At 33.5% G+C, this 72,089-nt stretch overlaps 2 protein-coding genes across 6 annotated transcripts in view; both read right to left on the reverse strand.

The window, feature by feature from the left end:
• Positions 1–3,847, reverse strand: part of LOC128205141 (neo-calmodulin-like) — a 20,519-nt gene extending 16,672 nt beyond the window's left edge. Inside the window, exon 1 of the mRNA XM_052906588.1 lies at positions 3,810–3,847. Coding sequence (XP_052762548.1) covers positions 3,810–3,842 — 33 coding nt within the window. The 5' untranslated portion in view covers positions 3,843–3,847. The remainder of the gene's footprint in view (positions 1–3,809) is intronic.
• A 10,581-nt stretch (positions 3,848–14,428) lies between these two features.
• Positions 14,429–60,173, reverse strand: LOC128206988 (neo-calmodulin-like). 5 transcript variants are annotated; one of them, XM_052909758.1, is made up of 8 exons: positions 60,066–60,173; positions 20,194–20,245; positions 19,507–19,551; positions 17,579–17,722; positions 16,287–16,349; positions 15,797–15,893; positions 15,206–15,306; positions 14,429–14,551 (listed from the first exon to the last, which is right to left on the reverse strand). In XM_052909758.1, the coding sequence occupies exons 1-8, from the start codon at positions 60,096–60,098 to the stop codon at positions 14,517–14,519; spliced, it is 570 nt and encodes a 189-aa protein (XP_052765718.1). In that variant the 5' UTR covers positions 60,099–60,173; the 3' UTR covers positions 14,429–14,516. The 5 variants fall into 5 exon arrangements, with proteins under 5 accessions (XP_052765718.1, XP_052765717.1, XP_052765719.1 ...); XM_052909757.1 differs by lacking the exon at positions 60,066–60,173 and adding an exon at positions 33,578–33,795; XM_052909759.1 differs by lacking the exon at positions 60,066–60,173 and adding an exon at positions 26,202–26,330.
• Positions 60,174–72,089: the final 11,916 nt, after the last annotated feature.

A 72,089-nucleotide genomic window follows, 5' to 3' on the forward strand; every position in this document is an offset into this window, starting at 1 on the left:
TTTATTTTGATATACATCGAAAAGCATGGTTAGGGACACGCCCCGTACACAACCTTGTTTCGCTTTAGAAGCCTAGTACTCAACGATCGATACAAAAGCTCACGATATAACAATTTTAGGTATCCCTTATACATGCAATTCTCTTTTTAAAGGTAGCCAAAGTTCAACTATATGCAATGCCAGGTGGCGCTGTATTATTTTGGTGAAATATGTAAAAGGATGTGCAAGGATTATACCAACATACATTTGAAACACGCTGTTTTTAGCTTTGAAATATTTCAAAATAGGAAATAAGTTTACGTCAGTTGTAATAAGCAAATAAAATGAAATACAAAATACAAACTGTAATAACATTATGCCACACACAAAATGTTCCTAACATAAAGAACTTCCAAAAAGCTATCCTTCAATAGGGCCGTTCTTATTTTCGAAAATATTCATACCACTATTTAAATAGATGAGTTATCGCCTAATATATTGACATCAAGTAGCTATAAAGCAAGAATACGACAGCTGTACACGTTAATGATGCAGATTGGTGAATTCGATAATATATATAATGGTACTAATTAGGTCGACTGTTTAGAACTTCAACAAGTTACAAACTTTGTGAACGATTTTATTGTTATTTTTCAAATATGTTCTACCCTGTAAATTTCATATTTAGACTTATTCTCTGAGGTATTTCTAATAAGATTTCAGACAACTGTCGCAGCTTTATTCGATGTATTTAAATATGAGTTTATCATAAAATATTTCACATTTAAATGGTAAATTAACATCAATGTTTTTAATCACGCCGTTAACTTTTACAGTGTTGTGAGCAATCGCTTCATTATAATACAATAATTGTCTGAGTTTATATTTATGTCAGATAGTACACTTAAGTATTTAATTTTGAAGTAAAATATGGAAACCACCGTACCTTGTTTTTCCTTTTAACACAAAAGCAGTCCATTTTAGAGTTAAATCAGAATGTGAACCTATTCAGTTGCATACAAATACTAATATGTTGCACTATTCGAGACAATTGCAGGCAGTAAACAAAATGAATAATTATATTACGAATGTGTTCAATACAATAACGTTAAAACAAATTGCAGTGCATGAATTAATTAGTCTTCATTTAACAGTGTCTAATTTTCATGAATCGGCGAATGATACTTAATACCAATAATTCCTTTAGGAATTGCAGTTGACCTTTCTTATGCAACGTAGTCAGATATGTCACTGCTAAATGCCATTTAAGATGCCTTGTTATTATGATTTATTATTCAAAGGTAATTTAAGTTGCTTAATTAGATTGAGCTAGTATCGATATCAATAATACAATAATAGAACCTAAGCAGCCTAAAATTAAACCGTGGTCCTATTTAAAGACGAATCAATGATCCAGGTCAAAAATGCACTCGACGAGAAATCACAGGCCAAATAGGCACTCAACGAGAAACAAAGGTGAAATAGGTACTCAATGAAAGAATACCATCCAAATAGGCTGACAGCGAGAGACAGGCAGGTCAAACATGCAAGCAGCGGCAGAAATATGGAAAAATACACTCAAAAAGAGATAAACATGCCAAACATCTGCTCAATGACAAAAACAGGGTAAACATGAACTCAATGAGTAAAATACAGGCCAAATAGGCACTCAACGAGAGGAACACAGGAAACGCACAGGTAAAACAGGCACTCAAATAAAACCCGCCAGATTAAACAGGCACTGAACGACAGAAAAACGGCATTTCAAGACAACAAACACATACGAAATATTAAAGTATTATTGCCAATTATGGTTGGGGTACCGCCAAGTACATCCAGTAAAAAGAAACACCGGGAGTTTCAAAAATTTGCGAGCGTGCTTTCATTTACCTAGTTGATATTAGAGATTCTGCCATACACCGTAAGAAAAAAACTCAGTAATTATTCCCTAAAATGTTACCAGTTTCCGAGCGCGCTTTATTCAACTTAGTTGATGCTGCCTACTGCATATGTCTTTTACTATATAGAGTTTTTCTAGTATTCGACATACATAAGAAATGTAGCATATTATTGAACGTGATCAAACCTGTCACTGTTTTATAATTTACTGTTGTCTATAGTGGTATACTATCAAATTCCGACATGTTTTTTGCTTGCATGTCAATTGTTTTATTTGCAATCAAATAAAAAGCCTATGTCAAGCAATTAGTTACTTAAAAGGTGTGCTTTTAACGGAATTAACATCTTTTAACCAGAAATTGGTATGTCGTATGTGCTTTTTTGTACACTATCGGATGAGGCATTCAAACCCCTTTTATTTTTGAACTGGTTATATAAACGCAATCCATATAACTAATGAAAGAAGTAAGAAGTCGTGGTTACAGTAATTTGATGCCAGCCTGTTAAACTCATCATAGCACCGACACCTAAACAAAAGGATAATTATATTACTATTAGGTTTCTCGCTTTACATTGTTACTGCAGGATTATCATGTCTGCGATACATTGTACGTGACAGTTAACAGATAAAACTTATGCTCAGACGTGCTGTTTCTTTGCATGTACATTGTATCTGCAATGATGCGCAATTAAATGGAAATCCTAATAGTGAGAAGCCAAAATATCCATGGAGCAAAAACAACTGCAATTATCGATAAAACATCCTCTATATATCGATAAGCAAAATAACAAACTGGATATTTCTTTCAACGTGTTATATTGTATGAATTGAACTATTTTTATTATGAGGGAAGATAATATACGCTTTTCAAGAATAGGAAAACCATTTAAAATATTTCGGTTTAAATGTTACTTCGCTTGGTAAGTGTATTTTGTACTGACTGTTTGAACAAACGAGTTATTTGTCGAAATTAAAGGCCTGTGAAAAATACGCATTTAAATCCAGCGAATAGATAAGGTAGTTCTCTGAAACGTAAAGCAAATTGAATGCAAGTGCATCATGTTCCTATTCAAAGTGAACAATTTTATATTTACTTTCAGCATCGATTTCGTTTTTTTTTTAAAAATAATTGATATGCAATACTGTGAACAAAGACATTTTGACAAGTGTCTGTTCATTGTAAGAGCCCGTAAGATATTGCCGGTGCTCGCATGAGTAATGTAGGGTGTCAAACGGTCATCGAACGATGTCCGTATGATTATTAGGACACTGGGTATGTTGTACGTCCGCACGGAACCTGCAGGGCGTAACCTTTGTCGTAGAGCCAACTGTGAGGATTTAATGTTATATAAACCGAGTTCCGCATGAATTGCCCGCTGTGTCCGTGCGGAAATTGTACGACTGCATCATCCAAAAGATCCCGTAGGCGAAAGATTTAAAGCTGCAATTATAGGTAGACCATGCGAATTAAAAATGTTGGTAAGTATCGTACGGATATTTGACCGAGATATGTTGGCTTCTAAAATATTTTGCTTGAAAAAGTTCTTACATGCCACCATTGATTGTGAATTCCCCTTTTAGAAACACAATGTCCGTGATTTATGATGTTTTTTTTTCACACAGGTTCCGTGGTAAGGTTTAGCCAAAAAACAGCATTAATTTCACGACTGAGTCATTGTTATACTGAATTCTATACAATCTATCTCATTTCTTATGTCAAGCTTATACTACATGTCAATACATTTTGAAATTGTACTGGTAGATCGAACCGTTTTAAGTATATATATATATATATATATATATATATATATATATATATATATATATATATATATATATATATATATATATAATCCTAAATATATTTCATATATAATCATAATAATTAATTTTACTTAAATTCAAATTCTATAAATCTGCAAAATATTACCTGTTTCCGTAAAGCATGGCAAAGACAATCCATGTGGTCGAATTTATTTCCGAATAAGCCTGTTTCCGTAGATGTATGTTTACAACATTTAACAAAAATACTCTCGTCCGAATAGAAAAGATTTAAATTGATAGCTAAAAGAAACAATCTGAACATACAAGTCGAGAGACTGTTCTGAGATATGGTTCCACTGAGCTGAAACTTGTCGCATAACAAAGCATTGCAAACAACTGCGTTCTATTCATACGGCAACCTATTATAAAAAACATTTCTAGTAGTGAAATCTAGAAACAGTTAACGCTCAGAATTATTATTCAGAGGTTCTCATGCTGTATCTTGTTTCAAGGTTTATTTTAAATTAAATTCTCTGTCAACCAATTAGTTACTAACTGCCACAACAATCCATAGAGGAACAGCAATGGTAAGTGGGCTTCGAGCGATTGTTGTGTGACATTCAGCAAATATATTGGCATTAACAATTTGTCCCCTAATTGACATGCATAACATTTTGGAAATGTTTACCAGCATTTATCTTCTCGTCAAGGCTCCGTTATGTTATAAAGTTGAAACTACACAGGTTTAAACCATTAGGGTTGTTCGCATGCCTTTTCAACCGATTTGTTTTTACATTTTATGAGTAAAGCTCGAAAACTAAGCGACATTAAATTCAATGAACTCAAACTTTTCTCCCTTTCTTGTTGTATATATGTATATATAATCAACGCTAGGAATACTGCTGTTTTTTATGTATTTCATTAATGTATTCGCTGATTCCTTGGGCCTTTATTCATTTAAAATATAGTTTTACCATTGTTTTAATCATGAGTATATAACTTGAATGCATAGACCTAATGTCAGCTCTACAAAGGTAGGATTGATTTCACCGTACCTTTGTGGTGACAGAAGTACGAGGCAAATATTCAATACCCAGCAAAAACAGGAAGCATATTAACATAGATAGTTGTCTTAATTGTTCTATATGCATAGTATTTGCGTTCTATTCAGGTTGAAGCAGTAGGTTGCACTATCAGTTAGAGATGGTGAAAATTATTTGCTTTAGGATTTACTCAAGACATTAATGCGTTGAAACAAAAGATTGGCATGCCGTAATTTTTATAGTGTTAAATTCGTGAACCAAAATACTTATAAATCAATCGTACCTGTCATAAGTAATGGCCCGGAAACCGTTTTCTTTTACCAAATTCTGAGTTTAACTGGGACGTTAAGCATTAATAATTTGCTGCCGAAGTCGAATTTGACCTGTTTTTTACTGTGTTTATTGTAAATGTGAACGATAAATCCGTTATTTTCCGGAAAAAGTGAAAACCTACAAACTGACCTACAACATGCTAATTTAGCTAAGGGTCAACATTGAATGTTTGTTACGTCCTACTTAATCTGCACTTTGTTGTGTCCAAACATATTTGAATCCATTGCTCTTTCATGAGTTTTTTTATCGGTACAAAACAAAGACATTGACCGACACACCATCAAGCTCAATCCTATATGCTCCCCAAACTGTATGTTGTTGGGGAACACACAGTTTTGTATCTCTGACTGATACAGCCACTTACGGATAAAGCAAATACTCTGATATCATTTAACTTTCTGGTTAAAGCATAAATTTGTGAAACCAGCGACACATAGAGAGAAAAACCTAATCAAGTGCACGACTCCGAAAGTACATTCAAACTGACTACTGTTGTGCATTTATCTTAGAAGGTTTAAATATATATGTATATTAAATGCATACTCCAAAGAACTTCTTTTCCAAAAATATAGACTTGCACATAAAAAGTGCAAAATATGTTTACTTTGTCAACAATAAAAAATGCCTTGCGTCTTCATGTTAATAAATGGTAAATTTGACTGTGTTTTCATAAATATTCAAAAGAAAACCGTTCACCGAAAGGTATGGAAACGTTTTTGAAACATCTGATTATTTGTAAACATTTTATCTAAAAGATAACAAAGAATATTGTCCTAACTTTAATGCACCCAGCCAGCGTTATTTCATAGAAAAACGTCGCTCATGAAAACAACACAAGGTTGATAGCATGAAAAGAACATTTGATAGTCCAATTAACGATCCCATAGTTGCTTAGTGTGAAGCAAGCGCATGAGGATTTTTTATCCTAACACACAACTGTAAATCAGTACAACCCCTTAAACTCTCCGCTGAAAATTGCAACTTAAATGGCACCATTACTACATAAGTACGAGAATGTACAAGTCAACTTGATGCATTGTATATGTTTAAACAAAGCATCATACAATCAATACTCTAGCAATTGTATGCAGCACTGGATTAATTTCTTATGAATGATGACACGATATAAACATCGCGCCGCATGCGAGTACCTTTGTTTATGGATTGTGAAGAATATTGTCCAATTATCGATAACTTGGCTTTATACGTATGGTATTAAGGTAAAATTGTACGAAAATAAATAAATCATTGAAAATATTAGGGATGGCAACGAGTAGTAAAATTAATACTCGAGTACTCGGACGATCGTTCGATCGAGTACTCGGGTACTCGATTACTCGGAAATATTGAATATGTGTTCGCAAAGACAAGATTGTGAATACATGTATCGTTAATGACGTATATTGTGCGTTGGTCGTATTATTGGTCATTTTCACCATTAAAGTAAACTTCCATTACGTATTTTAACAAAAAAATGATATAAAAAGAAAACAAATGTTGTTTCAGGCTTTTAATTTGTCTTATTCGTTTCATTTTATTCAAGTACGCACTGCAGAAATGAACAACAATCAGAATTACAATGAACGAAAATTAATAGCATACATAAAAATAGTCAACAAAATTCAATACGAAGTTCAGTTGTTGTTTACTTAAACTTATTATTTTTTAAATGATAGTTTTTCGTACTCTGTAATTGTTGTTTATCTCATTAATATTCATAATTCTTGATTTAAAATATCAACCAATCAATTGTGATTATCATTGCAAAAATAGTTAAAATACGCCCATTAAGAAATCTATTCTCGGTCGATACTCTTTCGCTCGTTAGCGTCCATTGTTTGGTGAAAGGTCTCTAATTGGTAAACAATAGAATTGTGTAGGTGAAAGTACCGCTATCAAAACTTCACCAATTGACATCAGTGCTAATTTGAAATAGGGGTCCTTTGTTGACAGTTTGCAACTATCGCAACAAATGTCAACTAATTGATTGAGGTCAATTGTGTACACAGCGGGGATTAGAGGGACCGTAAATTGTCCTATTGGCAACTAACCAGATCTGATATTTTTTTCTGTAAATCGTGTATTTGGTGAATTTTATAGATTTTTTTGAATTTTTTTCCGAGTACTCGAGTAGTGATTTGGTACTCGAGTACTCGGACGTTCGATCGAGTACTCGAGTACTCGGGTACTCGTTGCCATCCCTAGAAAATATTGATTACTGTCGAAGAACTCTTTAAGGTAAAATACATTTATAAAAAATAATAATATCACGTAGAAGTCCTCTTGTTATATATATGTCATTAATGACACCACAAGATTAATTTCCTTGTGAATATAATTTGTCATGAACAATTAGAATGATTCTTTCTGTTTATTTAATTGCAAATCACTGTCCAAATCACAGTCAGAAAATGTATCCCTTTAAGACTGCGGCTGATTTCGACATTGCTGATAGTTTTAAGAATACAGTTATTAATAGTTTTGGAGCAATTATGAGGTTGAAAATTCATTAACTATTTTTAACAGCACAGACCTCCTGTTTTACTGACCGTTCCAAAGCTTTAACGCAAAGAGTTGCAAATGCATATAGTTTCTAGATGTGTGGTATGTAAGTGTTGTTATGTACGTTGTGTGTTTCTCGTAAAGTATGAGCTTGGATTCGACATTGAATCTTTAAACACGTGTATCTTTATTTTTTGTTACCAGGCTTGTCATAATCTCCTTCAATGTGATAGCCTTAAAGGAGCAAACACGATTTTTTTTACCACGCACGAAAATAAGCTGGATTTAATCTTTATAAGTTTCTAATCAGTTTTTAAATAGTTCGTTTGCAAGCATGTGTGTATATTTTATTAGTTAACGTTGTTTTCAAAGTTATGTAATATTACTTCAACAGTTTTTCTTTTCACTTGGACGTCACATAATATTGATCATCATCACATAACACGCGTCAATGAACACTCAGTTAAAAATCACTGGGAGGATTACAGCATTCAATCGCGCTCAATTTCTCTAAGTTGATGTTACTTTATTTACTGTTTTCTACATTGAAATATTCCACGTTAACGACCTACGGAATATATTGCTACCGGATTATAGTGAATTAAGGCAAACATTGTGTCCACGTTTGATCGGAATTGTATGGAAAATGTTCCATCCAGAGTATCAAAAAGATACGGAAACGTATCAGCTTTTTTTTGCCTAATGTAACCCGTATTCCTTGTCTTACTTTTCAAATCAAACGAAACAAATGATGAAATTGATTAAAAGAAGGGACTTCTGAATTCCTCACGCGGAAATTGGCAAACTTGAAAAAACTTGAAGTATCATGAAATGAAGTTCCCTGAAGACTTGAACGAACATGTTGATATGTATCAGCAAGTGTTGACCATGTCATCAGGCAAGTATTAACCCTGTTGATCGGTTGACGGGCAATAGTTCACCATAACTGGAAGGAGCAATCTCATTACTGATGCGAGGTAGAGCTAGAAATAATCATTACAGACTAAACACCATTATGTGTCCGGTTTTGTCCAGTACATTTTTTAATATTTGTATACAATCAAATAAGGTCTTAAAATTGTATTTCCCTGTTTAGAGCTGGTATCACATATGTATTACCAGAGAAAGAAGTCATGGTGACTAATATGTTAAACTCTTCTATGGAACGGACTAAAACCTGCTATAAAGTGTTAAAGAAATGTTAAGTAATAAGATTCTTGTTACATCCCATTACCATGTACGATGATATTATGTATCCAAATCCCTGTAAGAGACAGTCAATAGTTAGAAGTAAATTCATCGGCTTGTATGTAAATCATCGCTTAGGCTTATTTGCAATTTAATGGAAATACTATGTCAGGCAATTAGTTACTATATGCCACAATCTCCACGTTAGACAGCAACAGCCATAACCAACAAATCAGTCTCTCTATTTGGACGCGCAAGATAAAAGTATAAGTTTTGAATTGTTATACACACTTGGTGTTTTAATAGTAAGGGAATAATGGCATGGCTGATTTAAACTGTTTAACATATCATAATATTAGGGCATTACAAAGACTAATACGTCCACTATTCTGTGTCGATAGTTTAATTGTTTTCAAGTTACAAGCAATATATGTTCTTTCCAAATACTTTTTTAACAAAACAAACATTCATTTCGGCTTCTTAAATAGCTCACGTCCAGGCCTCATCCATACAAGTTTACTTTTGTAACATTTCAACCTTATTCACGGATGGAAATGATATTCATTTATTCACATAAATTAATGGGTTATTGCTGAAGACGACGCGAAGTTCTCCGAATAAATGACTAGTTGATTGTCAATCAGTGTGTTTATACTGGTGAGAAAAGACACCTTGAAGATGGTGTTTAAATGTTCCAAACAATGCGGTATTCATGTCAGTGTCAAACTGCTTTTATTCCATAGTATAGCTAAAGGACTTTCCCAGAAACTCGAGATAAACAGTAAAGGCATACAATATATCACTTTGCCCACAACCACGTTACAACTACAAAGTTCAAACTAATCAGGTCAACTGCATTAAAGTTCATCAATTTTACATTGCTTTGAACGACTGCACAAATAAACAAATTCCATTTATCTGAATGTTACAAAAGTTGTAGAGGTTTACTAGTTAAATTGTACTTAATCAAATTATCAATAAATAATTATATTAAACCGGTGATATGTTTGTCAATATAACGGCTGCATGATAGCTGATACCTTGGTCGTTTCCAGCTCTTCAATATCAGCAAGAACAGTTATAATCGAGGAAGAGAGACTGTATTTCGATAAGACGACGTATTTTAATCTTAAAAATTATATCTCGTGTCTTTTTTTTACATTTGTACAAAATATTTTTTACAGAAATTTCCAAATCTCATTGAGAATAAAACACTAAACGGAAGAAGTAGTTTTTGATAGTAATTTCAGTGTAACCGTTGAAGAACAGTCAAAACAAATATGAGTCCACTGGTACATAAACCATACTAAATCTCAAACTTACACTTCTCCCAACGGTTATCAATAGGGGCACAATTTATGCCGTACCGGATGTCTAGTGCATGCTTTCACATTCGCGCATGCATTATGTTGCTCTATCATTCCATCTACTGTGTTGATGTTTGAACCGGCGCAAATTTGGTAATAGACTAGATTTTATCAAAGCAAACTGTTTAATAATGTCCAATGAAGCCATCACTATGTAGAGTAGATTCGTTAGAATATTAACAAGTATTTACTTCATTTTACTAAAATGAGAAACCGCAAGAAGTTTGACGACGATTGGAAACCATATGATCTTCCTTTTCATGTCTCAAACAAATGTTTTGTATTCTTTAAGAATTCTTTAACCGATTCCGTTGACCTTTGCTGTATAATAAATAAACTCAACGAGTTTCATAAAAGCTTCTTTTATATGATTGGTTAGAAAAAGCTCACCGTGACTGGCGTATGCACTTGGTACTGATGTCAAGAAGAATTTTAAACTACGCAAAAAGGGTATCATTTTAACGCAATAAACACCGTCTTACCAGGAGTTTATATGGCATAAGAACGCTTTTGTATATCATCAAATGAAGGCTTTTAAACTCCCTAATTCTTTTGAACCGATTACACAACAGCATTTCATTGAAGTATTGACAAACTTAAGTCGTCCTCTTATCAGAAATTGGATTCCAACTTGTTAAGCTCAAGAATTGCACCGACACTTCAACATGTAATAAAGTCTTATACGAAATTTATATTAAATTATTAAAATAAGGTTTCTCGTTGCAACTTGTTTCTACAAGATTGACATGTCTGTGATACATTGCAAACGAAAGATATAGATTTACAAGATATATTCAGGCTTATAATTTCCTTGCGTGCACATTACATCCGCTATGATGTGCAATTAAATGGGAATCTAATCTCAAACAAAATGCCCCAATCTCGACGGAGGAAAACAACAGCAATCACCGATAAACCATCCTCTTCATATTGACGAGCAAGATAATAAACTATACAGCAAGGCAGAACAAACAGCGTTAGCAGACATCTTACTGACATTGTCATGCAAAAAATTAGTGTAAAATGTAAATCAGCTTTAAAAAGAAAAGACTGGTGAACAAACATGCATTTATTTCAGCGTTAACATTTACAAGAAAAACATGATATGCATGCTGTGAATAAACTCTTTCGTTTAACTCCACGGCTTGTTTTATGTAGTTTTATATTCATTTCGATAAAGAAATAGAAATAATTTTATCTTTCGAATAATTCATAAATCTGTTCGCCGAGTAGTCAATAACATGTATTTAGCTCAAAAACGAATTATAAACACAGACAAAAAACAACGCAGGTATTATACCTTGGTTACATCCACACTTTAATTTCCGTACGAGTATCTTTTGAAACTTTATCCGCCAAATTGCACGGAGGTCGTAGGGAAGTCTTTGACTCTTGTGAGTATCGTACGGATTTCTTAACTCGAAGAGGAATCTTATAATATGTTTCGCCGACCTCCCGAGTCTTTTTCACCGTAGAGCTCCTACGGATATCGCATGATGTCAATGCGAATTTTGAACACCAAGCGAACCGAAGCACGTACGATAATAAAGACACCGGGCGGGGAACGTTCAATGTCCGCATTAACGATCTCCTTACAACATCCTTGAAATCAAATGTGATATAAAACCGAGCGCTTTGCGAGATCTGCTCGACTTGTATGCGGCTGTAGGCTTGTAACCAGAAGCTACGATTGTTTGGAATGTCAAAAATTGCTGCAATCGTACGATTTTAGTAATCATACCTACATCGTACGGATATGTGACCGAGGCAATTGGTGTAGTTTGGTCTTGGCTTCTAGAGTATTTTACAATCTAGTTAGTATGCGTCTACAAGCGGTGTTGAATCCTGTTTGTGGCAACAAAACGTTTGAGGTGTTGTTTTTTGTTTCTTGTAACAACACTTTACACTTGTTTTGTGGCTGTGTTACCACTAATCTAATTTCCTTGGTTTACTTATTTCTATATCAGCCATCGCATTTGTAATATTATTGTCATGCTGATAACCTGTATTAAGCTTCCTTAACCGAATTGGAAAACTCAGTAAATCATTAGATGTAACTGATTGATATAACCGTTTTACGTACATACCAAGTAACAATGTCACATACGAACACTTGTGCCAACATATGCTTTGTATCTTAGTTATATCTATGAAGCTCAAAATTATTACCTTTTTCCGTATAGCATGGCAAAGGCAATCCATGTAATCCAAACTGGTTTTCAAATACGAAAGGTAAATACAAGCCTTTTTACGCCAGATAAAACACTAAATACCAATGTAAGATGTAAAATTATATATAGAAGAATAATATCAGAACATTATATGATAAAAAATGTTCCGAGTTCAATTTCTACATTGAGCTGAAAGTTGTCGCATAAAAAAGCATTGTACGAACTCAGAAACAATAGTAGTAGTACAAACTTGAGACAGTTGACGCTCAGAATTATTATGGAGTTTTCCATGCTTTATCTCGTTGCTAGGTTTTATTTGCAATTCAATGGAAATATTATCTGTCATTCGTTACAAAATGCCACCATTTCCACAAAGGAACCTGATACACAACAATGCCAAGTGGGCTTCGAGTGTTTGTTGTGTAACGTTATGTGTCGTTCATAAAATATTGTGTCATTACAATTTGTATAATCCTATTTTTGACATGCAAAACATATTGAGAAAGTTTGCCAGCATTTACATACATGTCCAGCCTCCAATGATTTATGAAGTTTAAATTACTTAAGGAATGAATTGCTGGGTCCGAACATACCCAAAGATGTTGCATTTATCGGATGATAACCGCAATTGCTGAAAGTCAGTTCATTTAAGGAATGGAGAAGAGGTGTCAATATACAGGCTTAAATTTGCAGGATAGCTTGTCTTTTATTTGACTGAATTGATCGTTGCATTTCATGATGATAGCTAAACAACTACGCGATATCATATTCAATAGGCTTGATACACTGATATAACTATATGTATTTCGTTTATTTATGCTGTTGTTCCTATTGGCTATTTTACGTTTAAACTTTTATTAATAAAGTTTGGATCTTTATGTCGTCCTGTATTTGCATTGTTGTAATCATTATTGGATCAAATGAATGCATATTTTGGACCCTTACAAAGGCTAGCTCTTCTATCAAAGGTTAATTACATCGTACCTTCGAAGAGTTAAAATTCGATTATTAATAAATCTCAAATGTCAAAATCTCAATCTTATTTTATTTCTCAAAATAGAGAATTGACGGTGAAACTATCTTCACTTGTTATGGAAACACATTATACTGTTGTTTACACACATTTTGTCTGAAAGTCTGTGAAATGTTAAACATTTTCAGTCAAATCTCAGTCTCAGGACAAAAGTGAATATGAACAATGGATCCATTTATTAACAGGACTAGGAAGGTCCTTATCTGATTGTGAGTTCTTATTAGTTGACATTTGTTTGCTTAATAGTTTAAGGGCTTTATGCTGTCTCCTATATGGTAAATATTTTCCGATTTGCTCTTCTTCATTAATGTATTAAAAAATCAAAGCTATGCTGAAAAAATGACTCAACACATTGAATCCAATGATTTATATGGTTAACTACTTAATTAAATATTTTTAAACACCAAATGTTTTTTTTTAGTCAGAACCACCAAACAATGCATGCAGTAAAAACTTGAGTCTAAAGAACTTCTGGTAAAAGACAATTGATTTCATTTTGTTCATCTAAATTATTTCATAGATAATAAACAAGTAATAAAGTAAAGTGCTTCGTTCCGCTTTAAACCAAATTGCAATTATGAACAGCACAGATATTCAAATTGATATCAAGTTGTTAATTAGTGTTGCAAGGCGAAAATCATCGCTGTCATTATATTGTTAACAACACCCAACCCTTAGATAGTGGAATGTAGCATTCAGAGTTGTTACTGCGTGTATATGGCCGATTGACTTTATGTGTATTAAATTAAATTCCTATGTCAAAACATCCAGTTTCTAAATGCCAAAAATCTACACTGAAGACAACAAAGCATCATAAATAAATAAACTGCTGTACTTTATACCTGAATGATGATAAACTGAAATTATTTTCAAATGTTAAAGTAAGGCATTTTTGTACGCTAGTGGGCTAAGTCGGTTTAACGTATTTAAGGTTGAAATACAAAATAAAAGGATTACCTTATTGCACCAACGTTTTTGTTTCGGCCAATCGCTATTATATTATGTGCATTATGCTTATTAAATTACGCTTTATATAACTTTTACAACAAACTAATTGATGATGTCAAATCCAACTGACAAAATGTTCAATGGAAACAAGAATAGTACCATATAATTTATTAAAAAATAAGCATAGATACATAATTATATTCCATTATAATGCAAAATATTTACAAAGGATGCATAATGCCAGTCCATTTAATGTAAATGATAACTATGTAGCAGGATAGGAGTTCCTCAAGTTGTTTCACCACACCATATCTTAACGAACTCTGAAATAAAGAAATATTTAATAACAAACATATTTTCTTGACCAGATTATATCAAACTAGTTCATAAATATATACTTAGTGGAGTATCATAGACAATGAAATGTTAAAGCTAGCCTTCCTAATACTTTATTGGCCAAAAGTTTTACTTTGAAACTGACCCGCCATGAATCCGATGTAATAATCATGGTAAATTGTAAAATACTCGGATGAAATTAAAATCGTTGACTTCGTGCAGCATAATGACACTGTCAAATGTTCCTCATCCTAAACCTTTACTCCAATATCTTTATTGTTGATTTTGTCGTCCACATGGACATCATCTGTTTTAACATAATGACATAGCTCATCAACTTTACAACAACTCAGATTGTTTTGTCGTAACCATAAACATCAGCGTGTTCATTACAGTAATTGCATTTAAAATCGCTACTCTAAAACATACATAGTTCATTGGCCCGTTCCAATCGAGATTAGCTTATTTGATCGTAATGAATTAACTTTAAATATTAACTCCAATGGTGTCATAGTTCATTGTCCCGCTCCCGTCGACAAAGACATGTTTCATTTTGATGCCCTCACATAAAACCTTTACTCCAATACCTTTAAAGTCGATTTTTATCACAATGACATAACATAAAACCTTGACTCCAATACCTTCATAATTGATTTTACCATCCTCATCGACATCAGCTTCTTTCATCATATCGTCCAGCTCCTTGTCAGTCAATGCTTCACCTAACTTCTTCATTGCAATTCTGAAATTGCAGTATTCGTTTTATTGTTGGCATCTTTATTTAAATCACTAATAGGACGCGTTAAAATTCTTAGAGTGTATGGCTTTATTGCGAACAGTTGGATTATCCAGATTTTCTTGATGAACATAAAACTATTATCTTGGTTTGTATTTTACTATATTCATCTAAACAATCGAAACAAAGTTTTTCATACATTGCCATTTTAGTTCCGATTTTTTTTTTTCAAAAACATTCCAATCGATGAATGAAATCTTAAAAGAATGGTTGCGAATGACTGTGACCAATGTAACTAACTACATGTATATCTAATGGCAATAACAGGCACCAGTTGTCGTTTGATCCAACGGTGTCCGTGCTTAAACGAAGATATAGAAGTGTTAATATCTCATTGTTTAAGATATCATCACGGTTGGCCAAATCTTAACTGGAAGAAAAAATAAACAAAATTTATCTTTCAACTCATTTCAATCCCAGCAACAGGAGAAATCACCTTAATTCCTGCTCGTCAATGTATCCATTTCCATCCTTATCAAACGTCCGGAATGCTGAGCGTACAGTGTCTTGATTGTTGGTGAAATCTGCTTCATCTGAGGCAAGAGGAATAATGACATTTCCCTTCTGTTAAAGTCCGATAATAATTATACTTGCAAATAGTACATTGTTCTCGAAGATGAATTGAGGCCCAGTTGAGAAACAGTTCAATAGATAAAACGGTTCCTTTTATTTTCCTATATAAATGTTAAAAGCTGTTTAGCAAGAAAAATGCTATAGCACGTTAAAAACACAATCATGATGGTGTTTAGCGAATAATAAAAATTTGTAACGGGCGGGTGACGGATTTCGTGTCTAAGATTTGCAATAATACACGAACACATTTGAAAAAATAGGTTAGATCATATTTATAGTATATAATTGAAACAGTAACTGTTGTTTTTGGCACATTGAATAAATAGGAATACAAAAGAGATTGTACTACATACTCAGTTTAGTCCTCTCTGCTTGCATAAATTTGTAAAATTCTTGAAACTCGATCCTGCCATTTTCTGAAAATTTAATAAAAGTGTCATATTTGATAGAACAACTCAGTCAGAAATTATATGGAATATTCTAAAGAATACCACAGAATCTAAGATAAAAAGCCTTAATAGTGATGCATAAACCATTTAATACAATAACACCGATACATTTTATTTTGCCGGTATTGTTATTCATCCAGTAAGTTAAACTATATTATAATTTGGATTTTCATACATTGTATTTTCACGAGGCTCCAAATTTCACGAATAATATTAAGCATTACACAATAAAGAACATTATTTTATTCCGCTGACAAAAAACTTAAAAAACGAGAAATGGTTAATCATGAATTTTTTTTTTTCAATTTCCTTAAACCGTATCAAATCTCTTTAAAAGGACAATATTGAACAATCAATACCAAAAAAAAAGAACTGTGTGTTTAATTTGTTCCTGTACAACGGGACTTAAGATCGTCCAAAAAAGTGGGGCCTTCACTCAAATATGTCCCAGTAAGCAGAGCTAAACATATCTCAGGTTCGTCCTGTATAATTATAAAGCAAATGTCTTCGAAGTCAAAAACCAAAATATAAAAATGAATATTTTTGTTTCGTTGATTTTAAGTTCTTTCTATGACAAAAGCACTGCATAATTGATAGCAAAATTGTACCTAAGTGGCATAAGCGAAAAGCTGTTAAATCGATTTTTATGTTACTTTAAAATAAATAGCTTCAAATTTCTACTTCAAAGACTTAAACAGAAGATGCATAAAAAGACTTAACCAATTAATTGAAACAACCAACAAGAAGTTGTAAGTAAGTGGCCTCCCTGAGATATTGATTTCTTTATGAATGTATAATATAAGCTCGAGGAAATTATGCGCAGATGCCTGTTTCCAATAATGATAGTGTCAATAGCGAACAACTTCTATCTCTGCTTCTATATCTAACCTTAATTACAACTTTTTCCTTTCACACCTCGAATACATGTAGTTAACATTTTATTATTGTCAACGACACGCGCTACTTTGGTTTTTCAATCAAATAATGGGGATTCTTTTACACACATGGGATATTACACCGCCTGCGGAAGCGATGTTTCTTTAACTCAAAACCTATTGTTACTTGATTGCAGACAAATAACATACATTTACATTTTCATAGGTAGTGGAAGCTTTGGTTAATCGGAAGATATTAATTAATTGCAATATAGAGTAATGCCTAAAACATAATGATTAAGTGCGAGTTAAGTTTGATACCGTTTGTGTCCAAGGCACTCATGGCGTCAGTTATCTCTTGTTCTGAAGGTGACATCCCAAGAAACCTCATCGCCTTGCCCAGCTCCTGCAGTGATATGGACCGATCGTTGTTTGTGTCAAACAATCGGAACAACTCACGTATTTCTGCAAACATTATGGGCCAATGTAAGCATTAAATGAAAGACAATATTGTTCAAAAAATACAGTTTAGTGGTGTTATAATATTTCTGGATGACAATGTATTTTGGTTACAATACTATATTGAAATATATGGAAGTAAACGGCGATACCTAATATGTATTAGTGAAATAACGTATGTTATGCTGTTCAACTACTACTGCATTTACAGAACATTGCAGTCATGAAAAACACATTGCTCTGAAGATTTTGGTATCTTTAAATATGTGCAATTGCAAATAGATATGCTGTGTGTGAAGCCAGGTATAAAACGTTTGTAAATTATTTGGTATGGTCAAGTTAGCCAAAGTCAAATACTTACCATCAACCAATGAAATCATTTAAATGAGCAAACTAGCTTATAATTTAACCGGTGGACACATTATCAAATTTCTATTACTACTTGAGTTAAAATAAATCCAGTGGAACTATAACTTTAATTTTAAAATTCATTGTAAGGTAGTTTCAATATGACTTGGAATTGCAGTCAATAATGACAGATGTACCTTTATGCATCTAACCCTTTAAGATGTGATTAAACAAACTGCTACATTAAGCCAGGATGTAGCCAATTGCATTGACACAGTCTAACTTGATAACACTTTATAGCAGCATACAAGATGTATACAATTGGCAGCTCTATATCATTTATTATGATAAGTTGCGTTCAGTTGAGTTGACCTTATGCATGAATATGTATGAACATTATTGCAATATCATATATGCATGTGTCTTTCAAGACAGTGCATTTTGTATAGACATACTCGTTTTTGAAGTTTCGATTCATTCAATTAATATTCAATACGTAAGTGAAAAACAACACAAAAAACAATAACAAACTATCATTTGTTAGCCAAAAAGTACACTTAACTAACACTGTAGGATTGTGATATCATTATTTTCTATTTGAAACCTTCATTTGTAACAGCAATACAGTTCCTGAATGCGTTTGACTATGAAATGCATCATAAACACAAAATTCCTCGCAATATTATACAGCGCAGAAACACTGAGGAGGCAAAACAATAATAACGGTATGAGAAAACACATGCATACCGAAATAATAACGGTATAAGAAAACACATGCATACCGAAACAATAACGGTATGAGAAAACACATGCATACCGAAAAAGTAACGGTATGAGAAAACACATGCATACCGAAAAAAATAACGGTATGAGAAAACACATGCATACCGAAATAATAACGGTATGAGAAAACACATGCATACCGAAACAATAACGGTATGAGAAAACACATGCATACCGAAAAAATAACGGTATGAGAAAACACTTGCATACCGAAATAATAACGGTATGAGAAAACACATGCATACCGAAACAATAACGGTATGAGAAAACACATGCATACGGAAACAATAACGGTATGAGAAAACACATGCATACGGAAACAATAACGGTATGAGAAAACACATGCATACCGAAAGAATAACGGTATGAGAAAACATATGCATACGTAATAAATATCAGAACCAGTTCCTTTAATGTAGATGCAAACTACATTTAAAAATGCACTCAAGTAGAACATTTAGATGTCTTTTTGATTGTTGTTTGAAATTATCTAGACAAGTCATGTACTTAAAAGCAGATTGAAATATAGAACAGAAATGAAATGAGCAGCAAAACGGGCAAGTATAAAAAGAAACTACTACAACAGCCACAACATAACAACAACAACGACAACAAATGACAAACTAATACATGGTGTTTACAATTATTTATAAACTTGCCGGAATCAAAAATCTTTTCCACATCGTGTCTTGAGCATACGCTGGCTGCATGGAAGAATATGTTGCTTATTTTATAAATACATAACTTGTACATTTACTTATATTACCAGAACATAATCAAACGCGAAACACAATTGTCAATAAAATTACGCATACAAAAATATAATTATAACACATAATTTTAGGATCCTAATAACTATAACAGTTTATTTCCGTTTAATATAAGGATATATCAGTGATAGAAATAAGATATATTACTGTCTCAGCAGTATATATTCCAAATTTGTTTTCGAATTTCAGCCCGCCTTAGTTCTAAATTAAACGGCTCTGACACGTTTAAATTATGTCATTTCTGAAAGTTATCTTTTATAAGTGAACTCATTTTCAATAAAATGATTAATTTTATCAACAATGCTATAAACGCTGTCTACACTAAGTGATGCTGTTATAAAAAACATCATGCACGGTCAGTTTTATGGACTGAACCTGTCAGAAAAACCTCGATAGCTGTAATTATTTGGCAATGACAGTTTCTTAAGTATATCGCTCTAGCTTTTACAGTTTATTATGCCGTCATATTTATATTATGTGCCTTCTGATGTTCTCTTTTCCAAAATATATTTGTTGGTAAGATAAAAGCACAGATAGACACTTTTTACAGACTCTATATACAAACAATGTGACTACCTTTATCCATCGTTGTTTCACCATCTTCTTGTTTAGGTTTCTTGTTGCATGCCTGAAAGATAAAAAAAATATTTCAAGCACAATATTGATTAGATTTTACAAATCAGTGTAAGCTTAACATGAACTGTTTATTATTTTAGGGATGGTATACTGTTTCTGTGGTTGTTATTGCTGTTTGCCTTGCTTTCTTTTTTACTCCGAATATTGTCAGATGAGTCTTCGAATCGGTTTTGTATAATCTCTATCGCATACCAACGTAGCCTGAACTTCTTTGTAAAACATTTTCATGCAAAATATTGATTAAAAACAAAGAAAGGTTAGAAATAACAGTCAGATATTTAAATATACACTCTTAATCCCAAATAAGATAACCTTAATTAATACTGTTGTTAAAATTACTTTAAAGGATGAATAAATATCGAAAATAATGGTTGCTATGATGGATACCGTGTTAAATTTGAAAGAAAGGTGCAGAAAGTCGATCAATGTAAATCTTTTAGGACCCACCAGTCATTTAATATTTTTGCGTTTTCACCTATTAGATTTACGATTGCAATCCTGTTTTAAGGTATTAATATTTCCAATAAAATGCATTATTTAGTAAGTAGTTAATGGATAATCACTCAAAGTATGTGTTTGTTATACATGTGTATGTATTAATTTAAAACACGAGTTTTTCTTTAAGGTATTGATATTGTCCATAACGATAGGTTTTCTAAAATGTCAAAATATCTTCAAATTCTTACTTCGAATCATTTTTGAACGCGAAAGTGGTATTTATCGAACCTTTTTGTTTGTCAGAAAAAACTTTTTGTTCATCCCAAAGACAAACGCAAGTTCGTCCGTTTCAATGGAAATTACAGGGACATGTCCAGTAGCCAAACTTGTAGCAATGACCACTATAAAGGCACTAGGCTAACAGAAACTGAATGAAAAATAAAAACATACAAACAACACATACAGACGACACATTCACTAACGAGTCTGTATGATAACACTTCAGGTTACTGCCTTAGGTTGGTCAGAATATCAGGGAATCATCGATTGGTTAAACTAGTTTATGAGTCCTCAACATCATACTTCAACTTAAGGTCATCTACGTTTAATTTAAAGTAATGTCAATTATAAGACTTTGTATGATATGACCAGATCTTCGGTTAGAAAAGAAACACAGAACATTTGAGGCTAAATACCTGTTCATTTTCAAGAATAATGTTCTAATACATTTTGCATTAATAGAAAACAAAAACAGATACCAGTAAGCGAAAACCAATCACACTAGTCTAAACATCTACTTGAACATGAAAAAGAAATATTTACACAATAACACTGCTACTACATATTATGTATGTGGTACACACAACAAGCTTGTTATTAATGTAAAGTTTAACTTCAGGAAGTTCACAACAATTACAGTCATCCAACCAGAATTATTGTTCTATATAATGAACCGGACTACTAACATCAACAAGGATTGCCATGTTTAATGAGCTGCGTAACATGCTAACGTTTGATCTCCATTACACGTTGATTAATGTTTAACAGCATGTTTCCCTTGGGAAATAATACCGCGATGATAAATTACGGGTTTTGTTTTCAAGTTCCCAGAAATGAAGATATGATTACAAAATTATACAGTGAGATTGGCAAACCCGTCTCTGTAGTTGTGGAGACATTTATCAAACTGTTGAAATGAATTTATAAGTGTTGAAAATCTCTTAAATGTATCAATTGCTCTCCAGCTATTTGACAAAAGGTTAAAATATGTGTACCGCTCTTAAATTCTGATTGGATCACTTGACCGGTGAAAACAAATTGACAATTAAGTTACTAAAGAAACCAGCCCAATGTTCGCGTTGAAACGTCACGAATGAGAATTTCCTAATTACAAAATGGTTATATCACGTCACAGTTCATTTTTTCTACAGATAAAAACATGCTTCAGTTACTCGGCATGACTACCATTTAAGTATTACATTATTGTGATTAATATTATCTTAATCTCACGCGAGATATATATTCATATATTACAATCACTTACAATAGGCGGTTCATTGGTTAGAAAATGTATTTCTTTTCCAAGAAACGTTAATCAATTCAAATGATATAAATAATGCACCTATAATGCAAAATGGCATGTTCTGTTTGACCGTCTATATAAATTTCGATTCAACTCTCATCAGCTACCTATGTTTCACACATTGTATGTATAAATATGTAATCAATTACATAGGTAATACGTTATATGGATTTTGAACGGTGGCATACAGGTGACGTACGTGTTATTTATTTTTATATCGTTTAAACGACTTAGTAATTCGTCCAAATGACTAAGTATCTCGTTAAAACAAGTTATTTTTTCGTTTAACCAATTTACGTATCTCGTTAAAACCAGTTAGTAATTCGTTAAAATGACTAAATATCTTGTTAAAACGACGTATCTTGTAAAACAACTTACGTATGTTGTTAAAACGATTAATGTATCTTGTTAAAACGACTTACGTATCTCGTAAAAACGGAGAATCGGCTTATCAGAAATAATAATAGCACTCAAATTTGCGACATTGTTAACATAGCTGAGGCAAGAGCTGACCTTATTACAAAATACTTTAAAGAGGGACTTATATTCTGATTGGTCAATTCTGTCGTTTTAATGAGTAACGTCGGTCGTTCGAACAATATAATAAGCCGTTTACTGTAAATAAGCTGTGTAAAAGGCCAGTATTTGTTCTCAAAATATATACACTGTTACCGTAATAGTTTATAGAGCGCAAGTTTACTCGCTCATTAATTATGAATCTTGAGAAGAATGCTTGATAGTTCTCAAGGGGATAATTAAAATCATGTATAATTAGCGCAACATAACTCAAATTGAAGCACTTGGCCTTCGGAATTATACTGGTTAATCATTAATGAAATACGTCTGAGAGAAAATAGAACGCCTTATTTAGTAAAGAATGAATTATAAACATTTGAAAATTTCTCTAGCATAATTAACATTTAGAGCGTCGGATTTCACCGGCATATAATAGGTCATAACTTGACAAATAATTAATATAGAGTGATACACCCGTCAATGCACCACCGATAAAGTTATTGGGATGTTAAAGCAAACCCATTTTGGTACTTGATATTGTTATTGAACCAATGGCTGTTCTATAAGCAGACTAGATTAATTCATAAAATAAGTGAGTCATTTGAAGGCTTAATTTTGATTTACCATCAAGTTTCAAATCAATTTGAAATTAAGTCGTGAATAATTAAAACTAATGGAGTGATTCATTATTATCTGGGGTACAAACTTGAAATCAGTGACGGGGCCTTGATATTTATAATCACAGGGCTTTGAAACAATTTTAACCAGGTCATCATTGATATCACGTTACGTGTCAAACACTTGGCACTTTTCTGCAAAACTACAATTCACTTTTCATTCATATTGTGTTATGGTAGATGATAAAAAGAAACAAAAATGTTTGTTACAGTGTCAGATTGCAATAGATTTCAACTCGTGATCACCAAAGGAGAACATTTCAATCGTGTCACACCACTCGTAGAATATATATTTTAGACTTTATCGTATGAATATTTTACGGTCTTACACGGAAACAAACATTTATCATATTTATAAGTTTAACTAAATAAAAAAGCAAACATTTACATAAGAAGAGGAAGAGGAAGTGAAAAAGACTACACCATATTTTGCGATGTGCATCTGGTGGGGATCAAACACGTGAACAAACCTTTGCCCCAGATGTTCAGTCGGTTAAATTATTGATCAGTTCACTCATTCATGTCAGTATAAAGTAGCACAGAAGCTAATATCTTGAAACAAACCAGTATATCTAGAGCTACGTTTTTCAGCATCAATAAGCATTAAATGGTGTATGTTTAAGGTTAAATAAGAGTATACCAACACTGAACTTATTCACTTGTATATAGACTTGTGTTTTGTTTCGATGTTTAAAATTTAATAAGATTAAACCAACATTGAAACAATATTCGGGTTCGAGCTTCGATCTCAACCGATATGCTTTCCTTTGCCACGTATATCCCGTACCTTCATATTCTTAATAATAAAGTTCAATTGGCTACTATTTGATACCGTAGTACGATATAAACCAATATTATTATTTTTTAATTAAAAGGCAACTCAAGACTTTAATTGAATGTTTTGTGTGCAAATTCCTGAGATCTTGTCTCATTACCTTATTGCAATGTTATGAATAATTAAATTCCTGATAGAGAAAGTATATATAATATCGCAATGAAATAAATATTATTTTGAGCCGGTATAATCGGCCAGCAAGTAAATATCAAAATTGATCTGACACTACACTCTAACATGACACTCATTGTAAACACCACTTTTAAGTGTGCTTTGTTTTGTAGACTATAGACGCCTCACTGTTTTATGGATGGTTCTTAACGATTCGTTCAAGTAACATTGCAGGTTATTGCTTAAACTTGATCAATTTTTGTGCTGTATCATGCAAATTAATTCGAAATTTCACAACAAAAATCAGTTCGATGCTTTTGATATTTTAATTTATTTTAGCTTAATGTTTAACTGTATTCTTAAATTATTATTTTGATCATGTTTCAGAATCTAAAAAAATGCATAAAATCTGGGCGCATATGAGCTCGGGTGTTGCAAGTGGGTTTCTTCCGCGAACCACTCTGTCATCTGACATTCCAAAAACTACTCCACAATTCTTGTAAAATAATTAAAAAAGTGTGAAAGGATAGCACAACCAGTTGTTTAGGTTAAGTATATCTCTGACTCTGAATAAGAAAATGAAATTATATATATATCGTCATTTTTGGTTTTACTTTGCAGTAAAATACACCCACAATGACATCAAAAATCGAGGATGTCAAGATATGTCTTGATGATTGAAATGAAGGACTATAAAACTTGAGACATGAATCTGGATATATTGAATCTTAAAGTTTTAAACAAAGCCCTTTCTTGGGCAGCATTTTGATTACCTCCTGATTTATGATTTTGAATGTTTGTTATGAATTCTATATGTTGGCCACTCTGTCATCAATACAAGAGTAAAACAATCGAAAGAACATGGCCAGATCCAATATCCAATATCGTGCTTAAAGACACAAGCATCCGACATTGAAGTTAAGCATTTACTTTGTTATTGTTAATCAGAAATTTGATTTAGAATCATGACACATATATAAATATGATCTACACAGTGCATGCTCGGCAAGTACAACAGTAAATACTCTGCAATAACGAAAGTAATTCTGCACTACAATTTGAATAACACTATGTATATTAATAAGAATTTTTTATTATATTTACTTTCATCCTGCGGATATTTGGTCCTGGTGCAATGAACACTAGAATAGGGTAGGTATTTGAAATTTTGATACCCTAGCCCATTCGGGCCACCCTCACCCTCTTTCTGATAGTGCACTTTTCATGTCAATATGGTAGATAAAATATACACACATTGCACCGTGTTAGCATACGATCTACGATAAGCCAATGAAGGCCCTCCATATCACGTTAGGGGCATGTTTGTTCCTTGACCAACGTTGGAAATAATATGTATATCACCATCAAAATCCTAGGTATTTGTGTAATAGCTAGTAAAGAAAGTATAGTTTTCTACACACCGTTACAACTGTCATGTAGACGATATGTAACGAAACTCTATTACAAAGATAATACTTAGAATATAAAAATGGTCGGAAAAATATCTTAAATTAAAAACTTACTTCAAACAAATAGGTGATGGATTGATCACTTAGCATTATTGTTTTACAAAATACAGAACACCAACTTTAAAAGGCATGTTCTAACATACAAAAATCGATAAAACATGTATATCAAACTATTAATAAAACAATAGAAACTACAGACACAAGCCCATTTAAACAACACATGACCGATCAAACACAAAGCATACTTATACTGGTGATAAATTTAACAGTATTTATTCAATAAAATATTATTAAACAATACATTAAAACGTCATACATACCATAACGAGTTATCCAAGATCGCACAAATGTTAATGCTTTATTATGATTTTAACCTTCCATTAAATCCTTAAATAGCTCTTGATTTCCAGTGTGAACTGTTAACATTTGAATCGCATGCACCCAGAAGGATAAACCTGTGTATTGATTTTAAGGAAACAACTAAGCTTTGCCCCTGACTGTCACTTAAATTATCCATTCAACTCCTCAATTCGCCATAGGACGTTTATTTCAGTTAATTTTGCCCTCAAACGTCTATTCTAAAACTATGTTTACTCGTTTTAACTAGTGTGTATTCGTCTTAACGCCCATGATGACACGTTTCAATTCGTTTGCAAGGGAAGCCTGCTAACATCTGAGATACGTAGGAATCATCGATGGTTTTGTTCTTTTCACCAGTCACATGCATTGAGATACAGCCTCAACAACAACGTGTTCTAAAAAGTTGTTGTACAAGAAAACAAAACACCTTTCAGCCTTAGTTTGCGCAACATACTTTCCTATTATTATTTTTTTAAATGTGATTTCAATAAAAGAAAAATAGTAAAAGTTGTTTTAAGAGGGTTAATTGTGTTGATTCATGAGAATAAAATGCTTTCGACTACATTGTTATTTAGTTTAATAGATGTTTTGTAGTATACATATTCTGTTAAAAAAGATATGGGATAAGGACGTATTTGCTAATCAAAGTTTTCAAATTGATTTGTTGATTAATTGGATTATTACCATGTGATTTATTTACAGTTTGAAACACTTTTCAATAGTTTATATTCGTATGATGCAATAGAGTCCAAACCAGACGGAATGTTTAAGCACCCGTTGCACAACGTTATTATTTTGAACATATCAAAATTGCTTTGCATGTTACACTTGGATCAAGCAAGCATGATTTTAATCATGAACTATCTATAGCCCAAACGTTCATAATTACATGTGTGTCAAGTTGATACCAGGCTAGAACGCACCTTAGTTGTATACTTACCAAATCAATTTATCATGTATACTTGAAAGACTCGTTTATTGGGTCGCCTTAAATTGATTACTTTGTCTGGCATTGTCGTCCGTGCGGCCATCAATGGCGACGGCATCATACTTTTGTTCCACGTCAATTTCTTGTTGTGAATCATTTCAAAATGATTTTTATCAATGACATTTTTGTTCATAATAGCTTATTTGTCTCCGATAATCCATTTAAACGCTACTTTTCGGCTTCTTGGCTTGCACCAGTAGGTTTCATTGTTTTATCAAAATATCAATATAAGAGTTGATATTTGACTTTGAATATTTTAGGAAACTGACTACAATTAACTTGAATGGACTAAAGATGTTGACGACTAATGACTTAAGATGTTTAATGAATACCAAGGTCTTGGTTTTATAAGCATACGTAAGTACTTCAGCCGGATAATAAATAAGCAACGTTTTTGAGGCAACCTGATTGAATTGGTATTATTACTCTCTCATTTGATAATATAATTTGAAGCGGGGAAATATTTGCTCTTCTTAGATTGTTCGCAAAACTGGTCCATTTAAGTTTATCCGTGCAAATTGCTTATATGTACCTAAAACTCTTGTTACACTAGAGTGTGGAAGCTTTCCAGTTCACATTTGTTTTTAGGCGATCCCGCTGACAGCTAAAGTCCGATTTACACAATCACTTTTTCAATAGTCTCTATGTTTAATGACAATCCAGGGAAATATGGCATGTTTAAATCAGTTGGTTATTACTGTTGTATAGGGCAATGGAGGGAAACAACAAAAAGTTAAAAATGTTTTATTAACAAACAAAATTAACTGAAACAGCAAAATATTCAGGAGGATATGCTTTATTGAATTTTCATCAGTTTATAGACTCTCATGTACAGAAACAAGCTATCAGGTTTTCTTACTTTAAAGAAAAGGAAATGCGTATACTGATAATACAGATAAAAACTGATTATCTTTATAATCTATTTGTTTTGAAAATAACCATGTTGTTAATACATGCAGTTTTGTAAACAGAATCAGTTATTATGTTATGAATGTTTACTATACAATGCTGTCCAACCAATAGTCATGAATTAATTAACTAGTGTTTATTATGAACAGAAACATGTCTAATGTGTCTGCATCGGCTGAATGATTTGAAATATCAACGTTTCTTTTGGGAATTGCACTTGAACCGATGACATTTCTTATGGGACCATTTCGAATATGCAACATAACATTTAATATGTTCCGTTATATTTAAGTATCAACATGCTTATATGTTCAATTATTTAAATTGATCTGGTGTCGAGGCTGTTTAAAACTACCACAATCTTAATGGTTACGCTCAATGTTTATGGTTGATTTTAAAACTTAAGGCATTCTTAGGGAGGATTAAAATTTTCATTTGTAATACATATGCTGATATACTGATTAGAGTTGAGCTAAAGCTTAAATGACTTGTGTATTGTGGTATCTTGATTTGAAAAATATATTACTTAAACCGTATGCGTTAGCGCATATTCTTCAATTAATTTATTTGTACTATACGAACTACGTATGTGAACTAGTGAAAATAAGAATTCACAGGGGATTCAACACGCCTTGGAGGCATAAACCTCACATTGGTAACGACATTTATAACCAATCATATGAAATACATTATAGTATCAACAACTTAATGAAAGCTATCATTGTTAACTTTCAAATATTTTCTACCCTGTAAATTTCATATATACTCGTACATATTGATCTTTGAAGTATTTCAAATAAGATTTCAGACAACTGTTGCAGCTATATTTGATGTATTTAAATATAAGTTTATCATAAAATAGTTCACATTTGAATGGAAAATTAACAACAATGTTGTTATTCACGTCGTTAACTAAAATAGTGTTGTGAACAATCGCCTCATTATTTTTTTTGTTTCGAATAATACAATTATTGTCTGAGTGTATATTTATATCAGATAATACACTTAAGTATTTAATTTTGAAGGAAAGTATGCAAACATCGTACATTTTTTTCCCTTCGAACACAAAAACAGTCCATTTTAGAGCTAAACCAGAATGTGAACCTATTCGGTTGCATACAAATGCTATAATTTTGCAGTATTTGGGACAATTGCAGGCAGTAAGCATAATAAAGTATTATATTACGAATGTGTTTAAATGCAATAACGTTAAAACCAATTGCAATGCATTAATTAATTAGTCTTTATCATTGAATAGTGTCTTATTTTCGTGTATCGGCGAATGATACTAAATACCAATAATTCCTTTAGGAACTGCAGTTGACCTTTCTAATGCAATCTCGTCAGATATGTCACTGCTAAATGCCATTTAAGATGCCTTGTTATTATGATTTATTATTAAAAAGTAATTTAAGCTGCTTAATTAGATTTAGCTGGTATCGATATCAATTATAAAATAATAGAACCTAAGCGGCCTAAAATTAAACCGTGATCCTGTTTAATGACGATCAATGATGCAGGCCAAAAATGCACTTGACGAAAAAGCACTGGCGCCAAATAGGCACTCAACGAGAAACACAGGTGAAATAGGTACTCAAAGAAAGATTACAATCTAAATAGGCTGATAGCGAGAGACAGGCTCTCGACGGGAGAAACACAGGCCAAACATGCACACAGCGGCAGAAACAAGGAAAAAGGACACTCAATAACAAATACACATGCCAGACGTGCAATAAAAGAGAAAATATCAGGGTGAACATGAACTCAATGAGTAAAATACAGGCCGAATAGACACTTAACAAAAGGAACACAGGATAAGCACAGGTTAAACAGGCACTCAACGAGAAAATCCGCCAGATTAAACAGTCACTCAACGACAGAGAAACGGCATTTCAAGACAACAAACACACATCAAATATTAAAGGGTTATTGCCAATCATGGTTGGGGTACAGCCAAGTACGACCAGTAAAAAGAAATACCGGGAGGTTCAAAAATTTGCGAGCGTGCTTTCATGTACCTAGTTGATATTAGAGATTCCGCCTTACACAGTCAGTGGAAACTCAGTAAGTATTCAATGAAAGGTCAAGAGTTTCCGAGCGCGTTTTATTCAACATAGTTGATGTTGCCTTTTACATTTGTATTTCACTACATAGAGTGTTTCTAGTATTCGACATACATAATAAATGTAGCATATTATTGAAAGTTATCAAACTTGCTACTGTTTTATAACTTATTCAGGCAAACATTGTGACCACGTTTGATCGGATTTTTTTTAGAAAAGATGCCCTTCAGAGTGTCAACAAGTTGGTTTTTTAACGTGTATACATAATTTCGACCAACGTGACTGACATTCAAGCTTGATTTACCTTTTTTAAACAAAATAAAATATTGAGGAAAGTTGAGAAGGAATTGAGACTTCTGAATTCTTCACGCGCTGTTTTGCATATTTGACTCAGTCATCTAGCATTTGAGCTCGCATGACGCTGTTCAAAATTGACTTATATCTACTGTATAAAAGAGAATACTAAGTTCAATAAAACAAAAGGTTCTTTGACACTCGAGCAAAAAGGTTGGTGCTGGAAAATTGTTAAATCAGGCAAAGTGTTGTCCATGTCATCGGTGAACATACAATAGCTAACAATGACCGGGTTTTACAATTGTAAAGAAGAATTCATGTCATGTTAGAGAGAAATGTTTTACAGCATCTGTATATGTCGTAGGTACTGTTGTCTTAAGTGGTATACAATCAAATTCAGACATGTTATTTGCTTGCATGTCAATTGTTTTTATTTGCAATTAAATAAAAAGCCGATATAAATCAATTAGTAACTAAATGCCCCAAACTCCAATTTGAACAAAGACAGCCACCATCAACAAATCAGCCATCTATTTTATCGAAAAAGATAATAAACATTGCAACAAAGACCAAAACTCATAGATAGATAGCGAACACCGGTTGCCATGTAAACAATATTTAATGGAATGTAAATGTCTCTTTGAAAAATACACGTAAGGCGATAAAACACACAATACGTTTGCACGGAAGAAGACTACTTTGATATTTGTTTCAGTGAAAAATATGAGTCCACTGGTACATAAACCATACTAGATCTCAATCCCACACTTCCCTCAACATTTAACAGTAGGAACACACCTATTAACCTGTATACCTTTCCGAATATCTAGTGGATGCTTAAACATTCGTACATGACTTCATTCGACCTTCCGTGTTGTAATGCTTGACCCGTCGTGATCAAATGTGGTACTGGACAATATTTAATTAAAGCAAACTGCTTTATCATGAACGATGAAGTAAAGTTATAAGTGTTAATGTTTGATTATTAAAAGAATGTACTTCTTGTTTCATAAAAAGAGAAACCGCAAGAAATGTTATGACGGTAGTGAAGCAGATGCTCTGCTGAATTGTTCACGATGACGTCGTTGCATGTTTGAACAAATGACATAGCTTTTGATAGGATATAACCAAAGGTCAAATTTGACCTTCACTGTATAATAAGAAGATAGCGTTTCATGGCATCGCGTTTAATAGGATTGGTTAAAATGTTAAACAAAGCGTGTTTCATTAGGCATTGTTGGCCTTGCAACCGGACGACGAACAAAGGGAAATGGCAAAAGCTCGCAGTGACTGGCGTGTACAATTGTGAGAGAATTCAAAGCTACGTTAAAAAGGTGTGGAAACGGAATTAACATCTTTAACCAGAAATTAGTATGTCGTACGTACACTTTTGTACACTATCGGATGAGGCATTAAACCCCTTTCAATTTTATAAACGGTTCAAGCAAAAGCAATTCATATAACTGTTGAAAGAAGTCAGAGGTTGTGGTTACAGAAATTGGATTCCAACCTGTTAAACTCATCATATCACCGACATCTAAACAAAAGGAGATTAATATTACTAATAAGTTTCTAGCTTGAGATTGTTACTACAGGATTATCATGTCTGCGATACATTGCATGCGACAGTTAACAGATAAAACTTTTGCTCAGACTTGTTGCTTCTTTGCATGTATCTTGTATCTGTAATGATGTGCAATTAAATGGAAATCCTATGTCACACAATATGCCGCAATCTCCATGAAGCAAAAACAACTGCCATCACCGATAAAACAGCCTCTATATATCGACGAGCAAGATAGCAAACTGGATATTTCTTTTAACGTGTTAAATTGTATCAATTGAAATATTTCTTATTATGAGGGAAGATTATATACGCTTTTCAAGAATTGGAAAATCATTAAAAAATATTTAGGTATAAATGTTACTTTGCTTGGTATGTATATGTTGTTCTAACTGTTTGAACAAACGAATTACATCACAAAGGAGAAAAAAAGCAAAGAACAATGCATAACAAATATGGCTAGCAGATATCTATCTCATGCAAACAGATATTAGTGAAATGCAATTCAGCTTCGAAATAAAAGGCCTGTGAAAAAATACGCATGTAATCCAGCGGATAGATAAGGCATTTCCCTGAAACGTAAAGCAAATTGAATGCAAGTGCATCATGTTTCTATACAAAGTGAACAATTCTCTATTTGCTTTCAGCATCGATTTGGTATTAAGCAAAGAATTGATATAAACTACTGTGAACAAACACATTTGTTTTTACATTGTAAGAGCCCGTAAGAGTTTGCCGGTGCTCGCACGACTAATGCAGGGGTGTCGCATGGTCAACGTACGCTGTCCGTACGATACTGAGGACACAGGGTGGGGACGCACGGAGCCTGCAGGGAGTAACTTTTGTCGCAGGAGCTTTGTACGCCATCATTGAGGATTCAATACTATATAAACCGGCTCCGCGTGACTTGTCCGCGGTGTCCGTGCGGATATCCTACGACTGCTTATCCATAAGATCCCGTAGGCATATGACTTAAAGATACGATAATACGTAGATCGTACGGATTTCAAAAAGTTGGTAGGAATCGTACGGATATTTGACTGAGGTATGTTGTCTTCTAAAGTGTTTTGATTGAAAGATAGTTCTTACATGCCACAATTGGTTGTGAATCCCCCTTTTGGAAACACAATGTTCGTGTTTTTTTAATGATGTTAACATTTCACACTGTTTCGGTGGCGGCGTTAACCGATAAAACAGCAGTATGTTCAACATTGAATCATTGTTATACTCAATTCTATGTAAGCTTTCGCATTTCTTACGTCAATATGTATGCGAAAAGCTACAGAAACAAGCTCAGTAGCAAAAAGTTAAAACATAAACCCGGTTTAATAGCAGCTTACAGTAATGCTGATCGTCTATTCAAATGGGAAAATTTAATAAAATTTGAGATGGTACTGGTGGATTAAACAGATTCAAGTATAAGTTACAATGTCATGTACGAACACTTAAACATATTTCGTATTATAATCATATTCCGTTTTGTTTAATTCAAAATTCATAAAATCTGCAAACTATTACCTGTTTCCGTAAAGCATGGCAAAGACAATCCATGTTATCCAAATCTATTTCCAAATAAGTCTGCTTTCGTACATGTTTGTTCACAACATTTAAGACAAATATTCTCGTCAGAATAGAGAAAATTTTAATTTATACCTAGAAGAAACAATCTGAACATACAAGTTGAGATATAACTGTTCTGAGTTATGTTTCTATATTGAGCTGAATATTATCGCATAATGAAGCATTGCAAACAACTGCGTTCTATTCATACGGCAACCTATTATATAATTCTAGTATTGATAAATAGAAAGAGCTAACGCTCAGAATTATTATTCAGAGGTTTCGATGCTTTATCTTGTTTCAAGGTTTATTTGCAATTAAATGGAAATATTCTCTGTCAACAAATTAGTTACTAAACGCCACAATATTCCATAGAGGAACAGCCATGGTAAGTGGGATTCGAGCGATTGTTTAGTAACGTTGTGTGACATTCAGCAGATATATTGACATTTACAATTTGTCCACTCTTACTAATTGACATGCACAACATTTTGGAAACGTTTACCAATATTTATCTACTCCTCAATGTTCCGTTGTGTTATAAAGTTGAAACTTCACAGGTTTAAACTAGCAGGGTTGTTCTCCTTTTCTCTCTCTCTCTCTCTCTCTCTCTCTCTCTCTCTCTCTATATATATATATATATATATATATATATACAACACTAGAAAGACTGATATTATTTTATGTATTTCATTGGTGTATCGCTTGTTTCTATGATCTTTATGCATTTAAAACATAAGTTTGACACTGTTTTTATCATGAGTAGACAATTTGAATGCATAGAACTAATACCAGCTCTACATAGGTAGGATTGATTTCACCGTGCCTTCGTGGGAAAAGAAGAACTTGGCAAATATTCAATACTCAGCAAAATAAAATCACGGAATTACAATGTCTTATTAAAAGCATTGAATACGAAATTCAGGACAGGACCGTAAATCAAAGCTTTTGTTTTGCTCTTTGAATACTTCTTTTTAGGTATAGCATACAGATATAATATTGAGATTTTAAAAATATCCTTTCTATTGAGATTTATAACAAAACCTGTTTTCATCAAATGAATGAAATTTAATCCTCGTGTATATGAAGTCAACTGGACAGTTTAAATACATTAAGGCAGAAACACAACCATTGCTTACAATAACAGGAAGCACATTAACATAGATAGTTGTCTTAAATTGTTTGTATGCATAGCGATTGCGTTCTTTTAAGGTTAAAGCCATAGGTTGCAATATCAGTCAGAAATGGTGAAAATTATTTGCTTTAGGATATACTCAAGACATTGGTGCGTTGTAACCAAAGAATGGCATGACGTGATTTTTATAGTGTTAAATCCGTGTACAAAAATACATTTAAATCAATTGTACATGTCATAAGTTATATCCCGGACGGCGTTTTATGCAAATTCTAAGTTGAAATGGGGACGGAAATAATTAATAATTTGTTGCCGAACTTGACCTTTATTTCACTGTGTTTACTGTTAATGTGTACGATAAACACGATAAATCCGTCTTTTCCATGAGTTAATTTCCGGAAGAAATAAAAAGCTACATACACACCGTCCTACCGCATGCTAATTTGAAAAGGGGTCAAAATTGATGGTTTGTATAAAAAGTCCAACTTGACATCTACTTATTTGAATCCGTTGCCCCTTTATGAGTTTGCTATTAGCAGTACAAAACAGACAAACCGACCGACAAACCATCTAGCTAACTCCTATATACTCCCCAAACTGCATGTCGTTGGGGTCTACATCAGCATCATTTTCAGCACTTATTTTGTGAAACCAGCGACACGAAGATAGAAAAAAATAAACAAGTGCACGACCCCGAAAGTACATTTAAACTGAATACTGTTATTCATTATCTCTAAGAATGTTTAATTCAATATAAACTGCATATTCCAAGGAAGGTCGGTCGGGCAATTAATTTTCCAAAAATGAAGACGTTCACATAAAACAGTGAAACATTATGTGTACCTTGTCAACAATGAAAAAGCCTGGCGTCATGTTAATAATAGCACTGGTTAATTTGAGTTTGTTTTCATAAATATTTAAAAAAAACATTTTCACCTGAAAGTATGGCAACGTTTAAGGAACATCTGATTTAAGTGTATACATTTTATCTTAAAGACATCCTTATGACGAAGAATATTGTCTTAACTTAATGCACTCAGCCAGCGTTATTTCATAGAAAAAGAGCGCTCATGAAAAAACACAAGGTTGATAGCATGAAATGAACATTTTAAAGTCGAATTAACGCTCCCGTAGTTGCTCAATTTGATACAAACGCATGAGGATTTTTTTATCCTAACACACAACTTTAGATTAATATAACCCCTTAAACTCTCAGCTGAAAATTGCATTTTAATGGCACCAGTAGCATAAGTACGAGATCATACAATTCAACTGATTACAGTGTAAATGTTCAAAAACACACTATAAGAGGCGAGTAGAGATTGTCGTACACAAGTATCGTAAATGTTCAAACAAACACTATAAAAGAGGCGAGTAGAGATTGTCGTACACAAGTATCACCGGATTAATTTCTAATGTATTACGACACGATATAAATATCGCGCTGCATGCAAGTACCTTTGTTCGCGGGTTGTTAAGAATATTGTCTAATTATCAATGGCTTGGCCTTTTACTGATGGCATTATGGTAAATATGTACGAAAATAAATAACTTATTGAAAATATTGATTACTGGCAAAGAACGTTTTAAGGTCAAAAACATTTATAAAAATAATAATAATATCACATAGAAGTCCTGGTGTCATATATAATTCATAAATGACACAACAAGGTGGGTTTCTTGTAGATAAAATTTGTCTTGCACAATTAGAATTTTTTTTTTTCTGATGATCAAATTGCAATAAACTGTCCAAAACAAAGTCAGGAAAATGTATCCGTTTAAGAATGCGGCCTAAATATCCTCAAGTTGATGCCGACTTCGACATGGCTTGTAGTTTTAAGAGTACAATTATCACTAATTTTGGAGCAATTGTGACGTTGAAAATTCATTAACTAGTTTAAACCGCACCTGTTTCACTGACCGTTCCAATGCTTTAACTCATTCAGTTGCTAATAAATATAGTTTATACATGTGTGGTATGTCTGTGGTGTTTTGTACGTTGTGCGTTTCTCGTTTCGTATGAGCGTATATTTGATATTAGGTCTTTAAACATGTTTATCTTTATTGTTTGCTACTGAGCTTGTCATAATATCCTTCAATGTGATATCCTTTAAGGAGCAAACACGATTTAATCTTTATAAGTTTGTTATGAGTTTTTGCAAAGTTCCTTTGCAAGTATGTCTGTATATTTTTTTATTAAAGTTCCATTAATCAAAGTTGTTTTCAAAGTTATAAAATATTACTTCAACAGATTTGTTTCACTTTGACGTAACATTATTTTGATCATCATCACATGACACGCCTAAATGAAAACTCAGTTAAAAATCACCGGGAGGTTTACAACATTCAGTCGCGCTAAATTTCTCTAATTTGATGTTACTATATTTATTGTTTTCTACATAGAATGATTCTCGTATACGACCTACGGAAGATATTGCTACCGGATTATAATGAATTGAGGCAAACATTGTGACCGCGTTTGATCGGAATCGTGTGGAAAACTATCCATCCGGATTGTCAAAAAGATGATTCTATTAGTGAGACCTGTAAGCTTTCTTTTGACTGAAGTGACCCGCATTCCTTGTCTCAAAGCAAACGAAAAAATTGATGAAATGGAGAAGCAGATGGGACTTCTGAATTTTTCACGCGGAAATTTGCATACTTGAAAAATTCTTGAAGTTTTATGAAATCAAGTTCCCTGAAGCCTTGAACGAACATGATATTCGTATCCACCAAGTCATCAGGCAAGTATTGACCCTGTTGATCGGTTGAGGGACAATAGTTCACCATAACTGGAAGGTGCTCTCTCATTACTGATGTGAGGTAGAGCTAGAAATAATCATTATCGGCTTTAATGCCATTTTATGTCCGGTTTTGTTCAGCACATTTTTAATACTTGTATATTATCATATAAGACTTTAGAATTGTGTTTTCCTGTTTAGAGCTAGTAACACAAAAAGCCACATATGTATTACCAGAGAAAGAAGTCCTGGTGACCAATATGGTAACCTCTACAATGGAACGGACTAAACCCTGCAATAAAGTGTTAAAGAAATGTTAAGTAATAAGATTCTTGATACATCCCATTACCATGTACGATGATATTATGTATCCAAAGCCCTGTAAGAGACAGTCAATAGTTAGAAGTAAATTCATCGGCTTGTATGTAAATCATCGCTTGGGCTTATTTGCAATTTAATGGAAATACTCTGTCAAGCAATAAGTTACTATATGCCACAATCTCCACGTTGGACAGCAACAGCCATAATTAACAAAACAGCCTAGCTACTCGTATTTTGACGCGAACGATAATGTTTTGCTTTGATATGAACGTTTTCGTCTTACCAGTAAGGGATAATGGCACGACTGCTTTAAACTGTTTAACATATTATAATATTAGGACAAGAACAAAACTAATATGTCTACTTTTCTGTGTCGATAGTTTAATTGTTTTAAAATTACAAGCAATATATGTTCTTTGCAAATATTTATTTACCTAGGAAGCATTCATTTCGGCTTCTTAAATATCTCACGTCCAGGCCTCATCCATACAAATTTACTTTTGTAACATTTCTGCCTTATTCTCAGATGGAAATGATATTCCTTAATTCACATAAATAAATGGGTTATTGTTGAGGACGACGCGATGTTCTCCGAACAAATGACTGGTTGATTGTCAATCAGTTTGTTTATACTGGTGAGAAAAGACACCTTGTAGAAGGTGTTTGAATGTACCAAACAATGCGGTATTCATGTCAGTGTCAAACTGCTTTTATTCCATAGTATAGCTAAAGGACTTTACCGGAAACTCGAGATAAACAGTAAAGACATACAATAGATAACTTTGCCCACAACCACGTTACAACTACAAAGTTCAAACCAATCAGGTCAACTGCATTTAAGTGAATAGATTTTACATTGCTTTGAACAACTACAAAGAACTTTACAAAGAACAAAAAACTTTTCTATCCATTTATCTGAGTGTGACAAAAGTTGTAGATTTTTACTAATTAAATTGTTCTAAATCAAATTATCAATTAATAATTAATTTAAACCGTGGATTTGTTTGTCAATTAAACAGCTGCATGATATTCGATACCTTTGTCGTTTTCAACTGTTGAATATCAGCATAATAATTAAAATAGAGAAAGAGAGACTGTTTTTCGATAAGGCGGCAACGTTGTTAGTTTTATTTAAAGAATCGTATCTCGTGCCGTTTTCTGACAGGAGTACAATATATTTTCTACAGAAACTGACAAATCTCAATGAGAAAAAACTTAACGGAAAAAGGCCCTTTTATAGTAGTTTCAGGTGTAAGCGTCGAAGAACAGTCAAAGGAAAATGTCCAATTGTACATAAACCATACTAGATCTCAAACTCACACTTCCCACAACAGTTACCAATAGAGGCACACGTAATATGTATGCCTCATCGGATGTCTAGTGGATGCTTTAACATTCATACAAGCATTAGGTTTATCTATCATTCGATATACTGTGTTGATATAATGTTTGAACCAACAAGATCACACTGGGTACTAGACTAGATTTTATTAAAGCAAACTGTTTGATAATGTACGATGAAGCCATGACTAAATAGTTATTGTTAATTCTAGAATATAAATTACTATTTTCCTCTTTTTCCTAAAAAGGGAATCCGCAAGACGTTTGATTACGATAGGGAAAAAGATGATCTGCTGAACTGTTCACGTTGATTTCTTTTCATATTTAAACAAATGCTCTCGGTTCGATAAGACATTACCTTATTCAACTTCGACCTCTCCAGTATAATAAAGAAACAAAGTTTTTCATGTAATCTTCTTTCATATGATTGGTTAGGAAAAGATCACGGTGAATGGCGTTGGAACTTGGTACCAATATCAGAAAGAAATTCAAGCTACTCTTAAAGGGTATCGTTTTAACGGAAAAAACACCGTTTTACCTGGAATTATATATCGTATGTACACTTTTGTACATTATCAACTAAAGGCTGTTAAACTCCATACAACTATTGAACAGATGACACAAAAGCATTGCATATAAGTATTGACAGTTAAAAGTCTTCCTCGTAACAGAAATTAGATTCCAATCTGTTACGCTTAAGAATTGCACCAACATGTAATAAAGTGTTATATAAACTTTATATTACTATTCTGTTTCTCGTTGCATCTTGCGCAAACTATTGAAGATATATTCAGACTTGTTGTTTCCTTGCATGCACATTGCATCTGCTACGATGTGCAATTAAATGGAAATCCAATGTCAAACAAAATGCCGCAATCTCTACGGAGGAAAACAACAGCAATCACCGATAAACCATCCTCTTCATATTGACGAGCAAGGTAATAAACTATACAGCAAAGCAGAACAAACAGCGTAAACAGACATCTTACTCACGTCGTAAACACATTAGTGTAAAATGTAAATCAGCATAAAAAGAAAAACTGTTGAACAAACATGCATTTACACCACAGAAGAGATCAATTATGTGCGCATGCAAAACTTTATATCCATTACCGTGAACAAAGACCTTCGTTTAACCCCAAGTGTCAATGAGCGGACGGATGGACAGACGAAAGGAAAGACGGACAACGTACAGACAGACAGACACACAGACTGTATACACAATTCAGATCAAAGACGAATTACATAAAAAGACAAAACAGAACGCTGATATAATACCCTGATCATAGCCCCGATACGTGCTCCGGACAAGGATATTTCTGCAAAATTGCACGACCGTACGAAAAGCATTGATTCTTTCAAGAATCGCACGGATTTCTCGAACTCTAAAATAACTCGTTGAAATTGTTTCGCCGAGCTCTCGACTCTTTCCTTGCCGACCTCGTACAACTTTTCGACGATTTCAGCTCACAGTGGCCCCGGTAAAGCTTGTACTGTCTTCGTATGATGTCCACGCAGATTTTCAACACTGCGAGACCCGTAAGAACTTGCTGGTGTACTCATGCCTATTGTACGATGTCGCATGGTCAACGTACGATGTCAGTACGATACTACGGACACCGGACTGGGAATAAGCGATTGTAGAATCGTTTTAAATCGTACGGATATAGTGCGGATAAGTGACCGAGACATTAGGGCGTAGTTCGTTCATTTTGGCTTCTATATTACATTGCATGGAAACTAATTCTTAGGAATATCCACCCATCAGCGATAGTGAATCCCACTTGTAGCAACGCGTCATTTACACTCACACTTTACACTGGTGGTGTGGCTGTGTTACCTCGGAGCCAAACAATCCTTCTTCTTTTTAACTCAGTATAAGCCATTGCATTTGTAATATTAAGCTTATAGTAACCGAATGGGAAAACTGAATAAATCTTTAGATGGTACTAATGAATAAAACCGTTTTAAGTTTATACAAAGTAACAATGTCACATATGAGCACTTGTGCTGAAACAAACTCTGTATATAACGAAAGAACATGCCTATTTTGTAACACTTTTGAAGACGATTATCACTTTTTACTTGAATGTCAATTGTATGCTGAATTACGAGAAATGTATATCAAACCATATTACTTTAAAAGACGGAATATGTTTAAGTTTATTGAGTTGATGACCTCTCAAAAAGCTGATGTTAATAGAAAATTGGCGATGTATGTGTATAAAGCGTTCGAAATACTAAAATCTTTTCATATGTTTTATGAGTAGAAAACATATCGTTTTTTCGCTGTTAACACATCATGTCTTACGACCAATGACTTATTTTGTATAACAATGTACGTTTTATAATGTGTATACTCATGGACATATTGTCTTATGTATTATGAAATAAAACATATATTAAAAAATCAAAAACAAAAATCAACAAAACATGTATAACCAAAATCTATAAAGCTGAAAAATAATACCTTTTTCCATATAGCATGGCAAAGACAATCCATGTAATCCAAACTTATTTCCAAACAGGCGAGGTAAATACAAGTTTATTTTACAACAGATAAAACACTAATAGTCAATGTCAGATGTTAAATGATATCTTGAAGATAAATCAGAATATTATATGTCAAGAGATAACTGATACGAGTCCAATTTCTATACTGAGCTGAAAAATGTCGCATGATAAAGCAATGCATAGAACTGCTTTCTATAAATACGGCATCGCAGAGACAATAGTGGTAGTAAAAACTTGAGACAGTTAACGCTCAGAATTATTATGGAGTTTTCCATGCTTTATCTTGTTGTTAGGTTTTATTTGCAATTAAATGAAAATGTTCTCTGTCTACCAATTATTTACTAAATATCACAATTTCCATAGAGGAATATGACAAACAGCAATGCTCAGTGGACTTCGAGAGATTATTGTGTAACGCTGTGTGTCATTCAGCGAATCTAGTGTCATTACACTCTTAATATATGACATGCATAACAAGGTTGGCTTGCATTTACCTACTCGTCCAGTCTCTGTTGGAATATGATGTTGAAACTACACAGGTTTGAATAATAAGGGTTGTTTGCATTTCTTTTATACTAATTTCATTCCTTCGTACATGTAGATACTTCACCTTTTTTGTATATATTTACATACGTTACGGCGCAGTGGTGATGTAATAGTTTGTAAATATAACATGTGTAATAACTATGCAAATTAAGTAACCGCACCACAGAAAAGTGTATGCATACGCACTGTCAAAACTGTAAACAAACATGCTTTTGGCACTTGGTTTAAAAGATGTTCTGTCGGTGTCAACAATATCAGCTCCACGATTTTACGAATGGTAAAAAGTCTGGGGTTATCTTCCGTCTAATCATAGCGCCAGAACATACCTAGTCCTGAAATTGGCGGACAGCAAGGTTCCTGTGAACCAGATTATGAAAAAAATCGGCACATAAGAACATATCATCTACACGTAAATTAAAAATCAACAAAAGGAAATATCCAACGTCCTGTACTTCAGTGAAAGTACTCCGTTAACTTCCATGCAAAATGCTCAGTATAGGCAGTGCGTCAGCGATGCTCAAGTTCACACAGTCACTGATCTCACACCAACTCTCACTGTTTCTGGTAGATTTTACAACATATTTGGTGCTTCAATTCACGGAAGTTATATCCATGTACACATCCATCAAAACGACAAAATCCATGTGGTAATCCACCAGCTATAATGCTAATTTGCATATTTAAAGCGACAATGACAATGACTCACGCCTTTTCAAACTTCATCCGCTAAATTCTATGTTTACACACGCGTGTTTACTGATAACGTCACTCAGTTATACTACTGCTTTTATTATCGAATTGATTGATTTAAATGCATTACAATATTAAGTATTGTTGTTTTTAATTAAAACTTTTGAAAATCGATTTATACTTGAAACATGATCTATGGTTTTTGCTGTAAATAAAATGCTTTCATGTTGGACTATTTTTTTGGCGGATAAATGAGCCTTATAATACCCAATGCAAATACATCGCTCTGGGACACGGGTTCTGAAGAAACCTTGACCCAGATTTCGACTGTAAATGAGTTTTATCATATTAAATGGAATCTCGACTTCGTGTTTATTTTGTCTGATCAAGTTTAAAAGTGTTTGACCTCCTGTATGTGTACACGGTTTAATACATGATTAGATTATATGCGTGAATAACTTTAACCTTTACCGAGGCAAGCTTTGCCAGGTTTGTGTGTATTGTCGTTCCTTCGAGGACTCCCATCCGCCTATATTCAACACTCGAAAATGGAAATCTTATTTTAGCACATTGTCGAGCTATGAAAAGAGAATTGCTGGTGAAAAAGGTTGGAAATTATGAAACACAAATTATATAGGTGTTGACATATATTGTAATGTATTTAAATACATTTGTATATATTTATATATAGCCTGTCCAATTGTAGATATTTCCAGTTCCAAGCTCGATATCTAGACGAAAGTGAATATGAACGATGAATTAATTCATTCGCAGGACTGGTGATGTGTTTATCTTGTCGTTGAGTACTTAAAAGTTGGCATTTGTTTGCTTAAATTTTTATTGTCTTGATGCTATCTCCTATCTATCTTGTTTGTTGAGATTTGCTCTTCTTGGCAAATGTAAAGATAAGTTTAACGAAAATGTTTCGTAAAACCGATTTACCGCCAATCTCCGGAAACGTCCTTGTTTTAATAAACATTTTAGATGGTAACTCTTAAACAAATTGAGAGGCATTTGGAGAGAAGCAATTACGGACTGTACAATGATGAATGATTTCATATGCAATCTGTGTTTGCGTGTGTTGCATTGCATGTTAGTCTTCACATTCAAATTTAGATTCACGGCTGAACTTTCGATTAAATTGGTATTACTTTAGCCCTCTACGCTTATTACCAGTGATTCGTTATCGAATATATATATTATTATTGCATCCCTCACTGACATGGGTGCTGAGTGACATTTGGCGATTCCCACGCAAAGTAATGTGAACATATCAAGCAGAAACAACAGCCGTCACAGTTTTATGCTCCCTAATGGCATCCAATAAGTCATTAGCATTACACTTCTGTTGGGTAATTTAAGGTCATGTTCACCACCAAAATTGACGACTGTATGCCCAAGCATTGTCTTAAGTTAATATTGTTCAGGCAAGGTTTTATTGTTCAAGTTGACTGTGGTCCTTACTTTTGACCTGCCAGCTTTAAAATTGGATAGGAGTCATCTAGTGGTCATGACTAACGTTCCTTCCAAGTTTAAGGACCGTAGTGCAAATATAGTGTAGTTATAAATTTTACAATATTAATTTCGGTTCAAGGCCTTCTGACCTCAAAATTAATTGTGGCCACCTTCTGGATATGACCAACCTACCTACCTAGTTTGAGAGCCGAAGGCCCAATCCTACCCTAGATATCAATCTGACAAAATTTTATTAACTGACCGACGGACAAACAGCGTTATGTGCGAAGCAATATACCCTCGCATTTTCGAGTATAAGTGACTGAATTACAATGCCTGATTTATTGCATTGAATTAAATTGATCTGCACCAAAATTCAGGACAGATCCGTACATCTTAGCTTTTGGTTTGCTCTTTGACAGGATTTTTTGATAACTATTCATAAATGATGGGACAAGTATAAGGTTGAATAGACCTAATGTAGTTTTTTGTACGGTATAAATATAAATTTAGTGTAAGGACTATTCACATCAGTTTGGTGATTGCTTGTCTAATCAATTACTAAAACTTCAACTAAACAGTTAGGGAAGTTGAAATTACACGTGGTTTAACTTTAATAGAAGATAAGAGCTAAAGGCAAAGATGAGCACGGCGGAGCGAACGTCAAATCCTCTTCACTTATTCAAAGGTACTCTATTGGACAAATACTAATGCCAGATTGACAGTTATGGGTTTTGTTTTACATACATCAGATTATATCAAGTAACATGACTACCAAGTCATATTAGTTATATCCAACGCTGTGCTAATTTTATTTTTGGCGGGAGGACGAAGAGAGCGAGAGAGAGACAGAGAGAGAGAGAGCGATAGAGAGAAAGAAACAATTTTATAACAAGTATTTTTCATACTTATAATGCACAGTTTTTCGACATACATATTCATGTAAAATAACACTACATTGATAACATAAAACGGATATTTGAAAGTTCACCCAACGCAGGATGATTTTCTTATCATATCACTCAAATATAAATCAATATAAACTCTTAAACTCTCCACGGAATATAGCATCATGAATGACACCAGTACCACATGAGCAAGCGAAAATTCCAGTCAATTGAGTACATCGTAAAGGTTCAAACAAACAATATACTAGAGACAAGCGAATATTGGCGTACACAAGCCTCATTCAAACAATGCTCTAACGTATTGCATACAGCAAGGAATTAATTTCAAATGAATTATGAAACGATATAATTGCAAACCATATCGCGCTGCATGCAAAAGCTTTTGCTGGTGGGTTGTTAAGAATATTGTCAAATTATCGATGGCTTGGGTACATTGCATGTAGATAAAGGTTTTTTTTTAACGAAAATAAATTAATGATCGGAAATATCAATTACTGTCTTAGAACTCGTTAGGTTCAAATATATTGATAAAAATATTTAATAAATAATATCACGGAAAGAATTGCCGTCATAAGAATTGCATAAATGACAAAATATTTTGATCCTTGTGGAGTTATATTGTCTTGAACAGTTAAATGTCCTTTTGATGAGGATAGTGCGCTACACTGTAAGTTGACACCATCCTCCATTAGGCTTCTATGTTTAAGATTGCATTTTTAACATGTGTTTCGTAATTGATTTGGCTTATGGGCTTGTCCCAGTCTTCTACGTAGTGAACTCCCTTGAAGAGCAGTGAGATCTCTTCGACCACGTTCGAAAATAGGATGGATTACATTTTATAAGTGTGTTTGCTTATATACTTCTTTTACATGTATGTTAAATAACGTTCAAATAAATACCATTGTTTTCAAAGTAATACTTTTAGAATGACGTCACATGGTTTTGATTATCAACACATGACATGCATGGTGGCAGTAATAACTGTACGGGGCAAGGAAAGTAGCCGCTTTGAGTAAGTTGTTCTAGTTCCGGTAGTCTTCATTGTATCATATCAATACAGTATGTATCGAAATGTTCTCAATTTCCTGTGACGTTTAAGGAAATTTAAATTATATGTATAATGATATAACAATCAAATAAAACTTTCAATGAATTAATTGTTTATTTTGGGACGTGATCTTTGAGGTCGATTTTCTCCGGTCTGGTGGAAAAAAAAGCATTTATTTCAGTCTGCAGAAAGTTAAATAAAATTCAAATTACAATTACATGCAAAATTTGATACGCATTTCTGTAAACAGACCCTTTCGTTTTAAAACATTGTGTGCAAATGTTTATTATCTGAACGTGTAAGCTTTCATTTGACTGACGTGACCCGTGTATTAGCTTTTAAAGCAAACAAAACTATAAATGAAATTGAGTAGTAGATGGGACTTCTGAGCTCTTCCCGCGGCATGTGTATACTTGACCAAGTGATTTAGCATTTGATTTGACGTAAACCTTCTTGAACTTGTATCAGGCGTAGTTGACCACATAATCAAGCGAAGTGTTGACCAAGCGATTGTTTGACGGACAATAGCTCACCATGACTGGCATGTGCACTTATTACTGATGTGAGGTAGAGATGAATGTTACGTTGATAATAAAGTTTTTTACGGACAAAAGATCATTGTATGTCCAGTTTTGTCCAAAACACGTTTCTATATTTGTATGTAATCAAATAAAGGCTTAAAAAATCTTAACCTGTTTAGAGCCTGTACGACAAAAGCAATTCATATAAGAAGTATCAGAGTAAGAAGTCCTGGTGACGTGAACTGTTATAAAATCTTATTTTAAACGGACACTAAAACTTGTAATAGCGTGTAAACAATAATTTTATAGTCACGATTATCATATCCGATGATAATGTTTGTCCGATGCATTGTAAGAAACAGTCAATATATATACTTGGTCATACTTCTTATCGGCTTGTATGTTAATTTTCGCTTGCGCGTATTTGCAATTAAATGGAAATCCTATGTCAAGCAATTAGTTACTAAGAGCTCCATTCTCCACGTTGGACAGTTACGTCATAACCAACAAATCAGCCTCTCTATTTTGACGCGCAAGATAATAATTTAAGTTTTGCGTTGATATACACGCTTTGTCTTACCAGAATAATGGCACGGTTGCTTTAAACTGTCCAAAGCGGCAGAACATATAACAATATCAGGGCAAGACAAAGACTAAAACGTCTTCAATTTTTTAACGAAGTGTTTCAAGTTTAAAACAACATATGTGCTTTGCAAATAACTATATCACGTAGCAAACTCTCATTTCGGCTTAATGACCAACTCACGATTATGCCTCGTCAATACAAGTTTATTTTTGAAATAGAAACCAGATGTCATGTAAATTCCCGGATGGAAATGATATTCCTAAATTCACATTTATAAATGGATTACTGTTGAAGACGAAGCGAAGTTCTCCAAATACATGACTAGTTCATTGCCACTTAGTTTATTAATCTAGGTGAGAAATTACACCTTGTAGAAGGTGTTTGAATGTACCAAACAATGCGGTATTCATATCATTGTCAAACTGATTTACTCCGTACTATAGATAAAGGACTTTCCCGGAAATTCGAGATAAACAGTAAATACAAACAATATATTGCTTTGCGCAAAACCACGTTACAACTACAAAGTCAACTTTACATTGATTTGAACAACTACACACATCAACACATTCCATTTATCTGATAGTGAAAAAGTTGTAGAGGTTTACTAGTTAAATAGTTTCAAATCATATTATCAATAAATAATTCATTTAAACTGTGGATGTTTTGTCAATTAAACGGCTGCATGGCATTTGGTACCTTTGTCGTTTTTAGCTGTAGAATATCAGCAATAACAGTTATTAAAGATAAATAGAGACTGTATATCGATACGGCAGCGCTGTTGTTATTTTTATTTCAAGACTTATAACTCGTGTTGTTTCATGACAGTAGTACAACATATTTTCTACAGAAATTGGCAAATCTCATTGAGAAAAAACACTAAACGGAGGAAGTATTTTTGATAGTAGTTTCAGGGTAACCGTCGAAGAAGAATCAGGCAAAAAATATGAGTCCACTGATTCACAAACCATCCTATATCTCAAACTAACACTTTTCCTAACATTTAGCAAAAGGTGCACACTTGCAATACACAAACACACAAAATCACTTGCAATAGGCGGTTCATTGGTTAGAAAATGTATTTCTTTTCCAAGAAACGTTAATCAGTTCAAATGATATAAATAATGCACCTATAATGCAAAATGGCATGTTCTGTTGGACCGTCTATATAAATTTCGATTCAACTCTCATCAGCTACCTATGTTTCACACATTGTATGTATAAATATGTAATCAATTACATAGGTAATACGCTATATGGATTTTGAACGGTGGCATACAGGTGACGTACGTGTTATTTATTTTTATCTAGTTTTAACGACTTAGTAATTCCTCCAAATGACTAAGTATCTTGTTAAAACAAGTTATTTTCTCGTTTAACCAATTTACGTATCTCGTTAAAACCAGTTAGTAATTCGTTAAAATGACTAAGTATCTTGTTAAAACGACATATCTTGTAAAACAACTTACGTACGTTGTTAAAACGATTAATGTATCTTGTTAAAACGACTTACGTATCTCGTAAAAACGGAGAATCGGCTTATCAGAAATAATAATAGCACTCAAATTTGCGACATTGTTAACATAGCTGAGGCAAGAGCTGATCTTATTACAAAATACTTTAAAGAGGGACTTATATTCTGATTGGTCAATTATGTCGTTTTAATGAGTAACGTCGGTCGTTCGAACAATGTTATAAGTCGTTTACTGTAAATAAGCTGTGTAAAATTATGGATCTTGAGAAGAATGCTTGATAGTTCTCAAGGGAATAATTAAAATCATGTATAATTAGCGCAACATAACTCAAATTGGAGCACTTGGCTTTCGGAATTATACTCGTTAATCATTAATGAAACACGTCTGAGAGAATATAGAACGCCTTATTTAGTAAAGAATGAATTATAAACATTTGAAAATTTCTCCAGCTTTATTAGCATTCAGAGCGTCTGATTTCACCGGCAGATAATAGGTCATAACTTGACAAATAATTAATTTAGAATGATACACCCGTCAATGCACCACCGATGAAGTTACTGGGATGTAAAAGCAAACCCATTGTGGTACTTGATATTGTTATTGAACCAATGGTTGTTCTATATAAGCAGACTGGATTAATTAATAAAATAAGTGCGTCATATGAAGGCTCAATTTTGATTTACCATCAAGTTTCAAATCAATTTGAAATTAAGTCGTGAATAATTAAAACTAATGGAGTGATTCATTATTATCTGAGGTACAAACTTGAAATCAGTGACGGGGCCTTGATATTTATAATCACAGGGCTTTGAAACATTTTAACCAGGTCATCTTTGATATCACGTTACGTGTCAAACACTTGGCATTTTTCTGCAAAAACTACAATCCACTTTTCATTCATATTGTGTTATTGTATATGATAAAAAGAAACAAAAATGTTTGTTACAGTGTCAGATTGCAATAGATTTCAACTCGTGATCACCAAAGGTAAATATTTCAATCGTTTCTTAACACTCGTAGAATATATATTTTGGACCTGATCCTATGAATATATTCCGATCTTACACGGAAACAAAAATTTATCATATTTCTAAGTTTAACTAAATAAAAACAAGCATACATTTACATAAGAGGAGGAAGAGGAAGTGAAAAACACTACACAATATATTTTGCGATGTGCATCTGGTCGGGATCAAGCACGTGAACGGACCTTTGCCCCAGATGTTCAGTCGGCTAAATTATTGATCAGTTCACTCATTTATGTCAGCATAAAGCAGCACAGAAGCTAATATCTTGAAACAAACTGATATATCTAGAGCTACGTTTTTCAGCAACAATAAGCATTGAATGGTGTATGTTTAAGGTTAAATAAGAGTATACCAACACTGAACTTATTCAGTTGTATATTCAGACTTGTGTTTTGTTTCGATGTTTTAAGTTTAATAAGATTAAACCAACATTGAAACAATATTCGGAATCGAGCTTCGATCTCAACCGATATGGTTTTCTTTGCCACGTATATCCCAAACCTTGTCACCTACTAACCCCGTAACTTCATATTCTCAATAATCAAGTTCAATTGGCTACTATTTGATACCGTAGTACGATATATAAACCAATTATATTTTTTTAATTAAAATGCAACTCAAGACTTGAAATGGATATTTTGTGTGCAAATTCCTGAGATCTTATCTCGTTACCTGATTGTAATATTATGAATAGTTAATTTGCTGATAGAGAAAGGATATATAATATCGCAATGAAATAATTATTATTTTGAGCCGGTACAATCGGCCAGCAATTAAAAAACAAAATTGATCTGTCACTACACTCTAACATGACACTCATTGTAAACACCATTTTTAAGTGTGCTTTGTTTGATAGACTATAGACGCCTCACTGTTTTATGGATGGTTCTTAAAGATTCGTTCAAGTAACATTACAGGTTATTGCTTAAACGTTTTTTCATGCAAATTAATTCAAAATTTCACAACAAAAAACATTTCGATGCTTTAGATAGTTTATTTCATTCTAGCTTACTGTTTAACTGTATTCGTAAAGTATTATTTTGATCATGTTTCAGAAGTTAAAAATTTGTATCAAGTCTTTGCGCATATACGATCGGGTGTTGCAAGTGTGTTTCTTTCGCGAACCCTCCAATTCTCATAGTGCACTTTTCATATCAATATGGTAGATAAAATATACACACTTTGCATCGTGTTAGCATACGATCTACGATACGCCAATGCTGTTAAGGGAAGGCCCTCCATATTACGTTAGTGGCCTGTTTGTTCCTTGACCAACGTTGGTTATAATATGTCTGTCACCATCAAAATGTATTTGTGTAATAGCTTGTAAACACAGTTTAGTTTTCTACGCCCCGTTACAACTATCATGTAGACGATATGTAACGAAATTCTATTACAAAACATAATAATAAAAAAAATAAAGTTGGTAGGAAAAATATCTTAAAATAAAAACTTACTTCAAACAAGTAGGTGATGGATTAGTCAATTAGCATTATTGTTTTAAAAATACAGAACACCAATTTAAATGGCATGTTCTAACATACAAAAATCGATAAAACATGTATATCAAACTATAAATAAAACAATAGAAACTACAGACACAAGCCCATTTAAACAACACATGACCGGTCAAACACAAACCATACTTATACTGGTGATAAATTTGACAGTATTTATTCAATAAAATATTATTAAACAATACATTAAAACGTCATACATACCATAACGAGTTATCCAAGATCGCACAAATGTTAATGCTTTATTAGGATTTTAACCTTCCATTAAATCCTTAAATAGATCAAGATTTCCAGTGTGAACTGTTAACATTTGAATCGCATGCACGCAGAACGATAAAACTGTGTATTGATTTTAAGGAAACAACTAAGCTTTGCCCCTGACTGTCACTTAAATTATCCATTCAACTCCTCAAATCGCCATTGACGTTTATTTCAGTTAATGTTACCCTTAAACTTCTATTCTCAAAGTATGTCTATACGTTTTGCCTTGTGTGAACTACTCGTCTTTAGCCCATGATGTCAATTTTCAATTCGTTTGCAGGGGAAGCCTGCTAACATCTGAGAGATGTAGAAAGCATCGATGGTTTTGTTATTTTCACTAGTCACATGAATTGAGATACAGCCTCAACCGCAAAGTGTTCTGGAATGGTTTTATGAACCATCTCGAAATTTTAAAACATTTACTTTTAGCTAGTTGGATAATTGGTCATATTTCTAAGATGAATTTAAAGTATATAAACAACTTTGGTATACCAGAAAATATGAAATTAAGAAATATGAGAAAATGATGTACATATTAGTTCAGTATGAACACATTTGAAAAAAGTAGAGGGGATTGAATATATTTGCTCAGTACATCAAAACAACTTTTGTTGCTATTTTTATAATGAATAAATTATCAGAACACTACTACCGTAAAGGAAATATATTGTGATTACATGATTAGTTGGCGGAGCATACTTTGTTATTTATTTTCATTTAAATGTGTTTTCAATAAAGGAATAAAAAAGAAATGTAACAGTTTTCTAAGAGGGTTAATTATGTTGGTTCATGAGAAAAACATGCTTTAGACAGATATGCAATAGGATAAAACAGATTAGTTAATTTGCTCATTTATTATTGTAGCACACATATTCTGTTTTGAACAAATATGGGATAAGGACGTATTTGCCAAACACAGCCTCCTGAGAATCAAGGTCCGTGTAAAAGAGAATTTGGGGAGTGTTTGCAGTATTAATTGCATTTATTTATTTACTGGATTGTTAGAACATGATTTATTCACAGCTTGAAATACTTTGCAATATCATACATTCTTTATTACGTTTTGTTATCGTTATTTCTGATGTGACAATAGAGTCCAAAATTAAGCACCGGGCGCACAACGTTATAATTTTGGACACATCAAAAGTTTTATTTCTGGCAAGACCAACACCGTGGCACGGGTGTGTATATAACATATAAATGACTAGAAATATAGTTATTTTCAAGGATGAGATATCTCTCTGAACAGTGTCACAATAGAAACCCATGTCACATATTTTTTTCTAGCATAGCATATTTCAATAACTAAACTTGACAGTAAGCGTTAATATTACAAGGACATTCACGCGTAGTTAAAGATATTTCATCGCAAACCGGTAATTCAGATATCAAGTATAATAACGGTGCGATAAAGTGCCAGCTATGTTCAACTAAAAGGACTAATTTTGTCAGCAACCAGCATATACAAAAAATTAGGAACTAGCATTTAAGTAGTTATCAAATGTTTGACATTATTGTTGTCATTATAAGTTCAGCAGATAGCTTTTTTTTATCCCGATTGAATGTAAAGCAAAATTGTTTGAAATCATTACTCCAACTGTTGACGTCAAGTATCCAATACATTATTGATATACGAATTTATTTGATGTAATAAATACAATAATATGTATTCAATTGTGACCCGGCAAGTACGAACGTAAGTTGAATACTGAACAATGCAATTTATCCTGTATACTTGAAAGACTCGTTTATTGAGTCGCCTTCGAAGCATAGCCGACACACTTTGATTATATTGTCTGGCATTGTCGTCCGTGCAGTCATCGACGGAAACGGCTTCACACTTTCGATTCAAGTCAATAACTTGTTGTGAATCATTCAAACATGATTTTGATCAATGACATTTTTGTTCATAATAGCTTATGTGACTCCAATGAATTCTTGCAAGTATTAGTGTAGTTAATTTAACCATTATCCATTTAAACGCTTCTTTTCGGCTTGTGGGCTCGTCCCTGTAGGTTTCATTGTTTTATTAAAATACTAACATAAGGAGTTGATATTTGATTTTTAAAATTTTAGGATATTAACTAAAATAACCTTCAATGGACTGAAGATATTGATGACTAATGTCTAAAGTTGTTTAATTAATACTAAGGGCCTTGTTTAACAATATACTTACTGAACGTACTGAAGTCGAATTATAAATACGCAATGTTTCCTGGCAACCTGATTAGTTTGGTATTTTTACAGTCTCATTTGATTACACAATTTGCTGTAGGGAAATATTTGATTTTCTTACATTTTTCGTAAAACTGGTTCATTTGAGTTTGGGGGTTTATGTGTTCAAATGTTTAAATGTACCTAAGCTTTTGTTACACAAGAGTTTAGAAGCTTTCCATTCACATTTGTTTTGAGGAGATCTCGTAAATAAATAAAGTCCACAGCTGAATTCCGATTAACACAATCACGTTTTATTACAGTATCTTAAGTAGTTTAATGACAATCCAGGGAAATATTGCATTTTTGAATGAATTAATGATTACTGTTGTATAGGGAAATGGGGGGGGGGTGACAAAAACTAAACAGCTTTCATTAACAAACAAGAATAGCGCTGGAAGCGATGGATGTTCTACATACGCCCGTCGTCTACGAAACGGCAGAATTTCTAATACAACGTACTGGTGGAAGGTAAATTGTTGCAGCATTATTTTACACTGTTGGAAGGATTCATAACATGGACAGATATGGACAGGTTTGAGAAATAAATTTAAAGGTAATTTACTAGAAATGAAAAAAGAAGCAATTGAAATCAACAACTATTGAAAATATTGCGCGGACAAACTCCTGCCAAAAATGTCAGAAAAAATATGGTTCTGGATAGATTTGAACCGCTACCTTGAAACCCTCAAAATATTTGTAGTCCTGTGCTTAACAACATAAGCTAAAGCATTTAAATTAAAGATTTCCAGTGGAGATTTTCATTGGGAGTGTGCTACCTTAAAATGCATGATAGAATTATGGTGCTTGTGCACTGCACAATCTCTCATTGCAATCTATCTTAATTCAAAGTTTTATTTCAATCCCATCAGGAGTTTTGAAGTTATGGCCCGGACAAGCACCAATTATGAACAAATGGTTAAGGGGAGATAATTTAATAAATATGCATTATAGGATTATGGTTCTTGTAAAATGCACTTCCTCTCAATGCCATCTATCTATATACAAAGTTTTATTTTAATTGCATCAATAGTTTTGAAGTTATTCTCCGGACAAGAGTGTGACGGAAGATAGGACGGACAAAACGGTAACTATGTGCTCTGCCTTTGGAGAGCATAAAAAAGTTTATTGCAACAGCAAAATATTACGGATGATAGTCCATATTGAATTTCCATGGGGAAATGTACGCCCATTATACAGTTAATAGCTTGTCGAGTACAGACATTAGTTATGCAAACAGGTTTTCTTATTTCAATGAAAAGGAATGTGTATACTGACAAAATAGATAGAAAACAATACTCTTTACAATCTATATGTTTTGAAAATGACCATTTTGTTAATACTTGCACTTTGCTTGTTGTTCCACCAAACTGACACATATGAATGGAAGTTCGTTATACATTGACCAAATAGAATTACTGCACTGTACAGTGTTTATCCTGTTATTGCGTCCATTTAACGGTTCGACATTGCTGTACAATCTGCTTTAATCTAGTTCGGATTAAAGTACACCAGGTAGTCACTAATATCTTATTGTCAAGGAACTATATCTCCAGAGCAAGAAATCAATAGCTTCACATAGATAACGAAGGTATAGTTGATTATATCCGGATGTACCAAACAAACCTATTTATAAAAGTAGAAAGTTCAATGCAAAATATATTTTATGGTTTATGTGTCAAAAGAGCTCAAAAATACTTCTGAGTTATATTGTTTTTATCATAATGAATATGTCAACAGGCCGAGTTGGTATATATCATGCGATTGCCTTAAACGACAATTGTTTTTTATGTTACATCATTTCACTTGAATACTTTCATTAAAAATCACTAGAACATATTATCAATAAAAATCACAAGCCTTTTCCGTTAACACATAATCAATTTACGAGATTTTTAATATCTTTAGACAAAATAAAAAACCGTACCTTATTTTTCTTTTTAACACAAATACAATCCATTATAGAGTTAAGTGTTAGACAAATCTTAGATTGTGGTCCTTTTCAAGTGCATGCACGTATGATTGTGCTGAACTAATCGGATGGGTTCCAGACAGTAAACAAAATAAGTTAATATATTACGAATAGTTCCAATACAATGCTGTCCTAAAAATACTCATGCATTAATTAATTATTATTTAATATGAATGGAAGAATGTCTAATGTATCTGAATCGGCTGAATGATTTGAAATATCAACGTTTCCTTTGGGAATTGCACTTGAACCGATGACCTTTCTTATGCAACCATATCGAATATGCAACATAACATTTACAATGTCTCGTAACATTTAAATATGAACATGCTAACCTGTTTAATTATTTAAGTTGATCTGGTGTCAAGGCTTTTTAAAACCACCACACTCTTATTGGTAACGTTTAATGTACATGGGGTTGCATTAAAAGTTTAAGGCATTCTTAGGGATGGTCAATCTTTCCATTTGTAATATACATGCTGATTACGTTTTGGAGGCCTTAACCTCACATTTTTAACATTTCTAACCCATTTTATGAAATACATTATATTAACCGGCCACCAAGTCTAAGGTGATTGGACAATAATTTAATAAAAAATAAACTCGTTTTTCAATTTATTTCAATAAACATCGAAAGGCATGATAAGGGGCACGCCACGTACCCAACTTTGTTTCGCTTTAGAAGCCTAGGACTGAATGATCGATACAGCACCTCAAGAGACAACAAATTCAGGTTTCCGTTGTACATGCAATTCTCTATTTAAAGGTAGCCAATTTTCAAGTATATGCAATGCAAGGTGGCGCTGTATTATTTTGGTGAAATATGGAAACGAATGTGCAAAAATATAACAACACATATTACAAACACTGGCCTTGAAATATTTCAAAATAGGACGTTTCACGTCCCATATCAGTTGTAATAAGCAAACAAACAAAAAACACAAAATGCAAACTTTAATAGCTTTATATTTATGATGTTTTCTTTCATTTGCTGTACATATTAATAATCATTAAACCATTATATTCGAAATGATACCAAAGTTGTTAACCCATAGATAATAAAACAGACCAGGTTATCTGTGCGTCCGCTAGCTAAAGCAAAAGGGTAATGCTGGTATAATACCACACACACAATGTTCCTCACAAAAAGAACTTCCAAAGAGCTAATGTTCAATAGATTAATGCTGATTTTTTGAGTATATTCATTCCACTTCTTAAAGAGATGAGTCAATTTGCTGTAAAGCAAGAATACGACAGCTGCAGATTGGTGAAATCGATAATATATATAATGGTATTAACTAGGCCGACTGTTCAGAACTTTAACAAGTTAAACACTTTGTGAACGATTTTATTGTTAACTTTCAAATATTTTCTCAGCAGTATTACTAATAAGATTTGAGACAACTGTTGCAAATCTGTTTGATGTATATATGAAAATATATGAAATAGTTCACATTTGAATGGTAAATTAACAACAATGTTATTAATCACGTCGTTTACTTTAACAGTGTTGTAACTATTCGCTTCATTGTGTTTTTGTTTTAAATAATACAATAATTGTCTGAGCTTATATATATATGTCAGATAATACACTTACGTATTTAATTTTGAAGTAAAATATGCATACATCGTACCTTCGTGTCCCTTCTAACACAAAAACAATCCATTTTAGAGCTAAACCAAACTGTGAACCTATTCCGTTGCATACAAATGCTATAATGTTGCAGTACTAGGGACAGTTGCAGGCAGTAAACAAAATGAAGAATTATATTACGAATGTGTTCAATACAATTACGTTAAAACCAATTGCAGTGCATGAATTAATTGGTCTTTATCATTAAACAGGTCTAAGTTTAATGTATCGGCGAATGATACTAAATACCAATAATTCCTTGCGGAATTGCAGTTGACCTTTCTTATGCAACGTCGTCATATATGTCACTGCTAAATGCCACTTAAGGTGCCTTGTTATTATGACTTATTATTCAAAGGTAATTTAAGTTGCATAATTAGATTGAGCTAGTATCGATATCAATAATACAATAACAGAACCTAAGCGGCCTAAAATTAAATCTTGATCCTGTTTAAAGACGAGCAATGATTCAGGTAAAAAATGAGCTGGACGAGAAAACACCGGCCATATAAGCATTCACCGAAAAAAAACCAGGCGAAACAGGCACTCAATGAAAGAATACCATCCAAATAGGCTGACAGCGAGAGACAGGCAGGTCAAACATGCAAACAGCGGCAAAAATATGGAAAAAAAACACTCAAAAAGAGATACACATGCCAAATATCTACTCAATGACAAAAAAACAGGGTAAACATGAACTCAATGAGTAAAATACAGGCCAAATAGGCACTCAACGAGAGGAACACAGGAAACGCACAGGTTAAACATGCACTCAAAGAGAAAACCCGCCAGATTAAACAGGCACTGAACGACAGAAAAACGGCATTTCAAGACAACAAACACATACGAAATATAAAAGTATTATTGCCAATTATGGTTGGGGTATCGCCAAGTACGTCCAGTAAAAAGAAACACCGGGAGGTTCAAAAATTTGCGAACGTGCTTTCATTTACCTAGTTGATATTAGAGATTCCGCCCTACAACGTAAGAAAAAACTCAGTAATTATTCCCTAAAATGTTACCAGTTTCCGAGCGCGCTTTATTCAACATAGTTGATGTTGCCTATTGCATTTGTCGTTTACTACATTGAGTGTTTCTAGTATTAGAAATACATAAGAAATGTAGCATATTATTGAACGTGATCAAACTTGCCTCTGTTTTGTAATTTATTGTTGTCTATAGTGATATACTATCAAATTCAGACATGTTATTTGCTTGCATGTCAATTGTTTTATTTGCAATCAAATAAAAAGCCTTGTCAAGCAATTAGTTACTAAAAAGGTGTAATTTTAACGGAATTAGCATCTTTTAACCAGAAATTGGTATGTCGTATGTGCTTCTTTGTACACTATCGGATGAGGCATTTTTTTCATTTTTGAACCGGTTCCATAAACGCAATCCATATAACTATTGACAGAAGTCAGAAGCCGTTGTTAACGAAATTGGATTCCAACCTGTTAAACTCATCATAGCACCGACACTTAAACAAAAGGATAATTATATTACTATTAGGTTTCTCGCTTTACATTGTTACTGCAGGATTATCATGTCTGCGATACATTGTACGAGACAGTTAACAAATAAAACTTATGCTCAGACGTGCTGTTTCTTTGCATGTACATTGTATCTGCAATGATGCGCAATTAAATGGAAATCCTAATAGTGAGATGCCAAAATATCCATGGAGCAAAAACAACTGCAATCATCGAAAAACAGCCTCTACGTATCGATAGTGCATCATGTTCCTATTCAAAGTGAACAATTCTATATTTACTTTAAGCATCGATTTCGTTTGTTTTTTTTAAATAATTGATATGCATTACTGTGAACAAAGACATTTGTTTCACTCCAAGTGTTTGTTCATTGTAAGAGCCCGTAAGGCCTTGCCGGTGCTCGCATGAGTAATGTAGGGTGTCAAACGGTCAACGAACGATGTCCGTATGATTCTTAGAACACTGGGTATGTTGTACGTCCGCACGGAACCTGCAGGGCGTAACCTTTGTCGTAGGGCCAACTGTGAGGATTCAGTGTTATAAAAAACCGAGTTCCGCATGAATTGACCGTCGTGCGGAAAATTTACGACTGCATCATCCAAAAGATCCCATAGGCGAAAGATTTAAAGCTACGATTATAGGTAGACCGTGCGAATTAAAAATGTTGGTAGGTATCGTACGACTTCTAAAATATTTTGCTTGAAAAAGTTCTTACATGCCTCCATTGATTGTGAATCCCCCTTTTAGAAACACAATGTCCGTGTTTTTATGATGATTTTTTTCACACAGTTTCCGTGGTAAGGTTTAGCCAAAAAGTAGCATTAATTTCACGACTGAGTCATTGTTATACTGAATTCTTTAAAAGCTATCTCATTTCTTATGTCGAACTTATACTGCTCGTCAATACATTTTGAAATTGTACTGGTATATCAAACCGTTTTAATTATAAATTACAATGTCACAAACGAACGCCTAAACATATTTCATATATAACCATAATTATTAATTTTACTTAAATTCAAAATCTATAAATCTGCAAAATATTACCTGTTTCCGTAAAGCTTGGCAAAGACAATCCATGTGATCCAATTTATTTCCGAATAAGCCTGGTTTCGTAGATGTATGTTTACAACATTTAACAAAAATACTCTCGTCCGAATAGAAATTTTTTAAATTGATACCTAGAAGAAACACCCTGAATATATATAGAAATATAGAGATAACTGTTCTGAGTTATGTTTCTATAATGAGCTGAAAATTTTCGCATAGTGAAGCATTGCAAACAACTGCGTTCTATTCATACGGCAACTCTGACACAATACTAGTAGTACAAACTAGAAGCAGTTAACGCTCAGAAATATTATTCAGATGGTTCCATGCTTTATCTTGTTGCAAGCTTTATTTGCAATTAAATGGAAATATTATCTGTCAACCAATTAGTTACTAAACGCCACAACAATCTATAGAGGAACAGCAATGATAAGTGGGCTTCGAGCGATTGTTGTGTAACGTTGTGTGACATTCAGCAGATATATTGACATTTACAATTTGTCCCCTAATTGACATGCATAACATTTTGGAAATGTTTACCAGCATTTATCGACTCGTCAAAGCTCCGTTGTGTTTTGAAATTGAAACTACACAGGTTTGAACTAACAGGGTGGTTCGCATGCCTTTTTATCGAATTTGTTTTTGCATTTTATGAGTAAAGCTCGAAAACTACGCGACATTAAATTCAATGAACTCAAACTTTTCTCCCTTTCTTTCTGTATATATGTATATATAATCAACGCTAGGAAGACTGCTGTTTTTATGTATTTCATTGATGTTTAAGCTGATTTATTTGGCCTTTTTGCATTTAAAATATAGTGTTACCACTGTTCTAATCATGAGTATACAATTTGAATGCATAGACCTAATGCCAGCTCTGCAAAAGTATGATTGATTTCACCGTACTTTTGTGGAGACAGAAGTACTGGGCTAATATACAATACTCAGCAAGAAAAAATCACTTGATTACAATGTCTGATTAAGAGCATTGAAAACAAATTTCAGGACAGGACCGTACATCATAGCTTTTGTTTTGCTCTTTGAATACTCCTTTAAAGAATAATGTAAATATATAGTATTGAAATTTTGAAAATACCCTTTCTATTCAGATTTCGTAACAAAACCTGTTTTCATCAAGTGAAAGTTATTTATACAACGTGTATATAAAGTCAACTGGACAGTTTAAACACATAAAGGCAGCAAACACACCTTTTCTTTACTAAAACAGGGTAAACATATATATAGATAGCCTTAAATTGTTTATATGCAATGCTATTGCGTACTTTTAACTGCCTCATGAGTGGCAAATACATCCACACGCCGCCTGAACGCACGAATGGTTAACTATTTCTTTTTGGGAATATCACAGAAATATCTGTATTTTCACATGTTGAACCCATTTGCCAAACCTCTAAACCAAACACTATTTAAATTAGTGCATAAAGAATTAAAATGTGTTGCCGAAGTCGAACTCGACCTTTTTTACTGTGTCTACAGTTAATGTGCAAGATAAACTCGATATTTCGTCGCAGAAAATAAAAATCACACAACGACCTATCACGTGCTAATTTGAAAGGGGTTCAAAATTGATGGTTTGTATAAAAGTCCAACTTGACATCTACCTTATTGTGTTAAACTTGTGTACACACGTATTTGAATCCGTTGCCCTTGATGAGTTTGCTATTAGCAGTACAAAACAAACAAACCGACCAACAAACCATCTAGCTAACTCCTATATACTGTATGTAGTATGGGTATACATACATTAATTTATTTTCCATCTCTGACTGATACTGCCACCTACGAATAAAGCAACACACTGATCTCATTTAACTTTCTGGTTAAAGCATAACTTAGAAAAATAGTTGCGATAAGTTTTATTGGTTGTGGATTTCTAACACAAGTTATTTGACGATGGTATTAGAAACAACCAGCAAATACACATATAGCAGGCACAAAGACATTTGCGATATTCAACATAGTTTCAGCATCCTTTCAGCACTTATTTTGTGAAACCAGCGACACGAAGATAGAAAAAAATAAACAAGTGCACGACTCTGAAAGTACATTCAAACTGAATACTGTTATTCATTATTGATAAGAATGTTTAAATCTTTATAAACTGCATACTCCAAAGAAGGTCGGTCGCGCAATTTATTTTCCAAAAATGTAGACATGCACATAAATCTATGTCAATATATTTACCTTGTTAACAATGAAAAAGCCTGGCTCTTCTTGTTAATAAATGGTTAATTTGAGTGTGTTTTCATAAATATTTAAAAAAATCATTTTCACCTAAAAGTATAGACACGTTTTGGGAACATCTTATTTTATTGTACACATTTAATCTAAAAGACATACTTATAATTAAGAATATTGTTCTAACTTTAATGTACCCAGCCAGCGTTATTTCATAGAAAAACAGCGCTCATGTTAATAACACAAGGTTGATAGTGTGGCAATTTTATATCTATAAAATGTTTAGTAAAACACTGAAAAGTGAAGTTTTCTTTTAATTAGTATTTCTGTTGGGAGAAATTATTATGCACAGACGGTGTTATCTAAATTATCAGTATAAGCTTCTGAGTAGTAGCTGTAATGTCTACTTCCTGCCACTCTTATCCTTCCCAGGTCTCTAGAGAGAATATTAATCATGCATTTGTGTATTCAGTGGCCTCAGTCAATGTTATGCAGTATTATATGATAGTGGCCGGCTTTCTTCGGCCATTTTCCGGCTTTCTTCGGCCATAGTGTCCGGCTTTCTTCGGCCATAGTGTCCGGCTTTCTTCGGCAAGAGTGTCCGCTTTTCTCGGGGCCACTATTATGTAATACTGTCCGCATTTCTTCGGCCACTGTGTTTTAAACAAGATATATAAACCGAGCCTTTCGGAGGAAAGGGGGAGTTGGGATTGAGTTGAGATGATGGGAGTGGGGAGTTGAGATGAGAGGGAGACTAAGTAGAAATTAGAGAATGACTTTTGGACTTAATTAAATAGGTGTATTTTTAAACTGTAAATATTAAATAAGACTTTGTGTATGTGTGTAGAAATAAAATGTTAGACACTTAACGGTTTTAATTGTTTTTCCAATGATATATTGGATGGTGGCAGCGAAAAGAAAAGGAAACAATTCCTAAATGAGTAAAAGTCCACAACACTGACTGTGGTGGAAATACCGAATAATTAAAAGCACCGATTAAAGTAAAAATCGGCGACACTGGTGTCCAGCTGTGGGATTGGACTTCAACACAATTCTGAAGACACTTATTGAAAGTGTTGCAAATTGAACAACAAGATGTCAAAGACAAACTTGTGCTTTTTACTCTTTGTTCTAATGCACAATTGTGGAATTAATGTGATAAATAAAAAGCAGTGCACTGACAACATCGTGAAAAACACTAGTTGTGCCAATCAAAGACTTATTCCAATAGAACAATTGAAGAACTATATTAAACATTTTAACATCGGACTGTTAGCAGGAATGTTGCTGAACGAATATGGACTTAAAGAAGTATTCTGCATAAAACAACAGATGCGAGATGCAGAAAATTTGTAATTTTGACAGAATTATGAGGACAGATTTGGCTTCAAGTATGACTTCATCTTGTATTGTGACTAGGAGTGTTAATCAAACTTTGATTTCAATATAAAACATAGGACACCAAGTAGATTAAGGTAGAAGCGTAGTTTTAATATATGTCACTAACAGTTTATGAGAACTGTTATTGTGTCAGTGTGACATACAGAGTTGTCAGAATTTTCAAAGGTTTATTTGATGCTGCAGACCCATTGTTTTCTAATGACATGGAAAGCTCCATCAAGATGCAGGATATAAAAGTTCTTATGCGTTTACTCCATCACATCCTTTTTTGCGATTTCTTCTAGAACTTATGTCACGTGAGGACTGGAAAGCTATATACTGGGTATATAGCGCATGGCTGAATGCAGGGCATACAGCACATGAGGATTCATCAAGGTCGAATGGATCCTTATGATGATTGGCAATGGGTATCCTCGGAAGGGGTGAAAGAAGGAGAAATGAGCAGGCTGGTAAGTCACTTTCTTGGAGTGACCATGACATTGCTGTCAGTAGCCAATTGTTCAAACCTTCGCTCTTGGAAATCAGTTATGGGAGTATGTTGCATGGTAGCAACATAATGCTAGATTAGTGACCTAGACACTGGTTGAAATATTTCTTTGGCAAGAGTATCCAGAGACTGATTCATCAATATGTTTCATGTGTTTCTACTCGGCGGTGTTTTATTTGAAATATCAGGGACATGATTACGCTATAAAGAAGTTAATAATTGTTTCATATATTGTTTAAATATAAAGTGTTTATGTGAGTCAGTCTCTTATAATATGTCAAGTAATATGTCAGAAACGGTACAATGTGCACAGCAAAGAATAAGACCTTATTTTTTTTATTTGTTATATGGACCAATTTACTGCGTTTATTGATTGCTATGTACTTCCCTATCAGAAAGCAGAAACAGTTGCAAAGGAAATTGTTAACAGTTCTTAAGCAGATATGGCATGGTTTATTTTAGATACTCATAGTGATGAAGGGACTTATTATTTATCACATTTATTTAGATAAATCTTGTATTACTATATTGGAGATAAACCAAACAAGAAGTTCAATTCTCTTGTTTTCACTATTCAGCAAATTGTATAGTGGTCAGTTTTAATCAGTGTGTACCAAGATTACCTGTCTTACATTAATGAAAATCAAACAAACTGAATTACACGGTCTTGAATGATCTGACACTCTTCAAAGAACTGTCAATGATGCAGTTCCCATTTAAAATGGATTATTATTCTACATACAAGCCTACATGTGCATTTTGGCAAGAGGTGATGAGAAATTCATTGAATGCATGCTGTGCATTTAGTCATAGTCTGACCCTTAATTGACTTTCAAAGATTATGAGTATTATAGTACCTGAGTAGTATATTGTTTTGCACTTCTTTTTGAAATAGTATCTGTTTGTTACCTTTTTCATTGTGTTCAATTATGATTGATTGCATTATCAACTTAATATTTCCTTGTTTCAGTAGTTTTGTTTATCATTTTGTTTTTGAAATGACATCCTTGCAAGTTTACTTTAGTAACATCTCAACCTAATTCCCGGATGGATATGATTGTCTTACATTCACATAATTTCAAGGGTTATTGTTGAGAAAACGCGACGTTTTCCGAATACATGACTAGTTGATTGTCACCTAGTTTGTTAATACTGGTGGGAAAACACACCTTGTAGAAGGTGTTTGAATGTATCAAACAATGTGTGGTTCAAACTATTTTTATTCCATATAGATAACGGACTTTACCGGAAACTCGAGATAAACAGTAAATATATACAATATGTAACTTTGCGCACAACAACGTTGCAATTACAAAGATTAAACTAATCAGGTAAACTGCATTTAACTAAATCGATTTTACATTGCTTCGAACAATTACATACACACATCCCATTTATATGAATGTGACAAAAGTTGTACAGGTTTACGGGTTAAAATGTTCTAAATCAAATTATCGATTAATAATTAATTTAAACCGTGGATTTGTTTGTCAATTAAACGGCTGCATGATAGTTGTTGCCTTTGTCGTTTTCAACTGTTAAATATCAGCAATAACAATTAAAAAAGAGAAAGAGAGACTGTAATTTGAAAAGGCAGCGTTGTTGTTGGTTATTATTTTAAGAATTATCACTCGTGTCGTTTTATGACAGCAGTACAACATATTTTGTACATAAATTGGCAAATCTCATTGAGAAAAAAAACACTAAAAGGCAGAAGTCTTTTTTGAAAGTAGAACCGTCGAAAAACAGTCAGAGGAAATATGAGTCAAATGTTACATGAACCATACTAGATCTTAAACTCACTCTTCTCCCAACATTTAGTAATAGGCGCACAATTAATCTGTATGCCGCATCTGTTGTCTAGTGGATGCTTTAACATTCATACATGAATTAATTTTCTCTATCATTCGATCTACTGTGTTGATGTTATGGTGGGATCAAATTAGGTACTAGACCCGATTTTAATAAAGCAAACTATTTAATGATGTACAATGAAGCAATGACTAAATTAAGTAGTTATTGTTATTGCTAGAATATTAACAAGTATTTCCTTCTTTTTCTTAAAATTAGTAACCGCAAGACGTTTGATGTAGATTGGGAAGCAGATGATTTATTTTCATATTTTAACAAATGTCCTCTTTTCGATAAGACATAACCTAATTCAACTTCGACCTCTGCAGTATAATAAAAAACAAGCTTTTTCATGTAAACTTGATTTATAGGATTGGTTAGAAAAAAGCTCACCGTGACTGGTGTATGCACTTGGTACTGATATCAGGACGAATTTTAAGCTACGCCAAAAAGGGTATCGTTTAAAACACCGCTTTACCAGGAGTTTGTATGACGTTAGTACACTTTTGTACATAAACCCCCTACCCCCCTACGTCTTTTGAACCGATTACACAAAGCATTTCATATAAGTATCGACAGATTTAAGTCGTCCTCGGAACAGAAATTAGATTCCAATCTGTTAAGCTCAAGAATTGCACCGACACTTCAACATGAAATAATGTGTTATACGAAATTAATTTTACTATTGGGTTTCTCGTTGCATCTTGTTACTGCAATTCATTGCAAAAGACAGTTAACAGATATACGATATAGAAGATATATTCAGACTTGTTGTTTCCATGCACATTCCATCTGCTATGATATGCAATTAAATGGAAATCCTATGTCAAACAAAATGCCGCAATCTATACGGAGGAAAACAACAGCAATCACCGATAAAACAGCCTCTCCATATTGACGAGCAAGATAATAAACTATGCAGTAAGGCAGAACAAATAGCGTAAGCAGACATCTAACACAAGTTGTCATGCAAACAAATTTAAGTAAAATGTAAATCAGGTTTGGAATAAGACTGGTAAACAAATAGGCATTTAATCCAGAGTAGAGATAAAGGGAATTTCTCTGAAGCGTTAAGCCCATTGCATGCAGTTGTTCCTATAAACAAAGTAGACTTTTTTTCTATTAACATCGAACTAAGATGATAAATCAAGATATATTAACATGCGAAAAATGATAGCCATTACTGTGAACAAACACCTTCGTAAGAGTGCCAATGGGCGGATGGACAGATGGGAGGACGAACGACAGACAAACAGACAGGCAGGCAGGCAGGCATGCACGCAAACAGAACGACAGACAAACAGTATACATATTTCATATCAAAAACGAATAACATACATTGACAAAAAAGAACGCTGATATAATACCCCGGGCACATCCACGATACGAGCTCCGGACAATAATTTCAGTTGAAATTCTGCAAAATTGCAAGCCCGTATGGAAATCATTCATTTTTGCGGTATCGTACGGATTTTTTGAAATCATAGAGGACTCGGTGAAAATGTTTCGCCGAGCTCTCGACTCTTTCCGTGCCGATCACGTAGAACTTTTCAGGAGCAGCTCGCAATGGCCCCTGTAGAGATCTTCTAGGAATCACATGATGTCCACGCGGATTTTGAACACTGCGAGGCCCGTACGAACTAGCCAGTGTTCTCACGACTATTGTACGTGGTCGCACGGTCAACGTACGATGTCCGTAAGATACTACGGATACCGGGCGAGTAATATGCGATGTCCGCACGGTGCCTACAGGGCGTTAGGGTCGCTCTACGGGATTTGTGCGATATCCTTTAGGATTCAATGTAATATAAAACCGAGCACCTTGGGAGATCGACACAACTTTTCTGCGATGTCCGTACGGATTATCCTAAGAATACATCCTCCAAAATATCGTACGGGGCTCGTAGGCTCGTGACCAGAAACTACGATTGTACAGAGAAAGTACGGATTTTAAAAAAAATCGTACGATTTTAGTGATCATACGAAAATCGTACGGATTTGTGACCGAGGCATAAGAGCTTAGTTCGTTTATCTTGGCTTCCAGAGTATTTTCCTTGAAAACTAGTTCTTAGGCATATATCCCACCCACCAGCGGTGGTGAATCCCTCTTGTGGCAAAACTACGTTCGTATATTTTTGTTTCTTTTAATAATACTTAATGGATGTGTGGCTGTGTTACAACGGAGCCAAAGAATCCTTGTTGTATCAACTCAATAAAAGCCATCGCATTTGTAATATCAAGGTTATTGTCATGCCGATAACCTGTATTGGAAAACCCAATAAATCATTAGATGGTACTGATGGATAAGATCGTTTTACGTACATACCAAGTTATAATGTCACATACGAACACATACGAACACTTATTAAAATCTATAAAGCTAAAACAATTACCTTTTTCCATATAGCATGGCAAAGACAGTCCATGTAATCCAAACTTATTTCCAATAGGCGAGGTAAATACAAGTCTTTTTTACAACAGAAAAAAAACACTAAAGGTCAATGTCAGATGTTATATGATATCTTGAAGCAAAATCAGAATATTACATGTCAAGAGATAACTGATCCAAGTCCAATTTTCATACTGAGCTGAAAGCTGTCGCATAAAAAAGCAATGCATAGAACTGCTTTCTATTCATACAGCAACTCAGAGACAATACTTGTAGTAAAAACTTGAGACAGTTAACGCTCAGAATTATTATGGAGTTCTCCATGCTTTATCTTGTTGCTAGGTTTTATTTGCAATTAAATGGAAATATTCTCTGTCTACCAATTAGTTACTAAATAACACAATTTCCATCTAGGAACATAACAAACAGCAATGCTAAGTGGGTTTCGAGTGTTTATTGTGTAACGCTGTGTGTCATTCAGCGAAAATTGTGTCATTACATTTCGTACACTCCTAATATTTGACATGCATAACATTTTGGGAAGGTTTCCTTGCATTTGCAAACTCGTCCAGCCTCTGTTGGAATATGATATTGAAACTACACATGTTTAAATAATAAGGGTTGTTTGCATTTCTTTTATACTAAATTCATTCCTGCGTACATGTGGATATCTCAAAAACTACGCGATATCATATCAAATTAACTTGAGTTTTTCTCCTTTTTGTATATATTTACATACGTTACGGCGCAGTGGTGATATAAACCAATGCAATAATTTGCAAATGTAACAAGTGTAAACACGATGCAAATTAAGTAATCGCATAACAGAAAATTGTATGCATACGCGCTGTCAAAAATGTAAACAAACATACTTTTGACACTTGGTTCAAAAGATGTACTGTCGGTGTCAACAATTTCAGCTCCACGATTTTACACATGGTAAAAAGGTTGGGCGTTATCTACCCTCTAATCATAGCGCCAGAACATACCTAGTCCTGAAATTGACGTACAATAATGTTCCTGCGAACCAGATTATGAAACAAAAACGGCACATAAGAACATTTTATCTACACATAAATTAATAATCAACAAAAGGAAATATCCAACGTCCAGTGAAAATACTCCGTAAACTTCCATGCAAAATGCTCAGTCTAGGCAGTTCGACAGCGATGCTCAAGTTCAATTGGATTTTACAACATTTTTGTTGCTTCAGTTTACGGATGTGATATCTAGGTGCAAATCCATCAAAATGACAAAAGCCCATGTTGTTATCCACCAGCTAAAAAGCGAATTTGCATATTTAAAGCGATAGTGACAATGACTAACGGTCTTTTCAAACTTCATCGTTAAATTCTATAGATATTTACTCGCGTGTTTACTGATGACGTCACGCAGTAATGCTACTGCTCCTGTTATCGATTTGATTGATTTAAATCCATTGAAATATTCAGTATTGCTGTTTTTAAGTGAAACTTTTGAAAATCGGTTTATACTTCACACATGATTTATGTTTTTTATTGTAAATAAAATGCTTTCATTTGGGACTATTTTCTTTTTGCGGATGAAGCAGCCTCATAATACCCAATGCAAATGCATCGCACTAGGACACGATAATGTGTTTTGAAGAAACCATAACCCAGATTTCGACCGTAAATAAGTTTTGTCAGAAATTGAATTCGTGTTTATTTTGTATCAAATTTAATATACTCTTTATTCACAAATAGAGCCTCGTTTTTATCGTTTTAAAATGAACTCGTTTAATAAATACGATTCAAAATAAACTAAATGATTTCAGATCCTCTCTCTCTCTCTCTCTCTCTTTCTCTCTCTATATACATATATATATATATATATATATATATATATATATATATATATATATATATATATATATATATATATATATATATATATATATATATATGCAACCAACGATTTATATATCGATATTTGTATATGTATTTCACTGGTGTATGCTGTGACCTTAATACATTTAAAATAAATTTAAACTTTGACCTCCCATTTGTAGACAGTTTCAAACATGAATAGTATTAAATACAAAATTTGAACCTGTAAAGAGATAAGCTTTGCGAGGTTTGTGCGAGTTGTCGTACATTCGAGGACTCACAAATTCCAGGTTTAATATTCATCACTTAAAAATGAAAATCTTATTTAGCACATTAACGTGCTATGAAAAGAGAATTGCTGGTGAAAATAGTTGCAAGTCATGCAACACATATACTTTAATTGTTGACATATATTTGGTCAAAATAAAGTATATATAATTTATTAAGAAAATATATGTATATATAATATAGCCTGTACAAGTTTAGATGTTACCAGTCCCAAGCTCGATATCAGGACAAAATTATATATAGAGGCTGAATTCATTAATTCGCAGGACTGGTGATGTCTTTATCTTGTCGTTGAGTACTGTATAGTTGGCATTTATTTGCTTAAGTCTGTATTGTTTTGATGCTGTCTTATATCTGGCCTGTACGTTGAGATTTGCTCTTTTTAGCAAATGTAATGATAAGTGTAAGGAAAAGGTCACGTAAAACAGGTTTACCGCCCAACTCCAGAAAAGTCCGGATTTCAATAACCGTTTTAAGGTGGTAACTCCAAAAACGATTTGAGGGGCATTTAAAAAGTAGCAAGTACGGACCGTTCCTGTTCTCCCCATTTTAAGCCGAATACCCAAAATTGACAAATTTCACTTATTGTTTAATATTCAATCTGTGTTTGATGGTTTGTGTGTGTCTAGGTTATTGTATGTACGGCTTCCAAATTGATCAGTTTGTCTTCACATTCAAATTTAAATTCACGGCATTGAATTGGTATTACTTACGCTTTCAACGCTAATTATCATAGATATTTTTTCAAGTTTATTCGAGTGCATCCCTCACTGATATATTTTATAACCATGGGTGTTGTGTGACATTTAGGGAGCCCCAAGCAAAGTTATGAGCACATATTTAACCAAAAAAAAACCGATTAGCTATTGTCGGACGGATAGCAATTATTAAAGCCGCGAGATGTTTGTGAACATGTATGCCCCACTAATGGCATCCAATCAGTCGTTTTGCATTAAATATATTTTTGGTTGAAGGTTTCCGCCAAGATTGAGGAACGTAGGTCCAAGCATTCTCTTTATTACAATGTTTATTGTTTAAGGTCAATGTGGCCCTTATTTTTTACCTGCTGATCTCAAAATTAATAGGGGTCATTTGGATGTCATGACCATTCTCCCTACCAGGTTTAACGACCATAAGGCCAAGAATAAACAAGTTATAAATCTGACAATATTGTGTTTAATTACCATGGTCACCACGACCGCAATCTTTGACCTACTGACCTTAAAATCAATAGGAGCCATTTGCTGGTAATGACCAAGCTATCTACCTGAGTTTAAGTACCTACGGCCCAAGCTTACTCTTGTTATATATCGAGCAAGGTTTGGTTTAAGTCATTATTGAATCGTCAACTAAACATTCAGGGGAGTTAAAGTTACACATGGTGTAGCCTTTATAGGAGATAAAAGCTTAAAGCAAGGAAGAGCACTGCGTAGCAAACGTAAATGCCTCTTCACTTGTTCAAGGCACACTATATTTGAAAGTTCACTTAACGCAGGCTGATTCTTATCACTCAAATGTAAATCAATATAACCTCTTAAACTCTCCACGGAATATAACAT

This window comes from Mya arenaria, chromosome 10 (genome assembly GCF_026914265.1).
Source record: "Mya arenaria isolate MELC-2E11 chromosome 10, ASM2691426v1".
Taxonomy (NCBI): Eukaryota; Metazoa; Mollusca; class Bivalvia; order Myida; family Myidae; genus Mya; species Mya arenaria.

Coding starts and splice junctions, on each gene's coding strand:
- LOC128206988 (XM_052909758.1), bottom strand. CDS start 60,098: ATGGATTGTCTTTGCCAAGCTTTACGGAAACAG. Junction 17,723..19,506: donor GGAAAAGATTTTTGATTCCG/GCAAGTTTATAA, acceptor TAATGTTTGCAG/AAATACGTGAGTTGTTCCGA. Junction 15,894..16,286: donor AGCAGAGAGGACTAAACTGA/GTATGTAGTACA, acceptor CTCTTGCCTCAG/ATGAAGCAGATTTCACCAAC.